We start from the raw sequence: 72,089 nt of genomic DNA, 5'->3' as shown, positions 1-72,089 counted from the left end.
CACAAAGAATCAGATACAACTGAAATAACTAAACAACAAAACAACAGATATTTACTACCTCCCACCAGCTTGGGCATAACTGATATCCTAGATAAGAATGCTGTCATGGAGTTTCAGATAGAATTTGAGTCTACCACCTTAGATCAGCAAGTCTCACCTCTGAGCTTAACCATCACTTTAGTAGGATCCTAATTCCAAGCACCAGAGTTTCTATTCCTCTTGCCAACTTGATCTTACTCTACAGTCACTTTGCCATGTGCTTCTGTCAAAAATAATAATAATAATAATAACAATAATAATAATAATGGGGAAATGGTAGAAAGAGAAATCCCCTCCCCATAGCTGTAGTCTGCTAAAAGTCATCCTAACAGACAATACCTCAACTCTTTCCACAGCTTATTTTTTAACAAGGCTCAACCTTCTACTTTTAAATTCTCAGTCTCTCCCACTTTCCCACCTTAGTGAATAGGTAGTACAAACAGCATTTGGGCAAACCAAACCTAGTCAAGACCGAACCTCAATGCAGTATTCTGACCCTTTCACATGAAGATGTGGTATTCAAAACCTGACAGTGGCACACCTATACATAATGCAAATGTGACCAAGCAAAGTCTGAAAGGAGCATGCCCTGATATCTTATTGGATCAGTTACCTGCCCCTGATATCCTATAACTCCATCAAGTGAATTGAAGGTAATTCAATCACAGAGTCCCTAATCATCAGCTCCTTTCCATATTATTTATAAAATGGAGATGAATATTCTCATTATCTACCTTAGAGGGACCTTGTGAGGAAAGCATTCTATGGATCTGAGGTGTATAGCACCACCATCACCATCAAGCTAAATTTACTGGGGGACTGTGTTACATGGTAACACATGAAATATGATAAAGAGCAAGTAAAAAGTCCTCAATATGAAACATGACACATTAACATGATCACACACAAGTACCTATTCAAGTTCTATTATGTTCAATTCACAATAATGGGTAATGATAAAATAAGACAAAATCTCTGCTCTGCTAGAGCTTACAACCTAATAAAGATATATGATACAAATGTAAATAACTATTAAATATTCATCAATTATTAATCACCTACTGTGTACAAGGCATTCTGCTAGGTGTTGGGGATACAAAGACAAAAATGAAAAACAGATCTTGCCTTCAAGGAACTTATAAAACAAATGATATTCCAATAAATGCAAAAAAAAAATTGCTGTTGTTCATTATTTTAGTCTTGTCAAACTCTTCATAACTCCATTTGCAGTTTTCTTGACAAAGATACTGGAATTGTTTGTCATTTCCTTTTCCAGCTCATTTTGCCAATGAGAAAACTAAAGCAAAGAGGGTAAGAAAACTAAGGCAAAGAGGGTAAGAAAACTAAGGCAAAGAGGGTTAAGTGACTTGCCCAAGGACATACAGCTAGCAAGTTTCTGAAACCAGATTTGAATTCAGGTATTGCTGATTCTAGGCCTGGCACTCTATCCATCGCACTACCTAGCTGCCCACATTTTTTTTTTTTGTTTGTTCACTTGTCCTCAACTTTGTGACCCCATGGACTATATATCATGCCAATACTGTCCATGTAGTTTTTCTTGGCAAGGACACTAGAGTGGTTTACCATTTCCTTCTCCAGAGACAAACAGAAGTTAAGTGACTTGCCCAGGGTCACACAGCTAGTAAGTATCTGAGGCCAGATTTGAACTTATGTCTTCCTGACTACAAACTCAGCACTCTACTCACTGAGTTATCTAGCTGCCTCAAAAATATAGGTAAAATCAAAATGATATGAGAGGTCAGAGAAATAAAAGCCATTTCCTAACAGTGGTGGGAAGAATAATAATAATGATAAATAGCTAGCATGTATATAGCACTTTAATGTTTGCAAAGTACCTTACTACTATCTCATTTTATCCTCACAACAATGAGAGATAGATCCCATTATTATTCTCATTTTGTAGATGAGGAAAGGCAGACAGTGGTTAAGAGACATACAGAGTCCCACAGCTAGTGGGAGAAGGCTGGATTTGAATTTTAGACTCCTGACTTCAAGTCCAACACTTTGTCCACAGTAGCATCTAGCTGTCTCCTGGAAATGGGAGTGTAAAATTTGTACTCCTAAGTATTTGGTCCTAGACATAAGACACAGCAGTAAATGACCATGGTAACCTAGTGTTTGGTAAACCCAAAGAGCCCAGCCTTTGGGATAGTAACTCACCATTTGACAAAAACTGTTGAGAAAACTGGAAAACAATAGGACACAAACTAGGTATAGACCAACATCTCATATTGTATACCAAGACAAGGTCAAAATAAGTACATGATTTAGACATAAAAGGTGACACCATAAGCAAATTAGAAGAGCAAGGAATAGTCTACCTGTCAGATCTTCGGATAAGGGAAAAATTCATGATCAAACAAGAGACAGAGAGGGAAAAATTGGGACCCTAACACATTGTTGGTGGAGTTGTGAACTGATCCAACCATTCTGGAGAGCAATTTGGAATTATGCCCAAGGGGCAACCAAACTATGCATATCCTTTGATCCAGCAATACCACTACTAGGTCTATATCCCAAAGGGATCATAAAAAAGGAAAAAGGACCTACATGTGCAAAAATATTTACAGCAATATTTGTTTCAGCAAAATATTGCAAATTAAGGGGATGCCCACCAATTGGGGAATGGCTGAACAAACTGTAGTATATAAATGTGATGCAATACTTCTGTGCAATAAGAAATGATGAGCAGGCTGCCTTCAAAATAAACCTGGAAAGACTTATACAAACTGATGCAAAGTGAAATTAGCAGAACCAGGAAAGCATTGTACACAGTATTTATCAGCAACGTTGTGTGATGATTGACTATGAATGACTTAGCTCTTCTCAGCAACATAATGATCTAAGACAAGTACAAAGGACTCATGATGGAAAATGCTATCCACATCCAGATAAAGAAGTGATGGACTCTGAATGCAGATCGAATCATACTTTTTTCACTTACTTTATTCTTTTTCATGTTTTTTTTTCCCTTTTGATCTGTTTCTTCTTTCACAAGTGTGACTAATATGGAAATATGTTTTACTTAATAGTACATGTATAACCTATATCAAATTGCCCCCCATTTTAGGAAGAGAGGAGGGAAGAAGGGAGGGAGGAAAATTTGGAACTCAAAATCTTACAAAAATGAATGCTAAAAATTATCTTGGCATATAATTGGAAAAAAATACTATTAAATTTAAAAAAAATTTTTTTTTTTTAGTGAGGCAATCGGGGTTAAGTGACTTGCCCAAGGTCACACAGCTAGTATGTGTTGGTCTGAGGCCGGATTTGAACTCAGGTCCTCCTGACTTCAGGGCCGGTGCTTTATCCACTGTGCCACCTAGCTGCCCCCTTTTTAAATCTTTAGAGGAGTTTCTGAGAACTCTATAAAACTGATTCCTTTGAGTAGTCTCCTGGGAGATGGTCTCCAGCAGTTACCCAGGAGTTACTTCACTTATTACTCTGGGCACAGCCAGGAATGCTTTTCCTCATCCCCTCTCCTTCCTTTGCTGCCCTGACTCCATTCAAGAATCAGATTAAATTTCACCTGCAAAAGGCCATTTCCTTTGGTCCCCGTTTTGTAACCACCCTGTCCCCTAGTGTCTTATCTCAGAAACTATCTCTCATTTACACTGTATATATCTTGACTGGTCATAATTGTATGCATATTGTCTCCCCCATTAGAACATAAGATCCTTGAGGGTTTGTTTTTGCCTTTTCGTTTCCCACCAGGCTGAGCTCCTCTGCACTTCTCCATTACCCCTCCACCCTCTTCAATTTCTTTTTAGGTGTTGTGTTTCCCATTAGAATGCAAACTTCTTGAGGATAGGGCCTTTCTTTCTTTTTCCTGGCATTTATATTTCCAGAACTTAGCATAGTACCTAATGGAGAATAAGGACTTAATAAATGATTGTTGACTAACTTACTTTCTTAGTGTCCCCAGAGCTTAACACAGCCCCTCACATGTAAATATTTGGTGACTGAATAGCTAAATCCAAAGAGGGTAACACTGACTCAAGACTGCCACTGAAAATTTCAACTAATAATTGGTAATTGCCCTTGAGGGCAGGAACCATGTTGTACATATCTTGGTGCCTCCCTCGCTATTCTGTCTTGGCCCCATAGCATCCAGCAAAACTCTTTACAAATAGAAAGTGATATCTGTGGAATAAATAGATGGACAATGCAGTGTAGAAGTGAAACTCAGGGAGAATCTTACTTAGAGGGCAGGTCTATTAAGGTCACTAAGGCAATTGGGTTTCTAGGAAGGGGTCAACTGAAGAGAGAAATCAACAAAATAATTACTAGGAGGTAGGCAGTGACAAGCCACATGACTATAGGTTAGATGTAGAAGTGGCCTTAGGGATCTTCTAATTGAATCCCCTCATTTTACAGATGAGGAAACTGAGGTCTAGGGAAATGATTTGCTAAAGGCCCAGGGAAGTGATTTGCCTAAGATTCAAGAGATGCTCTATCACAAGCTAAAACAAAACAAAAAGAAAACAATTAGTTCTGTAACTTAGGAAGTAACAACCAAAAATACACTCCAGTGAAATGTCATGTCAGGCAAATAAGGATATATCAGTGATGAAACCGTGGCAAGTGTCCAAGCACATAGAGATCTCAGTGGAAGCCAAAAGGTTTAATCTCCTAGTTATCTAATTTATTTCTTCATAACAGCAACTTCAGATCTTGATTCAGAATCAGAACACTGAGTATCATTTCAAGAAAGCAAGTGCTTAGCTAGGGATCACAGAACAAGTCTGCTTTGATGCTTGGGGTTTCAGTACTGGTGAATTGGAAGCTTGAAGTTTTAGCATTGAAAGAAACAACTTTGATATAAGCCTTGGGGCTAAAACATCAAGAAAGTACTTCTAAGAATCAATTGAAGATAAAGGTTTCATCCCATTTAACTTTTTTTTTTTTTTGGTGACAAGGATGATAATGATACCAATTATTCAGTTTGCTGAGCTAGTTGATTTTTCCTGGAGGGGAGCAGTGAATGTCCAAACCAAAGCAAGGCTCTGCTCAACACCAAAGCATTCTAGAAGTTTCTTAAATTAAACCTAAAGCATTAACAAAGGGTGCTTTTCAGAAGAATTTTCAGAAGAAGACTATTTGATACAGCAGATGGTAATAAATACTCACAGTCTCCTTTTCTTAGCAAGAAAATTAAAATTATCATGGACAAAAATTATTATTCTTAGGTTATGTAAAGTTTTAATGTAAAGTATTTATAGACCCTCCTTTCCAAAAAAAAGGTGTAATGGAGTAGTACAATGCATTAAGAGAATTTTACAGATGTGGAGGGATAAATGATTTGTCTACTAACCAAACAATTCTATTCAATTTTTATCCAATACTATTCAACCAAATAAGGAAAAGATCAGATATGAACTAAAAATGTTATGTTCAGATATGTTTATATCTTCTCCAGAATATAGATAGGTTTGAATCAGTTATAAGCATACTTCACATAAAATTGGTCCAACCAAAGTCAATATGCAATAACAGTATCTAATATACTCTAACACTTTATCTTTGAGCTCCTTTGAACTATAATATTCAGATCAGTAGAGAGTCTTCTGACAGGGTGAAAACAATCTGAAAAATCTGAAGATGATTGCTAATGAAACTCAGTGAAGGGGCACAAATCATTGTGGTTGCCTTCTGTTAGGAATCTTTTGAATTGTAGTATAAAGGACAATGAAGGACTATAGAGATAGGAAAAACAAAGTTGTGGGTATGAGTTGAAACTGTGGAAACCAGTATACCATTTATTGATACTGCTCCCCAACCACTCCCATTCTTCTAACATGGAGGGGACTATACAGGTGTTGCGCAAATATCCACAATATATAAAAAGTTATAGGGGGAGGTCTCAGATGTTGAATGAATCCACTGTGGAAGAATATGGACAATAATAGCATAAGTTGAGAAAGTATAAAGGGGTTGCAAAATATATTGATGAAGGTAATATCTACAAGGGGGATGTCATTAACCAGTTGATGTATTGAAGGAGTATCATGGATCCAACTGCTCCTACAGAACCATTTCACTGAAAGTCACATTTTGGAAGAATTATTTGAATGCATATGGTGATAAATCTATATCTCAAGTATTGATAAATTCCTTAAGACTGATTTATATTCCTTATATTTACATTATATATAATATACTCACATAAGTTTATATTTCATATTTTGACTGAAGTCTAAATACTTAACTGACAAAATACATATTCACTGGCAGAATCAAATCCCATCATTACTGGGAACACACTTCTAGAACTATTCTATTGAATATGAAAATATTAAGTTATATGTCCACAGTGATTAAATGATAACTGGAAAATAAGGTGATTGATTAGAGTAGATGGACAATAAGCTAAGCCCAGAACTAAGCAGGAGAAGGAAACATAATTGCATTCATTTGGTTTGGTAAAGTGCACTTTCAATAATCCTGAAGTGCTCACTCCTGCAATGTAATACCAATATTTTCTCAGTGATGACATTTGTCTATGAATCATGGAATACCACAATGTCAGAAGAATTAAAATAAAAATAAGGATGTATGATGAATGTAAGATGTACAGTAACAATTAGTTAGCATACTAACAATGTCTGCTTGCCCTTGAGAATTGGCATAAAACATTAGTATGACTAGAAAAGAAGGTGGATCAGTCTTACAAAAAGGCAAGGCAACAAGCATTTATTATGTGCATGTGCTGTTGGGGATACAAATACAAGCAAGAAAAAAGACAGTCTCTGCTCTCAAGAAGCTTAAATTCTATTGGGGAAGACAACATGCAGAAGTGATCTTAAAAGCAGGGGGATATAAGGGAGATAACAAGGCAAGGACCTGATGTGCAAGTCGGGAAAGTTAGAAACAGAATCAGGAGGGTAAAGAAGGCTGGCCAGCCTGGGGCTCTTCCCAAAATGAGGCCCCAGGAGGCACTCACCAATAAAAGAAGAGGATCAGCATGGTAGAGGGATATTCTTGAGTCAAAAGTTCATTGGAGCTGAGGGAAGTTTCAGGGTGAGATGGCACCTTAGTAATGGGGGCAAAATCCAGAAAGTCAGAAGTAGAGCCAGAGATGGGTGTGGGGAGGGAATGTATCAAAAAAGGGAAATGAAAGCTGACAGGCAAAGCATTATGTTGGTATCCCTCAAGATATTAAAAGAACCAGGAGAAGTTATCAAGCAAGTTAAGTGAATCATCTAAAGAGGATATATAAAATGACAACAGATGAGAATAATACAAAATGAGAAGATGTCAGGGGATGGGAGGGTGCAGTTGGTACTAGTGGAAAAAGGTTCATTGGTTTGAAACCTTTGCACATCTATAGTCTGACCTGCTAGATAACTTTGCCATTTCAAAAGGAATCAAAGAATAGGTTCATCCTGATGTACACAATGATTATTATGCACTCTGTCTTTCCATAAATTCACTGATGGGCTGGCAGCAACGCACAAGACCCAATTTAGATTTTCCATTATAAGCATTTACACTTCAGAAATTAGGAAATTCAGATTAAACTTAAAAGTGTATCATAAAAACCAATGCAACCAAAATTAGAAGGAAAGTAGAAAATTAGGAGAAAAAAAAATTTATAGCAAATATCTCTGATAAAGGCCTCGCTGAGTCAAATTTGTAAGAATATGTCATTTCCCAATTGATAAATGGTCAAAGGATATGAACAAGCAGTTTTCAGACAAAGAAATCAAAGCTATCTACTGTCATATGAAAAAATACTCTAAATCACTATTGATTAGAGAAACTCAAATTAAAACCACTCTGAGTTACCACCTCACACCTATCAGATTGGCTGATATGACATAGCAGGAAAATGATTATTGTTGGAGTGAATATGGGAAAACTGAGACACTGATGCACTTTAGGTGGAATTGTGAACTGATCCAATCATTCTGGTTTTTTTCTGGGTAATTAATATTCAATTTATTTAAATTATGGCTAGCAAATAATTAATAAAATGAGGTCAGTATCATTCTTGGGAACCAAAGACTGATCCAACCATTCTGGAGAGCAATTTAGAACTATGCACAAAGGGCTATAAAACTATGAATACACTTTTATCTAGCTATATCATTAAAGATTTATAAATCAACAAGATAAAAAAGGGGGGAATGTTTTTACTTATACAAAAATATTTATAGCAGCTCTTTATCTGAATCCAGAGAAAGAATTGATAAATAGAAGTATGTAAAGAATAATTTTACATATATATACATACATATATACATATATACATATACACATACATACATATAAATATATATACACATATACACACACATATATATATGTGTGTGTGTGTATACCTATTTGTTTCTAATGGTAATAATCTCTGGGGTGAGGGAGGGAGGGAAATGAAAAACAGAAAAAAAATTACATGATAATTTTGTTATATATTTGAAAGCAATAGCAAGTTGTGCACAGTAGATTTGTAATTTGACATACATTCATTTTTTTTATTGTTCTATGTTATGAAATGCTAGTTTTCCATAAATTAAAAATAAATTTAAAAAAAGAAATTACAATCAGGATGATTTCAGAAAGCCCTAGCGAGACTTACATGAAATGAAGCAAAATAAAATGAGTGTAACTAGGAGAACATTGTACAAAGTAACAGAAATATTGTACAACAAAGAACTGTGAATGACTTAGCTATTCTCAGCAATACAATGATCCAACACAATCCCAAAGGACTCACAATCAAAAATACTATCCACCTCCAGAGGAAGAACTGATACTATCCGAACACAGACTGAAGCATACTATTTTGCACTTTTTCTCTTTTTCTTTCTTTGCTTCTTCCTTCCTTTCTTTTTTGTTGTTGTTCAAGTCTTCTTATACAAAATGACTGATATGGAAGTCAATTTACCAATTTACATGATTGCACATGTATAACCCATATCAGATTGTTTACCTTTTCAGGGAGGGAGGAAATGAGGGAGGGAGGAAGGGATAGACATTAGAACTCAAAACTTTTTTTTTAAATATTAAAAATTGCTTTAACATGTAACTGGGGAAAAAATAAAATATTTTTTAAAAAGTATATCACACATTCAACAACCAGAGATTCAATTGTTATTTTCTAGTACACCCCTGCATAAACCTTTAAACATTAAAAAGCCATAATTTTTAAATAAACATAAAAATTTCATCCTGAGTACTAATTTCTTTTAAACATTGATTTTATGGAATCCCACAATGATTTCAAAAATATTGAATAGTCAATACAAACATATGATCTGTTCATAGATGTCCCTTAAATTTTCCAAAAGGGGAAGTTTGGCAAAGGTTTTCTTCCAATAATTTTGATCACTCTGGTGTATAACAAAATCTAAGAGTAGCAAAATTACACTGCATTTTCATTTTTATGGGTGAATTCTGTAACTATTGAGTGCAACTGTTTAAACTATAAATGCATATTTCTGGACAAATACATATTTTAAAAAAAAGGAAGATTTTAGAGATTTAAAATAAACTAGCAATTTTCTGGTCAAGTTAGATTAAATATGACAGTCTACCAGGAGAGTAATAATATTTTATTAGGAGTTCTAAATTCTATTTTGGCTCACCAGACTTTTCACAGTAGCTGAAATGTAGCCCTCACTCACTAGAAGATGGAATCTGGGCTCTGACTAATGAAGGGAGTTAATTCCAGAACTGAGAAGACAGACAGAAGAGAAGACGGAGATGCATTTAATATGTTTGGGGAAAGGCATAACGTTTTCAATGATCCTAAAGCACTCCATCCTGAAACCTAACACCAACATTTTCCCCATTGTGTGATATGACCACAAGTCATAGGAGACCACAATCTGAGAAAAGTCAAAATAAATGGAAGCATGAAGGGTGGGTGTTAGAAGGCTGAAACTTACTATTAATGTTGACTTGTCCTTGAAAAAATATCATGAAAGCACATGTATGACTGAAGTGTCTTCCACAATATTCAAATCCCATAAAATTATAAATAGGTCCTCATAGTATCCATATTTTAGATGCTGCTGAAAAAATTCTTTCATATGAAATGAAGGTGGTGAGAAGTACTTGTCACGGAGAACCCTTGGTGATTAGGCAACATGGAAAGAACACTAGATTTGGAGTCAGGACATAAAAACCAAAACTCAGCTCTGTTATTTATGAAGAGTCTTTGAAGTAGTCATTTAACTCTTCTGAATCTCAGTTTTCTCATCTTTAAAATGAGGTAGGGATGGTTTACTAAGTTACCCTTTAGTTACACTTCAATTTCTTCATCTGGAAAAAGAGGATTAGTATAAATCAGGCATTCTCAACCTTAGGTCCATAGATCCTTAAGCAAAAGTTACTCAACATTAAGAATACCAGTCACTTTTTTTTTTAAAAAGGCCTATTTTATTATAATTTTAAATTAAGTCTATTGATACAGTTAGTGGGATTTTTATTTCAATATATATTTGCCTTTGCAATCCTATTTTATTTTATGTATTTAAAATCTGAGGAAGGATTCATAGGCTTCACCAAGTCATGACACAAAAATGTTAAGAAGTTCTGCCTCCAAATAATCTTTAAAGGACCATCTAGTTCTAAATTTACTTAATCTGCCTTGTTATGATCTTTGGAACTCAAAATGCTAGATATTTAGTTCATAGCTTAAAACACCTAACACAAAAAGGGATCTTTTCCTCCAGGAATCAGAAAGGCTGCACTATAACCCATGTTAATTGATAATCCTGACCCAAATCAGCAGTATTCTCTAGTGTTCATAAAATGTACATGTTATGGTCATATATATGACACTGTTGTTTTCGAAGTATTCCTCATAAGATGATGCTCTTTGCTCTATCTCTAACACATAGGACCTTGCTGCCCCTGTAATAATAATAATTATTATTATTATTATTAATAATAATAATAACAATAATAACACATTTATATATTACTTTAAAATCTACAAAGTATTTTTACAAGTATTATCTCCTTTGATTCTCACAACAACCCTTGGAAGTAGGTGCTATTATTATCCTCATTTTACAGATGAGGAAACAGAGTCCAAGGGTAAGTGACTTGCCTGGGGTCACACAGCTAGTAAGTATCTAAGACAGGATTCAAACTTAAGTCCTCTTGATACCCACTATACCACCTAGCTGCCTCATTTTAGCCTTAAGAGTACCCGTAACTTTTTAAATTAAGGCTTATTTTTATTCCAGTTATAAATGAAAATGTATACGCAGTTGGATTACCATATCAATGCTATAGGATATCTACCTGATCTACCTGTCCTTTTATATTCAAGAAATATTTGTTGAACGAAAAATCTCTGAAAAAAAGTAGGTTCAAAAAAAATGCCACCAACTCAAAAATTTTATACTAAAACTAATATATCCCAACTTTAATATCTTTGTGCCTCTGAAATTTGAAAATAAAAATAAACTTTAATTTTAAAAATGACAATTTAAGATGTCATTGTATTAAAGTTTCTGTAATTGTGGCAAATTGTGGCAAAAGTCTTCTTCAGCCATCATCTTATCCCGTTTTAACTGTGTCTTTTCCCTTCTCAAAAGCCTTCAATTACTCCCACTACCTATAAATAACTTTTAAACTCCTTAGTCTGGTGTTTAATAACCTCTACAATTTGAAAAGTACTTTTCCTTTCAGCTTACTATTCACATAGACAGAGTTACAAGATTTTTAAAAATAATAGTGATTGTTAAATTGATTATACATGAATTTCTGTTCCTAATCAACTCACTATCTCCCTATGTTGCTTTGTGCCTTCCCAATTTAAAGTCTTTGCTTCCACTGCTATGAATGGTCTCACCTCTCAGTTATCCAAAGCCCAACTAAAGTCTTACCCTCCAACTAGCCATCCCCGACACTCCAATTCAGTTTGTTATCCTTCTTTCATATATGTGTATATATATGTGTATATATATGTATAAAAATATAGATAGATAGTGTGTATGCATGTATGTATGTATATGTATACACATACATACACATACATGTGTATATATACATATATACGCATTTTTTCAATTCAATGAATATTTATTAAGAACCTACTCTATGTGTAATGTGGGGTTGGAGTGATCTGAAGACCACAGCTCTGTGCTGTGTAAACCATGGCCATAGAATTGTTGAGCTGATGGGAAACAAGAGGGGATACATGCAATGAGAATAAACAAGACACAACAGCACAGAGAAGTAGCAAGATCCAGCTCAGAAAAATGAGAGAAACACCAGAGCAGGGTGGCAGGAGGATTGCCTAACAGGATGTGAACTCCCTCCCCATGATCTGCAATGATTTAGTCATAGTGAGAAACAATTGTAGGTTGCACTTAGCAACATTTGCCTTCCACCAGTCCCAATAGGCACAAAAGCCTGGATCCATGTGTATGAGGTTACAGGTCTCAAGTTCCTAAATCTTCATTTAAAGACTGCCTATATTGGATGGATGAGTCAAACATCAACTGGAAACTATGTTTTACTGATTACACTCATTTGCAGTCTAACAGGAGAAGTGACTATGGAGGCTAATCAAGTTGAACTGTGCATTTCTTAAAACTCCTAAGTTCAGAGCAACTTACAGACTGTCTGGGAACTGCTTGAATCTGGGAGAGGCTACAAGGGGTGCAGTGATGAGGCAAATATTTTATTATGTGTTATTGTTTTACTCATACTATGTCAAAAATGAAAAAAAAAAAACAACTAAATACAGCCAAGCATACTACTCCATTATGACAAGGTCTATGAAACATAAAGACAAAAGGAAAATTGTTTGTGACATCCTAAAGTGAATAATCCAGTGTCTATACATTTCGTTTGATAGAATAATAGGATTATAGATCTGGAGATGGACAATATGTCAAGATAACATTTGGTCTAGTTCCCTCCTGTCGCTTATCTTCTACTTATTTTCACTTTACAATGAGGCAATTGAAATTCAAAGAGTCTAAGGGACTTGCCCAAGATCACAAAGCTATTATTTATCAGGTAATCAACATATAGATATTGTTAATTGACTTTATTGTGAATATGTCTCATATCTTTAACAATATTGTAAAATCTTTAAGGGAAGAGATATTTTTTCCTTCTTTGTTTCTTCTACAGAGCCTAGAACACATAGGCAGGTTTAAGACCATCTACATAGCAGGTACTGAATAAATGCATGTCAACCAATTTCTTGCTCAATGTATGAATATTTGAACTGTACTATTCTAGAAAATATAGTGCTAATGACCAGAGGATAACAGAGAACGTATGCTACAGTCAAACAGTACACTGGACCAGGAGGCCAGACATAGAAACCCAACAGGTTTCCCTACCGCTTGAATCTGCTTTACTTTATATTCAAACCAGTACGCTACCCAGGATATGTTGTCATCTTCCTGCCCCTATGAATGTCCACTCAAACTCGACTTCCAACTCTTCTTGTTCTAGACACAGTAAGAAAATCAATATTATCATCACTTTTTTGGAAAATACATGTCAATTCACTACCCTTGACACACCTGTGGACTCTTCAGACCCAACTTTCCTTACTGGACAACTACTCACTTACATATGTATCCTCCATTAGAATATTAGTTCCCTGAGGTCAATAACTGTTTCTCTTTTGTATCCTGTGCACTTAGAGACCATGACATTATGAAAGTGGTTAACAAATGCTTTTTCATTCATTCATTCTGAATCATGTGTCATCATTAATGTTTATATTTTGACTTTTCATTCAATGGAAAACTGTGTTTCTATCAATTGAAAGAATTACATCTCTTATTTTTATGGATTGACCATAGAGGGAAATTTTAATCATGAGACATCTATAAGTAGGATTCCTTCTCATAATATGTCTTTTCTTCCTCCTACACTGAGAAAAAGATGCTAGATTAATCCACTAGTGCATTTTAAAATCCTGGATGATATATTTGTGCAAAGTTTAGCAACGTTAATAAGAGCCAGAAAAATAACATACCACATTGATAGAATTTTAAATTCTCTTCCAAAGCACCAGTTGTTCTCTCTCTCTCTCTCTCTTTTCTTCTTAGGCAATTGGGGTTAAGTGACTTGCCCAGTAGTAAGTGTGAAGTGTTTGGTCTGAGGCCGGATTTGAACTCAGGTCCTCCCAACTTCAGGGCTGGTGCTCCATCCTTTGCACCACCTCGCTGTCCTAGTTGTTCTCTTCTTATGTTCAAGTATTAATGTTTTATTTAATCTTATTAAAATCAAATATTATCCTTAAATATAAAATACTCCTTTTTTGAAATCCAATGCTTCAATAAATCAACATCTATATAATAAATTAATTTAAAATATTTAAAAGAGAAACTGGCACCAATGTGTTAGGACTTATGTTTTAAAAAGAAGATACTCCTATTTGAAACAAATTTTAAACAATTCTCAGACAAATTTTTAGCATTGTATATGATAATGCTAATAAATAAATGAGCCTATATATTTAATCTAAATAAACCGAAGTAGATTTGACAATGAGAGAAAACAACCACCTACCTTAAACTATGGAACAGAAAATAATAACAATGCTCTTAATAAACTGAAAACTCTTTCAAAAGAAACTGCTTATAGTATGAATTTCAAATAATAAGATGCTAAGTACAAAAAGTATAGAACAGAATACAGAAGTAAGCTCATTTTTTTTTCTCACTAGTCACAGACAATGGTAAAACTAATTGAAAACCAATAAATTTAGTACAGTGCAGAACACAGGTCTCTATCTTACTCTGCCTATACATCAATAGGTCATTCTCAGTTAATTAAGTGAAGACATAATCAGCTTAATTTATGTAGTTCAAGGAAGTTAATGATATCTTAGTACAGTACCTGACGTTTGGCCTGCCCATATAACTTGTGTTATATACCCAAGTCTATTCTGCCACTGTTCAAATTTAGCACGCTGTTTCTCTAAGAGCACAGATCTCATGTTCCAGTTTTCATTCAAAAGCTTGCAAATTAGACAGTTTTGAATTTGTTGCTAAAATGAAATTCTGTTAGATATATAGGTTTTAAAAATGACCTGATGTAACAATGTATTCTTGAATATAGCTCTTAGCCCCATTAGCTGAGATTCTCCCACAAATATTTAAATGAAACAAATACACAACAACAAACAATAAAGCCAGAGTAAGAATTTCAACACACCCACTTATGCACCCCAAACACATACTGCAGTGGCAGAAATATGAGGTTGAGACCTTTAAAAATTGTTTTATATACTATTATAAATTGTGTTGCATTTCAGGACCAGGTTTTGTACCTCAGCCAGCAGCTTATCTTCCTTTTTCTTGAAGAGAAAGAGTTTCTTTCTGCCATCTCTGTAGCTCATCTTCTCTTTTCTGAAGCTGCAAGTTTACACACAAAGACAAACCACAATGTCAACCAATTGGACCTCACTTAAGGAACCTGGAAGATCGATTTGTAAAGCAAAGGATGAACAGCACCCCATTTCTGAAGTACGTTGCTCAAACTGCTCTTTCATTAAAAGATGCTCTTTCTTATTGATTTTGGCTTAAGTAATGAGAAAGCTTATCCAAAAATCTTTAGCATTTGGGCTCAAGTTAAGGAAATCAATACAGTCATTTCCCATTTGAACTGCATATGTGAGTTTTATGTACGAGAGACAAGACAAAGCCAAAATCGGATAAATCGATAGGCTTGTCAATAGAACATGAAGCTGACAAATGGTGTTTTTAAGCAATTAAAGTGAGCTGTAAACATACATAGGCTAATCAATTACAACATTTCTCTATTAACAATTTTTAATTTGTACAAATAGTGCATGAAAAAGTGAGTTCTTAGGAATGATCAGAAGTAAGCACGCTTCCTCATCCTATTCCAGCAATATCAAGAAAGCCTTTACAGAGCACATAGATATCTTTATACCTGTCAAAGTAAATTAAAGGTTTAATTAGTCAGGGTGTGCTTGAATATCACATAATTATCTCTATATAAACTACTGAGATAACTTATAAACATGCAAATTACAGACCAAATGGATGTACTTTTCTTTTAAAAAAATGCTAATACAAATACTCCTTCAATACTTCAAAGAGTTGATAACAAAATATTTCATCATATTAATTGATGGTGATTTTGAAAATCAACATGAAATTAATGACAAATGATATTTTTCCTAAACTCAATTAATGCTCTTTCACAATTAAAATCTTTAAAGCCTACTATCACTAATAAAGAAAATATTCTGTCTTTCCTGTAGTTTCTTAAAAACATTTTTCATTTTGTTAATGACCAGCAATGAAAATATCTAGTCATTACTTTCTATGCCATTATCCTGAAATATTCAGGGAAATTGCTGTACAGATTGCTAAGTATAATTCATATTAAGGGAAGATATTCATATCATTAAAATGCAGATAAAACATTTGTTTTTAATAAAAAATGATATAGCAAAAGTAAAAGGTTAATTGAAAAGCAAAATAAACTACCAAGTTTAGCAAGGCACATTACCTAGATTAACAGAAATCAATGAAATCATTAAAACAATTAATAACTTAGAGCCCTATTCAGACTAAGACAAACTCTGTGGTTATTATAATGCGGATACAAAGCTACAGAGACTTATCTATCCTGACTGGGTAATTTCCTCTCTTCTGTAACAAATCCGTAATGCATGCAATGGGCATTACTTTGCCACCCATCCCTCCTATGAAATGAAAGACCTTCCAAATCCTGCTAGCATCTAGGCTAAGTGAATCAGATGAACCACAGTCCTAACTGAATGGAGAGAATCTTTCCCCCAGTGGCCATGATTTAAAATGAGCCATTAAAGAATAAATGGCATTAATCAAAGTCTCCTGGCTTTCATTATGAAACTCAGTCTGCTCCCTAGGTAGAAGATTTTCAATGTCCTGCTCATTCTGGAATGATAATCAGGGGAGTATAGACAGAAAAAATATAGAAACAGAGGGAGTATACCTACAATAAGCATGAAGACTTTAGGGTAGACTTAACTCTGGGAAGAAACCCAAAATAAGCATATACATAAAATGTAATGGGTTCAGTTAGAAAAAACTCCAAGAAATATTTGTACATGAGAAAGAAGAATTACAATTTCAGCCACTCCTTTATCCACACAAGAAATATCAGACATATACCTCTAAGTATTGGAAGGTGAAAGAACACTATTGCTATAAGCCAGGGAGGGAGAGACTCTTTATAAATTACCCTATAAAATTATAGTCCTGTTTTCAAGTGACCTTAATCAGTTCTGGTTCTGAACAAAATATAAAAGTAAAGAAGGTATTTCAAGCCCATATCAAGGCTGCCGTGAGCATCACACTAATGACAACTCTTATTATCCTCTCTTTTGTTTGTTTTTCTTCTCAAGGTCAACACAAAACATTATCGCTGCCTGTAGTTTCTTGTTATAGCCAACAACAGCAGAGAGACTTGGTCCCTGGTCACTTATGACAATATTGTCCTAGTGGTGCCCAATAATGATGAAGTTCAAAGAGCCATGAGGAGTTGGGGGCAGAGGGTGGGGAGAAGAATATATAGCTGTGTAACCAAAGGTAAATCAGTTCATGTCTCAGTGCCCTAGGCAATTCTCTAAGACTAAATTTCAGGGGATTTGCCAATCTTCACCAATGGAGAGAGTCTTCACCTAAGGAGATTTCATCCACATGGATGAAATCAAAGATCCAGGCTACTCTTCCCCCAATTCATAGATAGGTAGATGACAGAGAGAGAGAGAGAGAGAGAGAGAGAGAGAGAGAGAGAGAGAGAGAGAGAGAGATCCAAGATAAGTAAGAAGTCTTCACAAGTCCAATAATCAAAAAGAAGAATTACATAAAAAGAAGAATGGGATGTTGTGTGTGTGCATGTTCTGGCTTCTTTTCTAAGTCAAATCATTCTCTTTATAATACATAGACTAATGTTGATGAAAAGAACAGTTCTATATTCACCATAATATTTATCGTAGCATTTTTCATGATAGCAAAGAAGTGGAAAAAAATAGATGCCTATCAATTAGGGAATGGTTAAATAAATTACAGTACTTGAATGTAATGGAAGAGTTCTTAATCTGGGGTTCAGAGGCACTCAGGGGATCCATGAATAGATTTCAAGGGTTCATGATCTTACATAAGAAAAAAATCATCTTTATTTTCAGTAATCTGTAACTGAATTTTTGCATGTTCTTCATAGGCAACAAACATTCTGAAAAGGGGTACGTAGGCTTTACCAGATTGTCAAAGAGGTTCATAAGGAACAAAAGAGGTTAAGAGTTCCAATATAATGGAATAGTACTATGTTATGAGAAACAACAAACATGATCAATACAGAGAAGCAGGGAAAGACATATATGAACTGGTACAAAGTGAAGTAAGCAGAATCAAGAAAATATTATAAATGATGACTACAGCAATATACAACGAAGTAATAATAACCAGAAAACAACCAAACTGTATTTTGTAAAACTTAATGACCAAACTTGACCCCCAAAAGATGGATGAGAAGACACCTTTCCTTATTCCTTTGTAGAAGTGGGGACCTATAGGTGCAAAACACTGCATATGACATCAAACTTTTTTGATATATTGATTGGTTTTATTAATTTTTTTCTCTTTCTAATTTTTTTATTAAAATAAGGGATGACTTTCTGGGATGAGGGAAATATATATGACATAAATATATCTATGATATTTATTAAAATAATGATGCATAGGCCACGTCACCATTCTTCTATGCCACAACAAAGTGTCTATCATCTGATTTTGTTAAATGGAACAAGGGCACAATGCTATTTTTTATCTTATTTTTTCAATTAAAAATCTATTTTCTCTTCCTTCCACTTCCCCTCTCACTGGGGAAAAAATGGAAGAAAGAAAAACAAAACTTTTGTAATAAATATACATAGCCAAGCAAAATAAATTCAAACATTGACCATATCCAAAAGATATATAGACACAGATATATAATTCTACCTCCTGAGTCCATCACTTCTCTGTCAGGACATGAAGAACATGCTTCATCATTGGTCCTCTGGAATCAGGAGTTCATTGGAATGCTTGTCCCTTACATTGATCAGAATTCTTAAGTCTTTCAAAGTGATCTGTCTTTACAATGCTGTATTCTATAAATTATCCTTCTGGTTCGGCTCATTTCACTTTGCATCACTTCATAAAAGTATTCCCAAGTTTATATGAAACCATCAAAGTGATTTCTTACAAAAATAATGTTCTACTTCATTCATATACATTTGTTCAGCCATTCCTCAAGTGATGAACACCTCCTTAGATTCTAGCTCTTTGCCACTATAAAATGAGCTACTATAAATAAGTTTGTACATGCTATTCTTTCTCATTACCCTCTATTCTTTATTCATTACTCTTTCTTTGATCTTTTTGGAGTATACGCTTAAGAGTTGTCTGTTTTAACAGTATTTTGCCCATAATGATCTTGTTCCTTTTTTTAATGCCCATTTTTCATTTCCTATTCATAAAGAAAATGTTTTAATTGGTTAAACTGAATTTTTTTCAACTAGCCATTATAAATAGTTACAAAATAGTATCACACTTTAATTTTTTTTTCACAGAATGATTTTGTCTCTAACTCTGTAAACCTACTTCTCCCCCCTCTCCACTTCTAGTCTCTTTACTTTCCTCTGGATTTTTTTTTCCACTTTTATTCTTAACATTTGTTAGTACCATTCATTTTCGCTCTCTCAGTACTTGACTAGCATTGCTGTGCAATTCCAACTTAATTCCCTTCCTCCTTTCCCATTAACCTTTAATAGATACACTTGTTATCTCCTCTTTACTTCACATCTACCTGATTCATCTCTCACTCTTTCCTTAATATGATGCAAGTAAGAAAGACATCCCAATCCTCTATAAATAAAAAAAACATAAAAATTATCTACCCAAAGAACAAGGACCAATTACCTCTTAAGTACAAATATTATTTGATATTTTAAGGGAAAATAAACTATTATTATCCTACTTAGGAATCCGGGGCATAGGGCAGACAGACAACAGTAGAGATGTTTAGTAGTTAACAGGACATGGGTCAGGGCAAGCAGCTGGCAATAAGGATATCAACTTCAGGAGTGCAAAGTCTGAGACAAAAGAGGAGGTAGTTGGTCAAGTAGAGATATGACTAGGAGAATCTAGTCCACTGGCTAGGAGAACTTCAGACATATTGAGTTTATCAGCTATCACACCTTAGAAATTATTGCTATAAGAAATTCTAAGATTATACTATTTCTTTTCTAGACATAGAGCTACCTATTTGTCCCCAAATAGAATCCTAATTATTAAAAGGGACCTCAGTCATGTATAGCAGCATTAGTATATATAGTGCCAGGGAATGTCCTTCAATCCTGAAAGAGTGGTTTTTGTTCTCTATTTTGGATAGTAGGGACTCATCTTCCGGCTTGAGCTGGATCTCTGTTATTATTATTATATGTTATTAATATTATTATATTTATGTATTATTTATTATAGATTTATATTATCTAAATATATTGTGTTTATTATTTCTATATCATATTTTTTATTAAATATATTATATATTAATTATATTATTAAATCTATATTTGTATATTATTTTATTATAATATCTATTATATTATTATTATATTATATAATTTATATATGTTATCTGAATTTCTCATTAATCTTGCAAAGTAGAAAAGTTATTATGATCTCTACAGAGTTGATAACTTAGTTTCAGTTTCAACGGTTTGAACAAAGTCACACAAGTAGGAGGAGGTTGTAAAGTCCCATAAATAACTTACCCAAACATGATCAAAAACAAATTCTCTTACTCCAGGCCTCATCTTCCTCCCAACTTCCCTATTTATGTCCTCCCAGTCAATCAGTTTTCAATTCATTCAGTCATCTTTGACTTTCCCCATTTTCTTACCTCCTATATCAAATCAGTTGCCAAGACACTGTTCATTCTATCTCCATGATATGCAGTATTCTCTGCATAAATATCCTGCACCAATAAGATCAGCAATAAGCAGACCTGAGTTCAGGCCTTCGTCACCTCTCACTTGGATTATCATATTAGCTTTCTAACTGCTCTCACTGCTTTCAGTTTCTCCCCCTCTCTAGTTAAACAGCTAATAAGATGATCTTCCTAATGCATAGGATTGACATTGTCAGTGTATCTCCCTGCAGGGCAGGACTATGTCATTTCATTTTAAATCTGGCTAGCATAGTGTTCTGAACATAGCTGGAGAGAGGCAAGCATTTATTAAGCACCTACTCTGTGCTAAGTACTTAACAAATATTATCTCATTTGCTCCTCCCAACAACCTTGGGAGATAAATTCTATTATTATTCTCATTTTATAAATGAGCTGAGACAGAGAGAGGACAAGTGATTCACCCAGGGTCATACAGTTAGTGAGTGTCTCAGGTCAAATTTGAATTCAGGTCTTCCTAAATCTAGGCCCGACATTCTGCCTCTCTATCCACATATCTGCCCTCTAATAGGTACATAATAAATATTGAATTTAATTTGCTGAATTCTGGCTCCTAATCTAATAATCTTCCTACCCCTTCCTCCCATACTTTTGTTCGTAAGGACCAAGGTCCTCACCCTCCAGTTTTCTAGTTTAATTAAATGTATTCCCCTTCCCCAGTCCCTTAAATGCTTGCACCCCTTCTCAGACAGAGTTTGAGACCACTGCTATAGTGTATCATATCTTTCTTTACCCTTTAATCCCTTTGTCCTTAGTTCCACTGTTGTCTCCCCTCTGTTAATTCCCAACCTGAGTCTTCGCCACAATCTACTTTTTTCCTTTCCTACTCCTGAGTCCCAGGAGGAATTTCCTTCTTGAGGTAGCCATGAAACCACAGTAACTGGGTCCATGACAAATTTGTTCTATTTAATTTAAATTAGACTCTCTGCATGGTTGATCCTTTTGAATTCATCTGAAAAATGGGAAAAATTACATTTGCAGTCCCAACTTCACTGGATTCTTTTCAGGAAAGCATATTTGTAAATCTTATAGTGCTGTGGTTTTAGACGTCAGTTATTGCTATTGAACCAGAGAATTTCAGAATTGGAAGGTACTTCCATAGTCATCTAGGCCTGATCTGGACAAGAACCTCTTTTATAACATTCCTGAAAAGTGATTACTCAACATTTTCTTAACTTAGAGGCAGCTATATAGTAAAATGGATAGAATACTAGACATGGAGTTTGGAAGACCTGAGTTCAGACACTTACCACATGTGTAATCTTGGGCAAGTCACTTAACTGCAGTCTACCTCAGTTTCCTCATGTAAACCCCACCTATAGTAGGGATAGCATCTACCTCCCAGGGATAAAATGGAATATTTATGAGATGCTTTGCAAACCTTAAAGAACTATGTGAATTCTAGTTATAGTGTCATTTTTCTTATGATTACTATTAGAATCTCCAATGAAGGGGAAGTTGGTGTGTAAGTCCATTCCACTTTTGCTTAACTCTAATTGCATGAAGATTTTTCTTAAGTCAAACTAAAATTGCCTCTTTAACTTTTTTACTTATTGCTCCTAGTTCTCTTTTCTCGGACAAAGCCAAACAAATCTGATCCCTCTTCCACATGACAGTTTGTCACTGACTTGAAGACAGCTATGATATTCCCTCTGAGTCTTCTTAAGTTAAACATCACCAGTTTCTTGAGCCATTCCATATAAGTCATGATCTCTTACCAAATGAATTGTCCTCCTCTATATGTTATTTAGCTTACTAGTATCCTTCCTGAAATGTGGTACCCAGAATGAGGTAATATTCTAAGTGTGATCTGACCAAAGCAAAGTAAGGCAGCACTGTTCACCTTCTTTCTGGAGCTATGTCTCTAAATAAAATTGAAAACTATTGTTATTATTATTGTTATCTGATTAAGTACTCTGTCCAGACCAGGGAATCATGGGTGCCTCTGGGCTCCCTAAGTTGAGTCAGAATATGTTCCATTCATTTGAGGGAAACAAATTGTCCCTACCTATTTGACACTACTCTGGAACTTTGGTTTCCTTCTTCTTTATCTCCCTGTGATAGATATGTTATTGTTGGGTTGTTTTTTTTTTTTATTTCAGTCATAAATTCATCTCTGCCCTCTGGATATTTGCTGATCCTACTCTTCCGCAGTTGCTATGTTACATGAAGCAGCCCTTTACTTCTGGCTCCTGGGAATCTGTTTTATTAACTCAATATAGGATTTTTCACTATGCCTAGGAGAAACCTATTGCTATTGCCTCTAAACATTTATCATTCTTCTGATACCTCTTCAGGAACACTGTGCGATAATAAGCCTATATCCTTCAGATACTAATGGTACCTACCATCAACCCTGTTCAAGTTTTTACATCCCATCTCAAGACTCCCCAGTGCCAATGAGTGCACTTGCTTGCTTTGTACCATGTTCTCTGCCCTCATCTGTGGTCATGGCCGCATAAAATGGCATGGAGTAGAATAGAGTGGAGTGGAATAGAATGGAGTGGAATGAGAAAGCATTTTTTAAGTGCTCACCACATACCAAGTACTGTGCCTAGTGCTTAGGATACACATAGAAAAGTGAGACTGGTTCTGCTCTTGAGAAACTCATACTCTAATTGTGGGAGATAACACATCAATGAAGGTTCAGTTTATGACAGAATGAAACACCAGGTTATACAACAGTGTGACAGGTAAAGTCATAGGCTATATAGAAAGGTCTTGAGGATCTTAGGAAGCAATGACAGGGGAAATGGTCCTTGATTAAGAACATAGTGGAGCCCCAAAGTCAGAATGTAAGGCAGGGGGAGGGACGGTGTATTCAACATATAGCTGAGAGTCTGCATCCAGCAGCTGGTAGAAACTGGGCAATGGAGACTGTTGGGGAAGGGGAAAGTTCATGACTCTAGGACATGGTATCTTGAGGTGGGGCCATTCATTGATATAATGGGACAAGGGGAGGAAAGCTATTGCCTACCTCTTGACCCTTGAATAAGCCCTGAAAGGCTAACAATCTAGTCAAGGAGGCATAAAATATACCAAAACAATAAATAACAATATGAGAAAACTAATTTTAGTTAATGAATGATACATAAAATAATTCCTCCTGGAGATATAACTTGAATGGGTTTTTGCTCCTCATCCAGATCACGCCCTCTAACCATAGGTGTCCCACAGTATTCCGACCTGGGCACTTTTCTCTTCTCTTTCTATTCTACTTCCATGGGAATGGAAGATCACCAAGTGAAGAAGATCTGGATGAAGATTCCCCAAAAGAGACTGAGAAAGAGCAGTCAGATAGACAGAGCCCATACCCAAAATGGAGAAAGGGAGCCCAGTGTGGCAGAGGAATGTTACAAGTTGAGGAGACACCAACATTGAGGGAAGTTCTAAAGTAAGAAGGAAGCCAAATTATGGTGGCACGGTCCAGACAGTCAGAAGTACAGCTGGGAATTGAGAAATAGACCTGGAGTGGGGGCTATACATAAAAATATTTACTCTAAATTTCTTTATGTAAAAAATCTTATGAGTTTCAAATTTTAAAATACTTTAGGAATTTACAAAGAAAACAATTTAATCACTCTGAAATTTAGCTAGTCATTTTACAATGAGAATTTTTTACCCATTTTGGCATATAAATCGATAGAAACTGCATTAAAATTATACTCAATTGAGTACTTTGGGAACTATATTTTATATTGCATTTTGTGAAAATAAAATATGGTTCAAAGTGATCAAAATCCATTCAATATAATCAATAAGGGTCTATGTTGGATCCCATCCAAGGACTTCATTAAGAGGCAGTCACACCTTCAAGTTAATTCTATAGAAAGGATCCCTAGTGCAGCATACATAAGGAATTTCAGTAACCAAAGACAAGTGTGTACTAGTCCATCTTACATTATTTTCATTCCTGTATTTCTCGTAATGTGTACATTTTTCACCCATGTGAAAATTTATTGACCTCTTTCTTGAGTGATAAGGATCACTTTAATGTGAATTATTTATTCATTTTATAACTATACTCCAGAGGTTTAATATACTTGGCATTTATATTATTCTCTAAATATTTTGCAATAATTTTGTTTTCTTTTCCTGAGTAGGTGGTTAGATAAATGAAAATTACATTGAATATAACTAATCTTAAAATTAGGAAAGAAAAATATAGCACCAAGATTTGTTATGTGTTATCTCTGGTTCAAGATCTGCTAGACTTTCCATTATAAATCCAGATTTCAGAGATTTCATATCTTGGTCATTTCAACTACACAAGGATAAAACTTCACATATATATTGTCAGCATAAATATAGAGAATTGTTTTTCATAAATAATGTGAATCAAGAAAGACTTTTTGTTGTTGTTGTTGATGGAGTGTAGTAGGGTAAAAGGATAGATTACAAGCTGATTAAAGCATTTTCCACTACCCTAAGGTCCTATAAAATACATCTTCAATTTATAAAATGACTTTTTTGCAGATAATGTGCATTTGGAGAAGTCTTTTCATATTCTGAAAGAAAACCATTCGAATCCTGCCTATGTCCAGACAGTGCTACAGCATGTAAGGGATGGGTTTGGCAGCTTTCAGGATCAATTTATATGCAGGGCAGAGAAACTGTCTCTCTCAGCACAAGTTTTAAATTGTTGTACTTGAGGGAAGGAAAGAGAGTTGTACGTTGAACATTAGCTATCTGCTGACCAGTCCATAGTTATGCTATGCCAAATCCTCTTCAAAAGATTCTATTTTCTCCTACTGGCCCCCTATTGCAAGTCTTCATCATCCCATATCTGGTCTAGTGAAAAAAAATCTCCTAACAGGTCACCAAACCACTGACTTCTTTGACCTCCCATCCATTTTGCACCTTCCTATAAAATTCATATTCTCATAACATCACTTCCATCCTGTCCTTTCCTTTCTTAAAAGCCTCTGGTGACCTCCCATTCCCTATGGAATAAAGTCTACACTCTTGAGTCTGATATTAATAGCTCTTCCCAAGCTCACGCCAACCTACCCTTTTCACTTTATCATCAGAATCCAATAATTTAACAAACATTTATTACACATTGACCATGTGTTAAGCACTATGCAAGGCTCTAGGTCATACAAAGACAAAAAATGGCACAGACCCTGTCCTTGGTGATACTATATTCTAATGAAAGGGCTATGACAACTCCACAAAACAAGGATTATAAAAAATAGAATGTGATGATTACAAAGGAATAATCAATAATGTCAAAAGAAAAGGACCCTTCTCATCAGGAGAAACCAAGGAAGACTTTGTAAGGGTGAGGAGAGGTGGGAGATAGCAATTGTGAACTAAGCCTTAAATAAAGAGAACACCTTCAACCACTGGAAATATGGAGTGTATATCTTCTAAAGGATAAGGCCTATAGGAAATGAATTAAGCAATGCAGATTACAAGGAAAGTGCTATGAAAGGAAACCAGAAAGGCCAATTGGAGCCAGATTATGGAGAGAGAATTTTAAATAATAATAAGCTGTGGGATTTCTAGTTTATCTTCCAGGCTACTGGAAACCACTGAAGATGTCTGAGCAGATTTCAGCATTAGGGAGCTTAGTTTGTATAGAGGCTATTATAATAGTCAATGAGGACACAGATCAGTTTGCTAGGCAGTATGGACAGGAGGTAAGAAATACGAGGTGCCGTTTTGAAATTACTGGACTTGACTTGTTAAAATGACAGGTAAGTGACTGGATGGAGAGAATGAAGGAAAAGGAAAACCAGAAGGCCTTCCAGAGATTTTGAGCCTAAGTGTCAGGGATGATGGTGATGTCCATGACAGAAATATGGAGACTGAAATTTTTATTTTCTTTTTATCTATCTCAACTTTCTAATCAAAAGCAACAGCTAAACTATGGAGAAAAAAAGACAGGTACCAAAGTTGGCTGCTGTCTGTCCTAAAGTAATCTAATCAGGGAGATGAACATAGCACAGACATAGTGATTTCAGGAACAGAAAAAGTCAATATAGAATTGAAAACAAAATTCTGTGTATATATTATAAGTGCTATAGTTACAAGAAGGGAAAAATTAGTGTAGGTCAGAGGAGTCAGAGAAATAGTCATAGTAGTATTAGTAATAATAATAATAATAATAGCATTTATATAACACTTTGAGGTTAACAAAGTGCTTTGCATATGTTAATTGACTTGATCCCCACCAACACTCCATGAATAAGTGTTATATCCCCATTTTACAGATGAGGAAACAGAGGCACAAAGTTAAGGTCACAGAGCTAATAAGTATCTGAGACTTGATTTATGCTGAAGTCTTCCTGATTCCAAGTCCTATGTTCTATTTGCTGTACCATCTAGCAAAAGATGGGATAGTTCATAGGGATCACTCTACCTGAAGCTGTAGAATCTTAGGATCTATACACAATCAACCTACCCCTGAGAGAAAGATACTATTTTGGGGGTGTGAGAAAAATGGGATTTGAAGGCAGTGCTTTACTACTTGCATTTTTAGGAATTAATATAACTATCTTTCAAAAAAAGGCCAAAGGAATGAAGAAAACACATTAACCCAGGCTTTGTGGATTTATTTACTAATATAAAGAAAACCACAATTATAGCCATATGTTTCTGGATGCCCAGGGCAGGTATCTCTCCTAAGCTCTTTCAATTGGCATTTCCAGGCTCTTCCCAAAGCCACATAGTATATAAGGATTAAAGAACTAGCTACAGAGGCCAAGATTAAAAAAGATGTATCCTTGGCCTTTGGCAAATTTTCTACCCATTTACACAGAGGCTACCCTCTGGGTGTGCTCTGAGCATCCAGTTACTAGTCCATTTTCAAGTGTTCCAAGTAAGAGTCCATAAATTGTTCAAGGTTGGTGTCACTGATATTTTTCAATCAGTCATTTTAAACTCATACTGCAGTCATCTGTATGTTACAAATTATAAATTAGAAAGAAAATATATCAGTACTTACTTTCCTAAATCATTCTGACTATACTTTGCTTCAGACATAAAGAAAGCATGGCATGTGGAAAATACATGGGTAGCTACTTTTGTCTTCAGCCTCTCTCTTCCACATGACCAGCTAACACCTCATTTTAAACCCTAAGCAAATACACAAAACTCTTTCAAACTTGTAGCCTTATATCTAGCAAGAACTCCATCACATTTGTATAGCCCCTTAGTTTTTAGAAGTGAAAGAAAGTGTGGTATATTGGAAATAGCATCAGACCTAGAGTTAGGAAGCTCTGGGTTCAAATTCCACCTCTGAGACTAACTAGCTGTGTGACTGTTAAACAAATCACTTATCTTCTCTGCACCCTTATTTCCTGATTTATAAAATGAGAATAATATCACCTGCAGTATTTACTTCACAGGGTTGTGTAAGGATCTAAGGCATATAGAATGTTTTGCAAACTATAAAGTGTTGTATAAAGCATTGTCAGTTATTTTTAAAGTGTTTTCCCATAATCATCTCTCAAAATAATTCCACACACTTCTCACTTGGTCTTTGAATGTTATGTTCCATACCCATTTTAAGTCTTATTTTTAAAGTAAATAACTAAAGATTTCTTTAAAAACCTGTTACCACAGTTACAGATTTATGTGTTTATACACACACAACACCCAAATAAGTATGAGAGGTAGAGTGATAAAGCTGATAAAGAGATAGTCTCAAAGCCAAGAAGACCTGGGTTCAGATACATCTCAGAAACATACTGGCCATGGGACCCTGGGCAAGTCACTTAGCCTCTCACTGTCCTAGACACTCTGTTTAACATCATAATTATCATTATCATCATCATCATTAACATTTACATAACACCTACTAAGTGCCCGGCACTGAGCTAAGAGCTTTACAAATATTATCTCATTTTCTCCTCACAACAATCCTGGGAGGTAGGTATTATTATTATCCCCATTTTACAGATGAGAAAACTGAGGCAAATGGGGAGGTTCAATGACTTTCCCAGGATCACATAATTAGTTAAGTGTCTGAGGTCACATTTGAACTCAAGTCTTCCTGACTCCTGGTCTAGCACTCTATCTACTGCACCACTTGGACTTAGAAATCTCAGAGCAGTTGCCAACTTGCACTGCTGGAAGGAGGTATTTCTTCACTGGGATTTCCCTGTATTTATGGAATCAGAGTAAGATCAAAATATATATACACTGTGTTGGTCTCCATTGAATTTTCTTCTTCATTTTACAATGATTTCCTTGATGTATAGTACCTTTCAATCACGATAGAAGACAATTCTTCCAAACCATAGCAGAGTTCCAGGAGATGCCAAAACAGTGAAGCACTTAGTGGCCAACTTTCTGGAAATAAGTTGAACTCTGACCTTACATAAGATTGCCTTCAGGCAGAAATTTGTCACCAGGACACACCATTCCAGGTTGTCAGGATCTTCTGGGACTTGTACTTCACAGGCATAGCCTTCAAGAACCAAGGACCAATTCAATAAAGCATGAAAGAAAAACTTTTGTATCCTTTAGAATGTATACTCTTTGAGGACTAGGACTGGTTTTGCCTTTCTTTGAATAACCAGTACTTAGCACAGTAGCTGGCACATAGTAAAGGCTTGATAAATATTGATTGATTCATTGACTGATTGGTTGACTTTAATCAGGACACTCCTTTAATAATCACAATTTTCTTCATGCCAAAAAATGACAAACTAAGGAATCTGACCTTGATTCAGTAGGCAACAGTGAACCATTTGAAGTAGCGTGATTGTATCAGGAAGGTTAAATTCATAGTGTTATGAAGAATGTACGGGATTGTATTGTATCGTAATGTATTGGCTTGTTAATATTCAATACAAAAATAATCTTTGCAACAAGCAGATGCCTACTTTGCCAGTTGAACCTGGCCTCCCATTATCCAAAATTGAGTAGCAGGATATAGTAGAATAAGTACTAGATTTGGAGTCTGAAGAGTGACGTTCAAATCCTAATATCCACTTAATAGATGTGTGATCTTGAATTATCAATCAATCAACATGCATTTCTTAGGGTCTTATGACATGCAAGGTACTGTGTTAGGTGTTGGGCATGCAAATACAAAGAATCAAATAGAAGCTTACATTAAATCTGGGGAAAAGTCACTCTGGGATTCAGTGATTTCATCTGAAAAAGATGCGTTTAGACTCCTTGAATTGCAAGGTACTTTTCCAGCTCTTTATGTATAATCCTACGATCTTGTGACTGAGAGCATCAATAGAAGAAAATAAGTGTCCGTGACCACCCAGTGACCGCATGAAAAAGTCTCCTTAGTACATCTTTTTTTTGTTGTTTTTAACCACAAATTTAAACTATTAATTTCCACTGAGAATACCAACAGCCACTCTCCTTCACATCTTTCTCCACTCAAACTTATTTCCAATTTGATATTTATGAACATTTTCTTATTAGTCTTTCTATTTGTGTACCTTAATTGTGTCTCTATCTGCAATATAATGGAAAGAACATGGATCTGGGAATCAGGAGGTGCGGGTTTAGATCCCGGCTCTCCTGCTAACTTCACTTTGTGACCTTTGAAAAAGCACATTTTCTCTGGGCCTCAATTTTCTTATATGAAATAAAAGAAGGTCATTTAGAAATTTTCTAAGACATTGCACTCAAGTAGTGGTTTGATGGGCCCCTTGTAACAACCCCTGCCTCATCATATTGGTGGACTTTATCCAAACAGATTATATAATTAACATTTTTTTCTCTCTTCAAAAAGATTTAGATAATCTCTAAATATAAACTTAAAACAAACATTGAGGATTTAAATATTACTCCCATAAAAATAATGTCTACAAAATAATTATATTGGATTAAGTAAAATTATACAGATCCATACTACATAATAGTGTTGTATTTATATGTGATATTGCAAATCAATAACAATTGGTTCTGCTTGATGCCAGAAGGCTTAATGAGGGGTAATGGGTTTAAGTAAGAGAGAGGCAGTTTTCATTTAGATAAAGAAAAAATAAACTTACTAACAGTTAAAGCAATGCAAAGATTGAATGAGCTTCCCCAAGAAGCCGTGTGTTCCTATAATTGCAGGTCATGAAAGTCGGAAAGTCACAAAGTCTGAAAGGACCTTAAAAGTTATCTCTTACATCCCCCTCATTTTACAGACAAGGAAGCCAAATATTTACCTAAAGGTTAGATAACTACTTCTTAAAATGTTGTGAAGAGGACTCAATTTAATTTCTGAGGAGCAGCCCTGACGTGGTAGGAGGAATTCTGGACTTGCAGTCAGGGGACCTACACCTGAGTTCCAGTTCCAAAGCTTATGAGCAGTGGCATCACTTTGATCACCTATCCAAGTGTGTTTCCTCATGTGTATAACGGGAATAATAAGACTTGTGCCATGAATTTCATATAACTGTTTGGACCAAAGGACTTTGCCATAGAAACGTGAGTTATTATCATTTCTTCTTTGTAATCATCATTGTCGTCATCGTCATCATCATTTATGGCTTAGGTCAATCATGCCAATCTAGCATGGCTGCACTTTTTATTTATTCACTGCTGCCAAATTTGCAGTATAAATATTTTAGAAAGTATATTAAAAGTTAACTTCTGAAATCAATGAGCTTTATTTCCTGTGTCCTTGATAATACCTACAAGAAAAAATGAAGGTCTTGTACATAGTTTGTACATAGCTGTTTGTTTGTTGTCTTCTCCTCTAGACGGTGAGCTCCTTGAGGTCAGGGACTGTCTTTTACCTTTTTCTGTATCCCCAGAATGTAGCACAATGCCAAGCACATAATGTGTACTTAAAAAATGCCTATTGATTGACTGGTGGTTATGTGTTTCAAGAGTACAGGGAAACCATATATGGTTTAAGTGCTGGAAAAAAGAAAATTTCATTGGGAATAGAATAGAAATTGCAAATTATGAAAGAATACAATTTTCTCATCACTACAAAATAAATCATAAAAAAGTGTGGGAACTTAGAAGGACATGCAAGGGAAGACAAGAGAAGTCTGCTCAAGTTGAATTAATGAAGTCAAAAAGTACTAAATCAATCAATCAACCCATCAATCAAATGAAGTCAAGGTTAAAGGGCATTTTATTTTGCTGAAGATTTTTGTGAAAAGGTAAAAGCCATTACAGGTATTGATTTCACCAGAGAATTTTCATAAAGGTCTGAAATTTGTTCTATTGAAGATTTTTTTTCTAAGGTATTTTATTATTTTGGGGAGGGGGTTGCAAATGAATGCAGTAGAGACAGTATGTCATATTAGAGTTCTAGACTTGGATTCAGTAAGATCTAGGTTCACATCCTGTCAACTCTGATTGTGTGACCCTAAACAAGTTTTCTGTATCTCAGTTGATTCACTTCTAAAATAAAGGGGTTAGACTTCATGACCTCTGAGGACCTTTCTAGATACGTCTATCTTATGGCTTTATGATCTTGAATGATTATGTCAATGAATTGGCTATAGACTTAACCTAACTGACTAAAAAAACATTTTGTAGGATTTTTCACAGCAAATTATGAGAGCACATATCACGAATACTATTCAGGTGGTGGTGGTAGTAGTGGTTGTTTAAGTCCCAGATGCTATTGAGAAATTAGAAGTTAATAAAAAAAAAAGGGAGGAGGGGGGAAATGGAACTTTTGAAATTAATTCCTATTTAGGGAAAACAGGCATTCAAGAAATGTTTTTCTCCTAAGATAATATTTTTTGATAAATATTTGTTGCATTCATTTTCATTCAGTGGCAAAAAATTAAAATCCACACTTCATTTTCTTTTCATTAAAAAGAACAATTTAATCCAACCTCAGACACTTGATGCTTACTAGCTGTGTGACCCTGGGCAAGTCACTTTAACCCCGATTGCCTCACCAAAAAAAAAAGAAAGAAAGAAAGAAAGAAAGAAAAGAAAAGAATAGTTTCATAGTATGTACCTATGTAAAAATGACTTCACAATCTAAAACAAGAAACTGAAAGATAAACATAAGATACAGTGAAAGTGATGTCCAACAATTCTCTCCAAGAATAATGAAGCAAACGGAGTTGCTTGGATCCATGATCTCATTTATACGGGTATTCCTTTTATAAATATGGATCACAATTATTATATATTTCTCATCCTGTGTAACTCCTACCCATACCTTTCCACTGATCATCCCCCAGAGGGTCTGCTCAGTATGCTGGAGGTCTGTCTTTAGGTATTTAAAACAATATTAGGTATTGGTGTTACCTTTGGAATGTGACTCTGTTCTCCCTGACGACTGTTATAATCCTTTGAATGAGAATACTGACAGGAAAAAAAAAAGTGTTGTTCATGTCCCTCCTAGGATAGCATTCATTTTGATCCTAAACAAGTCTCTTCAGCAGATTGTATTTTATTTTCCACCACAAATTTAAACTGTGAATCTTAATCTAGCATACCACCACTTACTCCGTTCTTCATAACTTTCTCCACTTCCTTTTCCAGTAATATATTTCCTAAATGATATCACTGTCAAAAAGTTGCAAATTTTCTAGCCAATTGAAGATAAATTAGGTTGTTTGTTTTCACTTTCAAAAGAGAAAGTACATGAAAAGTTATTCTATGTGAAAGTCCTAGTCTGATGACTCACCATGGAATGATAATGGCCCCAGGATCCTGAAAACCATGCCAGAAAAGTATAAGCTCTGTCAGCTCTTAGAAAGTTGGGAAGACTTCAAGTTCTGACCTGGTGACAGAAGATGTCTATCATCTACGGACCAACTTAGCTGTACTGGGAAAGATCTGCTGCTAGATTGGCTCAAGGTAATGATTTTTTTCTGGCCATAATAATTTTCTCATTAGTTCCTCCAGTGCCAAAAATAACATGTCACTAATAAATATTTAGTGACCTAAATTGAATTGAAAAGTAGAGGACATCTGCATCAGTGGAGGGAATCTCTACACCAACAAAGTCCAGAGTATTGAATTATTTTACTTGGTTTCTTCAAACAATCAATCAACAAGCATTTATTAAGCATGTCCAATGCTCTAGGCCCTCTCTTAGACACTGAGGAAATGAAAGCAACAATGATAGATTCCTAGTTCTCAAGAAGCATATTTTCTATCAAGTGGAAATAACTAATATACATAAGTAAATATAAAGCATATATAAAGTTAATGTAAAGTAATTTCAGGGGGCACTAGCATCTGAGGAGATCATGTAAGAAGTGATATTGGAGATGAGCTTTGAAGGGAGCACTTATATGCTCTCTTCAAACTGATCCTTTAATTACCAAATCTAATTTTGTTGTTTGGTCTTGCCTGACTCTCTGTGACCCCATCCATTATGGAGTTTTTTTGGCAGAAACTGGAGTGGTTTTGCAATTTCCTTCTTCAGTGGATTGAGGTAAACAGGGTTAAGTGACTTGCCTAGGGTCACACAGCTAGTAAGTGACTGAGGCTGGATGTTAACTCAGGTCTTCCTGACTCTAGGCCCAGCACTCTATCCACTAAGCCACTTAGCTGTTTCCAAATCCAAAAGACTTTTCATAATCCTCATCCTGTTTGACATTGTCAACTACCTTCTTCTCCTTGATTCTCTGTCACATCTGGGTTTTCTAAACACTATCCTCCCTTGGATCTCTTTCTATCAAGCTACTCCTTCTCAATTATGTTTGCTAGACCCTACCTTTGTTATGCTCACTAACTGTGGGTGTCCCATACAGCTCTGCTTTTTGTCTCTACACTTATGTGGTGATTTCATCAGCTCCCAAGGATTTCTCTCTCAATAATAATGGGACAATAATGTCATATCTGTACACCAAGGACATATTATAATTTTGAAATAAGATAGAGGAAGAAAACAAATACTTTTTGACTCATGAACTCTTAAACATGTACTCTAAATTAGCTATTTAATTTTTATTTCACTTATGAAAAAGTAGAATTTAATACTACTCATATTTCTTTGGGGATTTTTATTTTTAATTAGACATGACTTGAGCTCACTATTTTGCCTCTGCTGAAAGAACATACAGAGCTACGCATGCACACAGAGGACAGGTCTCTGCCATTTTATAAATTATGTATACTTACACACTCTGATTAATATTTGAAAGAACACAATGAATGAGGACAAAACAAACAGCATTTGGTAACTTCAGGTAAATACCATTTCAGATTCTAAGAATTCTATGGCAATTTGATTTTCAAGACTTTAAATCTTTTGACACTAAGGTAAGCCGCATTTCCAGAAAAAGAAAAAAAAAAGAAACAATTTACAGGTGATGACCCCAGGAATATTCCATATGTTTCTAACTCACTGCTAAGGCATATCAGTGACAACCATTTGAGAAGGGAATTTGTTTATTATAATAGCAGCCTGAAGTTTTGCTATAGTTATCAACCAGACTTACAGATACTGAAATATAGTCACCTAAAATTATTTCACTATAATTAAAATGAGAGATCTCAACCAAACTATTAAATATTTTGGAATTTTTAAAATGGTTTTCTTTTTTCTCTTACTAAAGTTTGATTAAAATTAGTTAAATGATTACTTCCAACCAAAAATATTGATCCGCACTTTGTGTTGTCAGAAATCTCATACAGTTTCACAAATTAATTGAGGTCCATTGTATCTCTGACCACTGTTAAGTATTTTTTGTCAGTGACTACCCCATGTCTCCCTCCTCACTCATGCCTCTTGGCTCCCCTGCAAACTTGTCAGCTCATGTCTCACCTTCTACAAGAAATCATTCTTATAGTCCCTCTTTTCTCCCTCCTGCATCAAGCTCCAGTGTTTTATAATATACAATGAAATCCAATAATATGATAAACTCTAAGGATACAAGTAAGAAAGAGAAAAAGACAGTCCCTGCCCTCAAGGAACTTACAATCTAATGGGGCAAGACAATACTCTAAAGGAAGGAGAAAAGGGGTTGGGTAGAAGATACCTGGTGTGGGTGGAATTGGAGATATGATGAGGTGGAGTTCAATCTGAGGAGCATAGCTGATAGAAAATGCTTTCCCTCTGAGGTTACCTTCTATATATTACACACCATGTATCTTTTATGTATATAGTAGTTTGCATGTTGTATCCCACCTTAATTTAAGGGAAAAAACCATCTGGTTTTTTGCCTTTCTTTGTATACCCAGCATTTAGCACAGTGCCTGGTATATAGTAAGTGCTGTTACTTGTTGACTGATTGTCTAATTCAAAGGCATATATAGTTTTGGATAATTCTCTGAATTATCATTTATCAAGATTTTAGAAGGAACAAAAATATACTATAAAATGACAGAATTTTAAAAAATTAGTTCTGCTATAAAACTTGTTTCAAAAATGATAATTTGTTTCAAAAGATTGATATATTAGGGAACATTCTGAGTATGCCTCAAATTTTGAGTTTGCTTTTGTGTGGTTTCTTCCATGAGAAACAGCAAGAATGCAGAAAACTACAGCAAAGCTACAATCCTTCCACAAGCAAACCTCAGGTCTTTGTCAAGTACAGTGCTATTCTTACTGTCTGTCTTCTGGTGTGGTAGGAGGTATGGGCAGAAGAAGGCTGGTCTACATTGCCCACTGCCCCCACAACCTTCCACTATGGCCTCCCAAATTGAGGGACTTTGCCAGCCTAGTAGTGGAACCCAAAGCCTTTTATTGCAATATTTCTGAATTTTTCCTGCAAGCCCCATGGTTTTTTAATTGCACAATTTTATATAGCCTGGTGCTTTTTTGGAAAGCATATGTCACTTATAGCAGAACCCAAGGGGATTGGAGAACAAGCAAGGAAAAATTTCATAATGAATCTAATTTTCATTGAACTGGCTGCTCAATGGCAACCCTGGGGGAACATTTGTTTGTGATGATAGGAGGGGAGAAATCAGGTCATAGATCCTAGATTTGGAGAAAGCACATTTCAAAGGGTTCAAAGGAGATATACAAGATTCCATGGACTAAAATACAATAAAAGAAGTCAGCCCAGCCAAGGAGGAATGTGAGATACTCAAGAATGAAATTCTGAAGACACAAAAGCAAGCAATTCCAATGTGGTCCAAAAATATGAGAGTTGTTCTCTGAAAAGACTAATGTAGATGCACAGGAAACTCATCAACTAACTTAAATTTTAAAAATGAAATGTACACAGTTGGAATCAAGGCCACATTAAATGCCTACTATATACTAAATGAGTGTGGCAGAGAACTGAAAAACACAATATTAGGAAAGCTAATACTCAACATGTGGGGAGGCTGTCAAGGAAAACAAGAGTTGATGAAAGGATAATGTTTGTTTGTTTTGAGCAATGTTGGGAGAAAGGGGGAGATTGACGGAGGGATAGAACACTTGTTTGAAGTGGGATGGGATGATAACTGAAAACCAAGAGAAGGAATGGCATTCAGATCTTATTTTACTTCATTTTTTTTTTTGCCAAGGATAATGACCTTTACTTTGTAAAGAACAAAAGAAAATGACTAAGAGGAAAGTAATATTAAAGAAGGTAAAAGACAGTAGATGGTCACCTACCTGCCACTGATGATTTTAAGTCACCTGGCCCTGATGAAATATATCCTCAAGTAATAAAAGAATTGGCAGGTGTGACTGCAGAGCCACTATCAGTGATTTTTAAATGATCATGGCTACCAGGAGAGGTATCAGAAAGCTGGAGAAGGGTAAATGGTGCCTTAATATTAAAAAAAAGGGGGGGGGAAGTGTAGCAATCTGAGAACTATAGGCCAGGGAAATTTACTTCAATTTCTTGGAAAATTCTAGAATGAATCATTAAAGAGGTGGTAGACGAATATCTAGAAAGGGAGGCTATGATTACAAAGAGTTTCATTCAAATTGCTTCATCAAAAACAGACCAGCCAACATTATTTCCTTTTGTGAGAGGATTATTAAACTTTTTGTTGTTGTTCAGTCATGTCCAAATCTTCATGATCCCTTTTGGAGTTTTCTTGACAAAGATACTGGAGTGGCTTGCCATTTCCTTCTCTAGTAGATTAGGCAAACAGAGTTTAAGTGACTTGCCCAGGGTCACACAGTTAATGAGTGTCTGGAGCTAGATTTGAACTCATGTTTTCTTTACTCCAAGCCCAGTGCTCTTTCCACTGGACTACCTAGCTGCCTCAATTAAAGTAGCAGATAAAGGGAATTCTGTAGATATAATTTATCTATATTTATCAAAACTTTGATAGAGCATCTCATACTATTCTTGTAGAGAAGATAGCAAGATTTAGACCAGATAATAATACAATTACATGGATTTGGAAGTATGGATAGCTGTATTCCAAGACTTAATTAATAGTTCAATATCAGTGTAGTTAGGTGGTCTCCAGTGTACTCCAGTGATCTGTGTTTGACTCTGTGCTGTGAACATTTTCATCAATAACTTAAAAGCATGGGTGAAATGCCTATCAAATTTGCATGACACAAAGCTGGAAGGGCTACCAAACAATCTGAATGACAGTCAGGATGCCAAAGGTTCTTTACTGGCTAGAACATTAGGCTGGATGGAAGAAAATGAAATTCAACAGGGATAATTGTAAATTCTTATGCTTAGTTTCAAAAAATCAACTATACAAGTATGGGGAAGGCATAGCTAGACAGCAGTTTATGTGAAAAAGGACTAGAGGTCTTAGAGAATTACGAGCTCAATATGAGTCAATGGTGTGATTTGGCAGCCCTCAAAGCTAACATAAACTTTTAATCTATTAAGAGAAGCATAGCTTCCAAAAATAAGAAGGCATTCTTACTTCCTCTGCAACAGAAGTCACAGTGGTAAACTAGACATCAGCTAGTTAAAACAAAATCAAAGAGGACATTGTACTGGAGAAATGGCCCTAGTCCTGGGAGATTTATGTAACGTTCAGCTCTCTACTTTGGTTGAGTAGTAAAATCAACGGCCAAGGAGTGGCACTGAGTGTAGAATACTTTTTGTTGTAAGATTTTAGCAATGAAAAAGAAGAGCAACCTAGGCTGATAGACTCGAGGGTTTAATATGACCAAGGGAAGTGTTTACAGGAATTGGAGGAGTTTAAGCATATTTGTAGGTAGCAAAGAAGGAGTACTTAGATAAAGAGAGATGGAAGGAAGGAAGGAAGGAAGGAAGGAAGGAAGGAAGGAAGGAAGGAAGGAAGGAAGGAAGGAAGGAAGGAAGAAAGGAAGGGAAGGTGGAAGGAAAGGAAGGAGGGAAGGAGGAAGGAAAGAAAGGAGGAAGAAAAGAGGGAAAGGAGAGAGCAAGGAAGGAAAGAAGGAAAGAAGGGAAATCAAGTGCATAAGTGTAAAAGGTTAACTTAGCAAGGACAAGGATCTTTTAATCCTATACTCCTTGAGCAAAGGAGGAAAGAATTAGTGAATAGGTAGAAACCTTTGGAGGCATGGAGAAGGCAATATGAGGATGTTCAAAATATGGATGTTCTCAATCTTCTTGGAAAAGTAGGAGGTCATCTCCTGAAAGAATGGGATTGGGGTTTGGATTTGGGGGCTTGAAGGGAAAGAAAGAGGATTACAGTAGCTTCTATAGAGTGATATGGAGTCAGAGTCTAAGAAAAAAGTTTGTGTTGCAGTGGTGAAAGCCCCATTGAGGTTAGATAACATAAACTGAGGCCTAGGAACTTTAAATGATAGAAGAGAAATCATACATTTAGTTAGTGACAGAGTAATTCAAGGTCTGCTTGCCTCTGCTGTTATCGAGAATCAAGATTCCTTAGTAAGGAAATAGTGAAAAATATTGAGTCCGTTTGTAATTTTATTAATTAATTTCTGTCAGAATAAGAAATTTTATGATTTAACTATACAACATCAAAATGCTATGAAATTTTCACAAGCCACACAGAAAGTATTGTTTACTTATAGGCTTTACAGATTTTCAGAGTTATAAGGATTAGTTTAGCCATCCAGACCACTCCATGCCTGAAAATGAATAACCTTTATTCATTACATTGGTGCTAATTTTTCAATCATGTTTAAAAGAAAGATTTGTTTACTTAAAACATATTTAATTATATTAAAACTGTCAGCAAAGCCTTTCTCTTTATTGTTTATGTCATAGGAAAAGCAATTAGCAAATAAGGCTAACCCTATCATATAAATTTGTTTTTCTATTCTAATAAAGTCCTACTCCTATCCCTCATCATGCTGTGGAAGTGACTCTGAGTCCTAAGATACTTCAGTACTAGAGTTAACACTCTGGCAATATGGTGTAGTGCCTTCCAGCTCTTAATCTATGATCCTATGATCCTGTGTAGTAACATCATCCTTATCCCAAATGCTATTAATTCCACCAAGATGAAAAGGCTTTAATACTCAGGCAGGAATGGACTCTATTCCTGTCTCTTATCCAAACACCCTTGCTATATTAGAAGCTAGTTCATCAGTTTGACTACAGAGTACTAAGTTTTTCAACTACAACATTTCTTGACAACCATTCCATCCCAGAGAGATTGTGATCCACATTGGTGGAACAAGCAACCATACCAATGCAATCATGAAACCTTAAGGCATTGAAGAAATTATCCCTTTGTCATCTGGTGTTTGCACACCAATACCTAGAGAGCTACTAGCCCATGCTGTGGCAAGCACTTTCAAATAAGTATGTTTCTCATTAAAAAATAAGTTCCTGTTTCAGTATTATCCTGATTTAGTATTTCCGCTAATTGTGTGTATGTTTATCTCCAAACACTAACAAATAGAGTTTATTAAAACTACAATTTCTAACTTAGAAGCCAGCTGTAACTCAAACTCACAAAAAAATGTTTTCCCATCGGTCCTAAGGACCACATGTGCACCTTAAAAAATCAAATATACTGAGAGTATAATTTCTACTAATCTCATTATATTGTCTCTGGGATAAGTCTGAGTCTCCTAATTTCATTTCAGATTGCTGCTAAGGTTATCATCTTAGGGAAGGGGCAGGTCAACAGTGACCAGTTTTACTTTATATCCAAGCATTTAGTTAAAGCCAATGGTCTTAGACAAGATATAATAAAGTTCTTATAATTCAAGAAAATTGAACAATGATCTGTCCCAGCAAAGTGTTCCCGAAATCTCATTTCTACCATGAATTCTACCAACAAATCTGAAGAAAGGTAACAATTTCCCCATTTTTGACCACATCAAAACATGAAATTTCCAGTTCATTTACCCCTGTTCTAAATTAATTTATTTGCACATGCTAATTTTAAAAACATCTAATATTCTTTCAAAGTTTGTTCAGTTGCCTATGTCCTTACATTTGCCATGTTGATTACCTGTCTAGAGTAAATTACAGATAATTGTAGCAAGCATTTTAAATTGGAACAGTACATTACAATTGTCACAGGTTTTTCAGATACAGACTTTTCTTTCCTTCATACAATTCTGTGAAGTAAGCAGGGGAAGCATTGATTATCATCCCCATTTTGTGGGTGAGGAAACTAATATTCAGTGAAGTTAAATTATGAATCCAAGTTTTGTGGCTTTTAAGCGACAATAATCTGGACTAAACCCTAGATCTCCTAATAGTTGGTCCAATGCTCTTGCCACAATACCAGGTACAGTCTTCATAAGACTTGCCTTGGTGCCTGAAAATGGGGCTAATAATACTTGCACAACATATCTTACAGGGTTTTGTGAAGAATGCATTTTGTAAATTGCAATGCTCTCTAAAAATGCAATCGTCTTTGGGATGGAGCCAATACCTTATCCAGCCTAGTATTCTAACTCCTTGAAGGAAGACAAGGTTTCACTTTTGCTTTTGCAAGTGGTAAGTTTTTGTGGAGGCATGGTTGCCCTCTCCAATTAAAATCAACTTCAGAAAGTTAATAATGTACCTATAAAATATCCTAATTTCTGTAATGGCACCAGACTAGGTGCCAAAAGGCCTGGATCCTAACCCAGACTCCCCCACCCATCCACCTAACCCAGCCATGCCTGGATCTCATGAAGTTTTAAGTCTCCTCATTTGTAAAAATATGGATAATAATCTTTGCCCTCCCTAAATCTCCACTGTCGTAATCTAAGGCAACAACTTGTATGTGAGAAGGTGCTTTGAAAACTATAGAGTGCCATCTATACAACTGTGTGTAATTTTCCTATCCTTATTCAAAGAAACCATTGAATGTTATCCATATATACATATCATTTTTTAGTCTATATGCTTAATTTGTGTCTTTTTTTATATAATGTGATATATATGTATACATATATAATATAAAATAGTACTTCCTTTATTTGTCCTTCATCTTAAATGGGAGCCCTTTACCTCTAATGGTCAAGTTTACAAATAATTTCATTCTCTAAATTCCTGGAGGATAGAGGTCATGTGTCTTTTCATATAATGTCTCCACAATTTGCCTAGGTAAATGATAATAAAGGACCAGCCTTGGATTCCAGAAGGCTTGGTTTTAAGACCTCCCTTGGATGTATACTTGGCATATGATCATGAGTAACTCAATTTATTTCTCAGTGCCCTGGATAGCTCTTTAAAACAGTAAGTTGGAGGTGAGTTTTGCATTGAGTAGGGCATTTCCATACTAAGAGTTCTCTGCTTTGAAGAAAACACAGGTCCAGACCACCACTAACAATATAAAAACAAAGGCTCATAACTAACCATTGTGTAAACCGCTTCTTAAATGTTTTTGATGATTCTGATGATAAAATAAAAACAGAGTAAATGTTATATCCTGTGAAAGAATGTTATATCACTCTTTCTAAGAAAGAATATACACAATGATATGTAAGAACATATTACTTAGAAAAGAAATACTTTTTCAGTTCAAGTGGCAATTCCCATTGTGTGTAATTTCCCGGATTTCAATCAGGCATTAGGGAGTTCACTCATCCCTTATTCCTGAATGTAACTCCCAAGGACATTGGGAGTTATGTATGTAACTGGGGTTGAATATGCTATCCTTCAACATTATTTTAATAGCTATTAGGATACAATGTTGAGAGATGTAATTTAAATATTTTCACTAACTTCCTAGATGTGATTTTTTTCCTTGTATTTCCAAAGATGTATTTTTTTTCCTGCAGATTCCACATTAACAGGTTCTATCAAAAGAATGATGTTTATTTGCAAGAGTTCAAGCACTGCTTTAAATGCATAGAATTCACCACCAAAATGAGATTAGCAGCTTCAGCACTGCAGTATAGCAATATTATACAATTATTACAGAAATCAATAATGCTTTCATTTCCAGAGCTAATCTGATGGTAAGATCTTGTTTATAAAGATATTAAACAAATGCATTATTCACATTTTGTAATGATTTTCCAGAAAAAAAGGCATTTTTTTAATTATCATATAGAAGTGGCATTATAAATGAGTGTAATTTTTATTAACAGAAGTTAATTTACATAAAACAAATGCTCATTGAATTATTGAATATGATAATATCTACATGCCTAGTCCTGTTTGTCATATTTTGTGCCTTTCGGCGACATCAGAATTATAACAACCTGATTTATGGCCCAAATTTAATGCATAATATGACAACATACAGATATGTATGCCTTATCATGTATAATTTAAACATGATTGCTATATATTTCACCCATTCTTTCGTGCCTTTACAATGATTTCTCATACAGCTAGAAATCGCGATTGTAATGCAGGTTGCCAGATATGAATGTCTGTTTGAATTAATGAATATTTTCATAAAAATACTCCAACTATAAATGTTTTAAAAACCTTGTCATAACATTCACCAAACTTACACATGACAGCTAGCATGTGTTACTGCATTTTCATCTTAAATATTTGATGATAGCCTCTTTAAATCCAAGATTCATAACCCATAGGCTTTCATTTTCTTACAGCATGTGTAATTCAAGAGACATTTCTTAGTATAGTCTTCATTTCTGAACTAATTCTGAATCAATAGAATATTTCTTGGGATACAAAAGAGCATATGGAAACTTCCCAGGTCTTAAACATTTGTTTTAAGTGTTCTAGTAATAGACTAATTCTGCTTTAACACATATACATATTGTTTGGAGTATATCCCCTTTGCCAACCTTCCCTGGGGAATAAGACAGAATGCGCCATAAAGAAGATCCTGCTTTAAGATGGAAAGCTACAATGCAAGTGGAATCTCTTTCCAGTTACGTTAAAAACATTTAAACCCTGCTAACATTTTTTTTAAAATCTGTACATAGGTTCAGGAAAGTGTTATAGTGTACATACAGTGTATATAATGTGTACATTTCCATAGATACTCTTCTGCTGAGTTTCTTGAGCAATGTTGAAAGTGCAGAAAATTAACAACTTAAATTTCACATATAGATTCTGAAAATATAAGAAAATGACAACAATAGGGGTAACAGGTATTATCATTATTGTCATCATCCACATCATGATTATTTAAAAAAGAAACCAATATGTTAAAACTAAAGGTTGTCCATTGGTGGGTCACTCTCACTTGACCTTGTATGCACAGAAAGGTAGTTCACCATGGTAACCTTGGCCTTGTTACTTTCCATACAGTAAATCATTCCAGTCCTCTTCATGTAATTCTTTTATTGGCTGTGCAATTGAAATGTCATGCTTCACCAACGGAGAAGCTAGTAATTTCTTATGGGTGATTAAACCACCTTTCTAATGTATGAGCATGGGTGGGATTGTATGTAACACGATTAAACATGTGCTTTGTACTTTTAAATTTTCTTTTTTTTTTTTCAGATGTTTTGGTAAACTTATGTTTACCACCAATGATTTCCTTGCTCTTTAAATGAATCCACCCTTATAATAACACAGTAGGTCACTTCTCAGCTCTCCATAGTAACATGGAGTCTGCCACTTTCAGAAAATAAATGCATGCTTTCTTAAATGCAAGCAATTTTTAGATAATACTGAAATTTCTAAAAGCCAGGCAAGTTTAAAAAGGACAATTTTGGCCCTAAGCAAAAGCTGACATTCTTTCTTTAATTACATAAAAATCAAATGTATATTTTTATAGCAAATTATTTTTTAACTAAAAGAAATACATTCTTAAAAATCAGATTGGCAAACTGCTTTCACCTTATCAGCTGACGGTTTTAATGTTTGAGTTCAGTAATAATCTTGCAAGACAGCTGACTCTGCCTACTAGACATTCCTCTTGAGACATAGTACTAACAGTTTCATCGGTAATAACCAATCCTCAATAAACTAAAACCTTTTTATTTGAATTACAAATGTAGTACATTTGTAGAAGAATTTGTGGTTTGGTAAACTTGCTTTCAAAAAATCTTGATATGAAAGTCAGAGTGGGTTTTAAAAACAGTTCCAGTAAAGAATATTTGTCTAATTCAGCTGATACATAAGTAAAATGTTCAGATATGTTTGTGTCAGTTTCTGAATCTTATGTATGAATGAATCATGAACTCAAATCATCTTATAAAAATATTTACAGAAACATATTCATATTCTTTTTTAAGCATGGGTTTTTAGGAACACATCTTTTTCCACTAGATAAAAGAATATTCGGCTGATTATTTATATAGCTCAGTACATTTTTATAACCATTAATGAAAAACATGAACATTTTTATTCAATGGTAAAATAATTCAGTTTTGTGGATTATCCATATTCCATGATGATGTCTTTTCCTTTTGCTTTGCTGGAAGTCTTGACCATTTTATTAATCATTAGCAGTGCCAGCAGATGAACAAAAAAGGTGAAAACCATATCATCAGTCCCATAGGTGCACCAGCACTAAAACATCTGTCTCCCAATTCAGATAGAAGATGGCAATGGACAACATTCCAGAAAGGTAATCTTAGAGGTAATATTGACAAACACCCAGGAATCAGGGAAACAGAGTAGAACAATATGTCTAAAAATAGTGAGAAGATCAGAAACAAAGCTATTTATGGTGTTTATTTCTCTTGTGTCTAAAATACATAGACAAGTTCACAATTTTATTGTTATATAAGAAGCTCTGTTGTCCTTTGTACATTGAAATATTTATGTTGACAATTAAATTCACGATAACAAAGAAAATCTAATTTATAAAAAAGAAACAGACTGTAGTTGTGTACCTTGGTGGGCTATAAATTAGGGTGTTCGTGATTTTTATAATCTTATAATTCTTTGCCAACTGGTGCTGGAGTGGGTGCAGGGAGGGTATTGTGTTTCAATAGTAATTTTAGGAGCTTTGATTTTATCCTATTACTACAATAGAACATGAAACATCTCCCAGCATAGGTAAATTTTAATTGTACTTTGGGAGTTAAAGGGAAGAAAGGCAACCAGAACATGGATTGCAGGCCCTGCTGGGGCATGGCAAAGCTTGAAATTTCTGGGTGTAATGGTCCAGGAGAAGGGATTGTAAGGATGGTAGGGGTTATGAGAGCTACAAATTGTACATACCTAACAATTTTATTTAGGCTGCCTGCAGTTGTAGTGGGTGTGGAGATCATAAGGATAGAGATTTTGGAGGAGGGGGTGAATAGAGGGGCAGCAGAAGAAGATTAGCTCTATTCTTTTTTATTTTTTCCATACTTCAATCGTAGCCCCATTCAATCCCACAACCTTGAATTTACACAGTCCTTCAAAATATAGGAGAATCACACTCATTATATTTCATTTTTCACCAACACTCCATGAAGTATTGAAAAACTGACTATAATATCTGATTCAATAATCAAGAGAAGAGGAAGCAATTTTCAACAAAGACAACCTCTATGGGAAAAGAAACACACTTGAGAGAATATAAGAAGGTTTTCAACTCAGTGGGAAGGGAATGTGAAAGCACTTCACTGAAGTTCATTGTAGCCTATGCACAGTTTGCCTGCCAAGAAATACTTATTCAATATAAAAAAAATCCCATTCACTAATAAATATTATGAAATGCAAACTAGCCTTTAAAAAGTCAAATTCTATAAATATCTCATAAATAGTGTGTGACTTGATACTCTCCTAAAATTGTATTCTATCACAAAGTATATTTAAATATCAGAATATTTTCATTTACCATAATTGTTCATGCTATGCTCACATACTTTTTAATTTAGTCAAACTACGACATTACAATGTCAAAATTCCCCAGTCATTGGGACCAAGGAATATGTGAACATTGGAATTCTAAAATTTTAGATTTATTCCTAGGCAAGGGGACTGATGGCAGGTCTCAGTTGGGATTGTCCTGTGGGAGGAAAAGACTCAGGAGTCAGAAAAATAACCCAAAGCTTTTATTTGCCAATAACACTCTACAGATATTTGGAAAGTTAATCATCAAGTAGTAAAATACTTCTTGTACTGAAGAAAAATAAATAAGAATTAAAGGCTTTGAAATCTATGAGTAACAAGTTGCTTCAGCAACTTCCTAGGAAAGCAAATTTTCTTCTTTTCCTATTTATCTACCTACACACCCCTCCCAACTTCCTTTCCCACTTTACAATTGAAGTATAGATCTCTCAATAAGAGAAGAGAAAGGGAGTCTTCGGCAATATATAGTAGGGCTCTGGAAAATGTGTATATTTCTAAAGCAAGCGCTCACATGGTGGTCAGAAAAAGTGACACAAGGACACTCTCAAGGTCTCTCTTAAGAACTTTGAAATTGATTGTGACATGGGAGACCCTGGCACAGGACTGTCCCTCATGGCATGCCCTCATCAGAGAAGTTGCTGTGCTCTATGAGCAAAGCAGAATTGAAGTAGCTCAAAGGAAACAGGAAATGCACAAATGTAGAGAATCCACCCCAAATGTTCACATGGACTATTTGTGCCCGACCTGTGGTAGAGCATTCCAAGCTCATATTGGTCTGATTGGTCACAGTTGGACACATCGTAACTTGACGATAACATAGTGATGTTATTTTGGTCCTCTTCAAGAACAAAAAACAACAACCTTAATCATTTCTCATCTTCATAATTTAGTTAGAAGTAAAATTTATTAATAAATTATTCACTATAATTTTCAAATGTCTGTACTATGTGTATGTGTATGTATAATTATGTGTATAAATGTATATGCATATGTATGTATACGTCAGAGAGCGCTGAATAAATGAAGGTGGATTTTGTTTTTCCCTACTTTACTGTTAACATCGCATACCTTTAGAGTTTCCATAATTGTTATGGTATAGTAATGTTTAGCGTATAATTTGGCCCAGAATATTGCAATAACAGAGAATACTCATATGAAGACTTGCTGACCTCTTGTCTGTTGAGATACACACCACACACCATCCCGGTGACAGGCTGAGATCCAGTTAAAGCTGCATAGCCACAGACAGCATGTAACATCTTTTGCAAGTACCTCTTGTAAGAAAACAACTAAATATGGCCTTCACAATAGAACCAATTAAGCCCTGAATTTTTAAAATGAATGTTTTGTGAGCACATTGAGATTTCTGATATCAGGTAGGTTATAGTTCTAGGATTAACATTCAGGGCAATTCTCCTACTATCTTGAAACTAGCAAAATAAAGGTCTTTTGTAAGAGGGGATTTCAAAGGTGATCTAGTTCAGATCATACATGCATAAGTATCTCTTCTAAATGTCTTAGAAGTGGTCACCCAGATTCTGTTTGAAGACTCTAGTGAGAAGAAACCCCACAACTCCCAACACAGTGCATTCTATTTTTGCATGACTCTAATTACTAGGATTTTTTTCTCTTACATAAAACCTAAAATCTATACTTCTGTAACTTCTACCCATTTAGTGCTCCTCCTTCTTCCCTCTGGATCCAAGAAAAACAAGTCCAGTCTCATTTTCACATGACATGTATTCTAAATCTACAGACATCTATTATGTCCCTTCCAAGTCTTCTCTTCTCCTGACTAAAAAGCACCAGTTCAGTTAACTAATAATAATAGTTAACATTTATACAGCACTTACTATATGCCAGGCACTATGCTAAGTACTTTACAAATGTTTTCTCATTTTATCCTCATAAGAACTCTGGGAGGGGGGTACTCTGATTGCTTTCATTTTACAGTCAAGGAAACTGAGGCAGACAGAAGTTAAGTGCCTTGGCCAGGGTCACACAGCTAGTAAGTGTCTGAGGTCAGAGTTGAACTCAGGTCTTCCTGACTCTAGGTCCAGTGTTCTATCCATTGTGCCACCTACCTGCCCCAAAATAATCTTCATATGGGATAATCTCAAGGACTTTAACAATCCTGAATGCTTCCCTCTGGATGCTCTCGTATTTAGTAATGTCCTTCCTAAAACGTAGTGCCTAAGAGAACAATATATACAAGAACTAAAAAAATAGAAGTGAAAAGTGCATTAAAGCAAATCTGTATGTTATGAGTTTATGGTGGCCAATCTTGAACCTAGGGGAGAAATGAGGAAATGCACCTACTTTTTTTTTTTTTCAGAGGTAGGAGATTATGTGTGTGGAATGTCACACACCCTGTCAGATATAGTTAGTGAGTTAGTTAATTTTATTTAACATTTTTTCCTTCTTTCTTACTAGAGAAGGCTTATTGGTAGGAGGAATTAGAAGATTATATCCAGAAAGGACTGTGGTATAAAACAAAAAGTATCAATTAAACATTGTTTTAAAATAAATAAAAAATGCTCCTCAGAGTCAAACATAATACTTTAGATGTTATCTGACAAGGACAGAGTAAAATGAGACTATCATCTCCCTAAACATGGACACTATGCCTTCCTTAATGAAGCATAAGATCACATTCGGTTTCTTGGCTGTCACATCACACTTGAATCATATTGAGTTTGCAATCCATAAAGTAAATAACTAAATAAAATACTTTTTTTAGATAAACAGCTGTCTAGATGCAACTTTTTCATCTGTTTTTTTTTAAGTTTCTTTTTAACCCAAGTGTAAGTATGACATACTTGGATCATATTATCACTTCTGTTTCTATTTCAGTTGTCCATCATCCAAATATCCTCTTCCAATTCTTGCTGTTTCTACTCTCTTAAGATCTCTCACATGTGCCTCTTTCTCTTCTCTGACACTCACTATCCTTGAACAGACTCTCATCCCTTTATGCTTTGACTATTGCAAATAATGCTCTGGTTGGTCTCTCTTCCTCAAGTTTCTCTCCACTCCACTCTGTCCTCCACACAGCTGTCAAATTCATCTTCCCGAAGTACAGCTCTGACCATCTCACACTCTTATTCAAAAAACACCAGTCACTCCCTTTACTTCCAGGATCAAATGTAAAATCATCTGGCTTCACACTCTGATCCCTTCCTAGCCTTCAGTCTTACACTTACATAGCTCCACATACTCTGTGATCCAGGGACACTGGTCTCCTTGCTGTTCCTCACATAAAACACTCCCATTCCCACCTCTGAGCATTTTCTCTGGCTATCTCCCAAGCTGGGGATTCTCCGGAGCCCTGCTCACCTCTGCCTACTGGCTTCTCTGACTTCCTTCAAGTCTTAGCTAAAGGCCCATCTTCTGCAAGAAGACTTTCCCAGTCCTCCTTAATCTTAGTGCCTTCCATCTGAGATTATCTCCAATTTGTGCTGTATCTGGCTTGTCGGTACATAGTTGTTTGCATGTTTTCTCCCCCCATTAGACTGCAAGCTCCTTAAAATGTAAGGACAGCTGTTTGTTTGTTTTTTTGTTTGTTTTGGGGTTTTTTTTGCCTCTCTTTGTATTCCTGTTTAACACAACGTTTGGTATACAGTAGGTGCCTAATAAATGCTTGTTAGCAGACAGAACCATAGGGTCTTGCCTAGACAGGCTTCCATCATTAAGCTGTCAGACACTAAAATTATCCCCAAAAGCAAACTAGCTCACTTGTTTTATACAAGAACCACAGATGTAACCAAGTTTCTACCACCAATTTGAATATACTTCCTGTGCAAAGTCACCCCATTCCATTTAATGGCTTTCAAAGCTCTCTAAATCATCACAGACTTTGCACATTTAGTTTGAAGTCTTTGATTAATTGATTCAATAGAGGTAATTGGAGGCACCTTGGTGGCACCTTGGTGGCACAGTGGTTAGAGCACTGAGCCTGAAGTCAGGAAGACCCAAATTCAAATCTAGCCTCAGACACTTAATAGCTGTGTGACCCTGGGCAAGTCATTTGCTTCAGTTTCCTCAAATATAAAATAGGCATAATGATAACATTTATCTCAGAAGCTTGCTGCAAAGATTAAATGAGATTAAAATTTGTAAAGTGCTTAGTATGGTGCCTTGAACTTAGTAGGTGCTGTACAAATGCTTATTCCCTTCCTATATCTCTCTCTTCCCTCTCCACTAGAGGTGTTCTCATTCAGTCAAGGTATCTGGGTGTACCATCCTGTCAGGCAATTTAAGAGGCTGGGGTGATTGGATGATTGAATGATTGACTTGTTCAATCCTCACCTTTACTCTTATTTACAAGAAAACTGAAAAATGCTGCAAAAGAAAAATGGGCAATACACTGCAGAGAAATACATAAACCATGACTTGAAATGTAAGCTATTACTATTTGTACTAGGGACCCTTAGGTTAGGGTATCATCGTTTGTTCTTTTGGGATCAGTCTACACTGTAAAAAGGAATGCTTGTAACCCTGGGATTGCTGTTCACTGGAGGAAGATTCATTAGAGTCTTGGACAGTGGGGGGCATCACAGAGACTCCCATGGTTGAGAGGGCAACTAGAGGTTATGCAGTTATTACTAGCAGTGGGCTCCCTGACACCACAGCTCAATAATTTATAAAAGGTGGGGAAGTGTGAGACTTAGAGTAACTTCATTTATGCCTAGTAGGAAGCAATCACGGAAAGTCTCCAGCTTACAGCATAGATCTGTGTCTATGAAACTGTCATTATAAGGCCTGGGGGTGGGAAGGAGGAAGGGAGAAGGGTTTTGCTACAGTATGTGTCAAGCTAATGTATACCCAGTGGGAAAGAATTGTATGAACGGTTAGACTGATAGGATACATCCATGCTTGTGGAAATGACAAGTGTCTGTCGAGAAGACCAGAGATGGACTACCTCATTCAAGCCACTGAATTCCATACAAAAATCTCAGCAGTTCAGCACAGTGTGAAGGTTTGTTCCGCCTATCTCCCAGAAAACTCTTTGCTCCCCCTCCCCCCAATAACTTCATTATGGAATGATGCATACACGCACAAGAAAAGAGACAATAGCTTAAACCAACAATTAGAGGTAGATGGCCAAATGAGAATGGGAGAAAGGTTTCAAAGGGAAGAGCAGGAAGAATAGTCATGGGAGGAGGGACAGACTGGTCATAAAAAGTTTTCACAGACCTCTGATTGAGGAAATGAATGGCAATCTTGTCTGACCCAAGATTTACCAGTCTCTTTCTCATTATCTGTTCCCCCTAAACATTCTGGCCAAATGCCAGTATCATTAGCTTCCCTTGGTTCTGTAACCCTACTAGCATATCCCAAAGGAAACACCAATATGCAATACTAATTGCCACCTATACCCCTTTCACTTTCAGTCTCATTGAACCTTATTCCAACTATACTGAGAATTATCCTCCCTCTATGATCTATCCTCATCTTCATTTCTCCCAAAAGAAAGTAAGCAACTCTGTCTGTCTGGATACACCAGAAGAGGAACCAATTTTAGTGGTTGGGAAGATCTTTCTTGCTTAATCTTGCTCAAGGAACAGGGCCACAAAATGAAGCACTTACAAACCATTAACATTTTATAAAAGGAGGTTTGAATTGCCAAATGCAACTAGGATGTAGTGGCAATTACCTTTTCTGGATGTAGCCCCCATCTTCTCCATATAGGAACATAACTGGTTAGCAGGCAACTTACAGTGACATAAATAAATGGCCTTCAGATAGCCATAGAGGCCCTGACTCCACATAAAAAGGATTTTTTATGGCCTTAAGTGATCAGCAGTTCACTTCTCCAAATCTAATCCCAAGATCACAAACACTGTCAAGACATAACTTGGGCCTCCATATAAGAATGTGCTGGATATTTAAAAAATTTTTTTTAAACCTGACATACAATAGATAGATAGCATGGACTCTCTCAATTGTGTATCTGAAGTCCTCCCATGTCCAAACTCAGTCACTATATTGGTAATCCAGTTCATTGTTCTAAATATCTATAAAATTATGCTGCTAGGAATATTTTCTAAATTGACAGACCTTTTTTGAAACCTGTCTAGAATCCCACAGTAGTTGAATTCATGGGATTATGTACACTTATGGTACCTAAAACAAGAATCTTTGGAGTATGAAAATTGTTGTGTCTTTATTTGTATCATTCCAACATTCTTCCAAAAAAAAAAAAGATTAAAGCAATTCATACTTAGACAGTAGGGTATAAGCTTGCTGTTTCACCATAGATGTGCTAGCATTGAATTATCATTCTTTAATATTTTTTGCAAATTTGGTAGGCATATAGTACAACATTTCCAAGTTCTCTTAATTTATAACTATGTGTTTATTAGTTTGAAGACCTTTTATTATGTTTGTTAATGTGTGCTTCTTCTTTTGAGTGTTGCCCATTTGTGGTCTGTGACCACCCTCTTATTAGAGTAGAATGATTCTTTAATCATGAAATTACCAATTTCTTATAGATTTTGAATGTCAGATTTTTGTCAGAAATGATTATTTCAAAAATTACTTTACCATCATATTTCTTTCCTTCCTTTTCTATTTTTGACACACAAAAGCTTTTACTTTTACATAATCAGATTCGTCTATTTTGTCTCATTTAATTTTTTCTAGGTCCGAGATAGTTAAGAATTGTTCCCCTCACCAAAAGTGAGAAAAACATTCCACTATCCTCCATTTTTTTATCATGTGCTTTTTATATTTAGATCATTGATCCATTTGGAATGCATTGCAGTATAAGAAATAAAAAGAAGGTCCATTCCCATTTTGGGGAAAACTGCTATCCAATTATCCCACCAGCTTTTATTGAGTAATGAATTCTTTCCCCAGTGTTTTGTGATTTGGGGTTAGCAAACACTAGTCTACTACATGATTTGGCTCTAGGTTATGACCATCTAATCTACTCTACTGGCCTATTTTTCTATTTATTTATTTTTTATCCAGTAACAGATAGATCATGGTTATGTAATCTACTCTACTAGACTAATTACTTTAAACCAGTACCAGATAGTTTCAATTTTTGCTGCATTATAACTCTCTTCCTATTTTTTCTTTATAGCTGACTTGTTCTTCCATGTGAAATATATTATTTTAGCTAATTCTATGAAATATCTCATAGATATTTCATTATCTTTATAGATTGATTTTAGTAGTTTCATATCTTCACCATATTAGATCAACCTCCCCAAAATCATTCAACAGTTTTCCAATTATCCAGTACCTAAATAAATACACACAAACATAAAGTATCTTTATGTAGGTCTTATATGAGTTTGGATAAGTTTATTCCCAAATACATAATACCTTTTCCCTTATTTCAAATAACATTTATCTTTCTACATATGTAAAGCACTCTGCAAATTTTAAAGTATTATATAAAATGTTAAGTGATGATGATGATGATGGTTGTGACTTGCTATTCCTGAAATCTGGTATTCTATTTCCCAATTCAATGCCATTTAGAGGGTATGGAAGCTGGGTTCCATGCCTGTAATAAACTGCTCCTTACCCTGCAGCTTCAAGTTTCCTTTAAGGTTAATCCACGTGCAACCTTCTAGGAGCCTAATTTCCTAAAAACCCTGCCTCTAAACTCTCCATACTCTCTCCATCTCCCTCAAATAGCATTTATTTGCTTATATGATGTATTCTTTCAGAATGTAAGCTTTCCATAAGTAGAGACCACTTTTCAATTTTGTCTTTGTACCTTCAGTTCCTAGCTCAGGATCTTATAAATAGGAGGCACTTAACAAATGCTCACTAGATTGCATTGGATTTTGAAGGGAATAAATAGAAGATGGTGTTTCAGAACCAGATAGGGACACATACTACAAAATACATCTCTCTTCTTGAATTAGACTATGAAATCCTTGAGAGTAGGTACTGTTCATTTTTCTTTTCCTTGTATCCATAGAGCTTAGCACAGTACCAAGTACACAGTAGGTGCTTAATAAATGCTAGTTCAATGACTGCAAGTTTTCCAGCAATTCATTTATTCATCATTTTAGGACTTGCTGGATCAAGAGTTTGTGGTTAATTTTGATGACCTATATGGAGGTCCCTGGTCATCATGTCACCTTGATTAAAATCATCCTTCATTACATGTGCCAGAAATATGTGTTCACTGACACATACTGTACAAAAGTGATAAAAACAAAAATTCCCAGGATGAAGAGGGTAGGCCAAGGGATGAATACAAATGAACTTATAAAGGGTAGAGTTAGAACCACAACCACCAAGGACCTGTAGCTATTGATAGGGGGCTTTGCAGTCTACTTTCATTGCTTTTCTCCCACGTGGCTCTTTAGCCCTGATCACACCTCTCAGAGAATTAGTCAGACACCCAAAGATCCTCTGACATACTCCTGCAGCTAAGGTAGCTGGCATGTCAGAGCTATGGCAATGATTCCCCATTTCTTTGTCCTCTAAGCCAAGAATTGAGATGGCTACCTTCAGCAGAATAATAGGGACAATTTAGATTCATACTATTATCTCCGGAAGGAATTTTGGAGATCACCCAGATATTTTTTCATCATTTCACAGATAAAATAGGGGCCCTGGGAGAAAAAGTGACTTGTCTAAACCTAATCCAGCCCTCTGCTTGACCTCCAGGGACTATGGCTCTGCATATTTTCCTCAGAAACCAAACTCAAATAGAAACAGGGCCACTAAACCATATAGAGAGAGATCCCTACAGGCCACATATTGACTTAGAAAACCACATATTAACATTATCCATGTTTTGTTGTATTTTAAGTTATTTTTGTTAAATGTCTCCCAATTCTATTTTAATCTGGTTTGGATTGTCCATGAGTTGACTCCTCTGGCCTAGAGCACTGAGAGGCTAAGTGATTTGCCCAGAAATACATAATCAGTGTGTTTCAGAAGAGGGTCTTGAATGTAACTTCTTGCTTCAGGGCGAGATCTCTCCACTCACTATGTCAGACTGATATCTATTTATATAATATCCTAAGTTTTGCAAAGCACTTTACATCCACATCTTCTTTGCTTTTCATCAAAACCTGAGGGCAGACACGATGGTGGGAAAAGACAGGAAGCTGACTGAGCTCTCCCCAATTCCTCTTGAAACAACTTTAGATCATGCCTTAAAAAGAATTCTGGAGTAATAGAACCTACAAAAGGATGAGATGAAATAATTTTCTGGCCCAAGATAACCTAGAAGGACTTCAGGAAAGGTCTGTCTTATTTGTATAAAAGAGGAGCACAGCCTAGCATAGTTAGTGTCTGGGCAAGCCACCAGAGGCCCCTAGCCCCAGCACAGATTAGCAACAGAGGCCCCAGGGCCTTGGCTTAGCAGACCAACAGCACAGCAGGCCCAGCTGTGAGGCCTCTAGCTTCTGTGCCGCAGACTAGTTGCCAACTGCCTTGTTGCAGTAAACCAGGGGCCAAGCCCCTGGCCCCCAGCGCCCCTTTACCCCAAGAGCAGAGCTCAATTTTAAAAGTCATGAAATTGGCTGGGAAAAATCAGCAAAAAAACAAAAAAGCCCTGACCACAGAAAGCTACAATGGCAACAATGAAGATCAAAACACAAACTCAGAAGAGGACAACAATGTCAAAATGCCTACATGCAAAGACTCAAAGAGAAATATGAATTGGTCTCGTGCCCAAAAGTCCTCCTGGAAGAGCTCAAAAAAAGGATTTTAAAAATCAGAAAGGGAAAAGAAATGAGAGTTATACAAGAGAATCATGAAATAAAGAGTCAACAGCTTGGTAAAAGAAGTGCAAAAAATAGAAAAAGATGTATAATAATTCACCGAAGAAAACAACTCCTTAAAAAGTAGAATTGGTCAATTAGAAAAAGAAGTACAAAAGCATACTGAAGAAGATATTTCCTTCAAAATTAGAATTGGGCAAGTGGAAACTCATGATTCTATGAGACATTAAGAATCAATCAAACACAATCAAAAGAATGAAAAAAAATAGAAGAAAATATGAAATACCTCACTGGATTTTCATCAAAACCCTGTTAGAAAATGTTATAGGTATTATTAACCCCACTTTGCAGTTGAAGATCTTGAGGTTAAGTGCTTCATGTCAGATCACACAATCTGTATTTTAAAACCTTAGAGTAAACCCAGGGCTTCTATCCAGGACTCTCTCTAGAGGAAAAGAAGGATTATCACCCACCTTCAGCTTCTACACTAAAAGATACCAAAGTAAGTCATAGTTGGGACATCTCTCATAGTCAAGAAATCTTAGACTTGGGGTGATAATATGACTGACCTGGCTCATAAATCTGTACATCATTCTCCATTAAGTAACTCAACCGAGAAGATTTCTGTCAAACCTTGAATGATGTTGGACAGGTGGACTGAGACAGTGTCTCCCTACAGAGATTTAACGAATTCTGTTACAATTATAGTATGACTGCCCAGGAATGGGACAGACCACACTACTCAAGACATTCCTTCACAATGTGAATAAACACTTATGCCTTTCTCTTGCATCCATCTCAGAGATGAAAGATAAAGCTTCATATGTGAGGAAGAGCAAGGTGACCAAGTGGGTCAGACCACAAAGTACATGAAGAGGATTGATGTAAAATAAAGCTAGAAAAGTTGGTGGGGCCAGATTATCAAGATTTTAAAATGCCAAAGGCCTTTGTATTTTATCCTATATTTTAACTCTTAAAGAGGAAGCCACTGGAGATTATTGATTAGGGAAAAGCCATGAGCATGTTTGCACAAAGTACAAGTTTGTCTTAAAGGAGAATGTAAATAAATGATCTAGATTCTCTCCAAATTCTCAGGAATAATGAATTCTTCCTAGAAGGAATGGAAGAGGTATGGATCAAAGAAAGCATATGTTGGAAGTAATGACAATTGAGGTCTGGCAAAGCAAGAGTAGCAACAGAATGAGGAAAAAAACTATTAAGTGGTAGAGTATATAGCAGAGTTGAATGCATCAATGACACAGTCAAGACTGTGAAGGGAAGAGTATTAGGAAAAAGAAGAGATAATACCAGGACAACCAAAAAGGGTGAAGGGACTAGAGGCCATGAGATAACTGAAAAAGAGGTTTAATAGAAATAAACTAGAAGGAGAGAGGAAAGTTAGGAGATTATGAGCAAATTGAGAAATTTCAGAATTCTATATTCATGGGGGTAGAGCAATTATGTATGAATAAGGATATGACTATCTTATATGTGCTTGAGATAGAATGTAGATGCAGGTTATGAAAGTTGAGGACATCAGTGCACTGAAAGATCAGGATGTTTGATGGAACAACAACATATATGCTTAAGTCCTTTTGTATGATGGCAAGGGATGAGGTAAAAGGGAAAACTGGAAACCAGGTGCTAAACTCCTTCAGAAAGGAGAGAGACAGACCTGAAGGTATATAACCACGGACCAGATCAATGTAGTGAACCTAAAAGGACAAGTCAAATATGGTCTACAAGTATCAATGAGAAGCAACAGGAGTTCATACTTCTCCCTCCTACCCTAGTGAAGCTAGGAAATCCAAAAATCTTTTAGCCTCATTAATGTAGCATTTCAGAGAATAAGACAGAAAATCACTTAGATATAAAGCTAGAAGGGAACTTAGATGTGGTCTGATCATCTTATTATGTAGGCAAACTTTATTTTATTTATTTATTTTACAAGAGATTGAGATCAAAAAAGATTAAGAGATTTGTTCAAGGCCATTCAGGTTAAGTGGCACAATGATGATACGAGTGCAGTTGTCTAATATCAAATCTTGAGTATCTTATTAATAAAACTGAGGAAATTGGGGATGTTTAGCTTGAATAATGTTAATGCTAATGAAAATGATGATGATGACATAGCACTTCAATGTTTTGAAAGCACTTTATAAATACTTCATTTTATTCTCACAATAACTCTGGGAGATAAGTGCTGTTATTATCCCCATTTTACAGATGAGGAAACTGAGGAAGACAGATGTTAAGTGACTTGCCCAGGATTGTTCAGCTAGTAATTATCTGAGGCTGGATTTCAACTCAAGTATGGATCCCAACCCTCTCAATTTGCAGATGAGGAAACTGAGACATAGAGAAGTTAAGTGACTTGATCAAGGTCACACAGCTATAGCGTGTTTCAAAGCAGTATTCGAACTCAGATCTTTCTGACTCCAAGTCCAGCGCTCTATCTACTGTGCCAGGCTGCTTCACCAGGTAGAATGTAATAACAAACAGATGGTCAAAGTTAGGATATGTCTCATTCATCATTGATTTTTAGAGCTGGAATTAAAGGATAGTAAGTGTAATTGCAATTAAAGTAAAAAACAGCTATTTGTACAAAATTGAATCTAATTTGTTTCATGCATGCTGCTTAAATGACTGTTTGTCACAGATTTTGTCTTTTGTTTAACCTCTGAAGATTAAATTAATTTCCCAGAGCTCTTAAGAGGTGGATCTACACCTAAGGTTAATGATAACCTTCTCTCTTTTTCTCACATAATTGTGTTTGCTTCTCAAGAATATGCATCATTTATTTAATTAACTCCATTTTACACTTGGAACATTGCACAGAAAATCACTGAAGCAGGATAAAATAACACAAGTTGGGCGGAGGAAAGGGGGTGCAAATACACAACATACAGCCATCAGACAAGTCAAATCAGTAGCAAGCAGATTTTTTTTTCTTTATTAAAATAAAACTCTTCAAATTTTCATTCTCATTACTTGTCTTTATAAGCACTGCAGGAAAGAGAGGGAGTATGCCTGTTGTACTCTTCCCAGTTCTGGCTGTGAAATAGCAGAGTATATAAATTCACTTGGCTGCTTGGAGTGACAACTTGAATTTCCTTAATATATAGTTACTTTCTCTGAAATTAAACAATTAATAACCCAGGAGCTATGTGTGTCATAAATTATTCATCCTTACCATACCAATGAACATTAATCAATTATAAGGAGATACAGAAATTAATACCAAGGAAAAGAATCAACCATAGCCTTTTAATATTGAGATGATGCTAACCCAGTCTCTTCAAACAAATGGGATGGGCATAATAGCATCAATATGCACAGCTCTGCTTGCTGCTCAAGTATCAAACAATGTCACCCATTTATTGAGTATGTATATGCTGCCAACCAAGAACAAGAAATAATCATCACCATTCTGTAGTCTTTGACTAAAAGGTTTATTAGAGTCCTTCCAAATTATTGTGCCTTATCAAATATTTAGTATGAACTCTCATCATGTTGGAAAGAAGTTAAAACAAACTGGGAAGCATCTGTGAAATTCAATTAGCACAAATAACTTCATACAAATAAATATAAAATCATAAGGATACAAAAGCAAAACCATTCATTCACAACATGCTAACTTAGTTAGCTAACTTAGTCAGGAGAGAAGCGCCATGGCATTGTAGATAGGTTAGTTCCAGAGTCAGAAAGATCTGAGTTGCCTTTGACACCTAAGAGGTGCATGGAAGTGGGCAGGTCATTTAACCTTATAGTCTTGGAGCTGGGCCACTGAAAGTTACAGGTAAGTTGCTAATCTGCATTCTGCTGGGATATAAGGGGTTTCCTATGCTAATAAAATCAAAGAGTCAAACAACAACAACAAAAATCAGTCTACCACACATGGTCTGCTTTATTGAAGACTTGGAGTCTGTAAAATCTGGAATTCAAATGCTCTCAGGGGCACTGAGTGACTCTGAGTAAATCACTTCCCTTCTTTAAGCCTCAGTTTCCTTATCTGTAAAATGGGGCCATAAATTCCTACCCTGAAGGGTTAGTATGATGTTCAAAGGAGGTCTCTTGTTGCAACTAATCTGTGTATAATCACTAATGAAAGTCTGGAAGATAGCCACATTTAACCAAATACAAAATGACAAAATAGTAAGAGTCTTTGGTTGGTAAATAGACAGTCAGATGGAAAAATAGAATTTATCTCAGTGGGAAAATTGGAAGATACTATTGAGTTGTACCATCAACTAAATCTTAGCATTATGCTTTATTTAAAAAGAGATTTTTCTGTGCAGAAATAAGAAGACCAAGGCTAACATTGCCCTTCCCTAGCCCCCAAAGAGCAAAAATATTTTAGAGAGCAACCCATGGGTATTATTGGCATCCTTCTCCAGCTTTCTCCAGCAGTGAGGCATATCATAAGTTCATGAATTAGTGAACAAATATGTAATATTTGACCTGAATCCTCAGACATACACAAGTTTCAAGGCCCTGTGAAATTATCAAGGCCCTGATTTAATACAAAGGATGCCTAGCTAAACATAGCAGCCAGAAGAACCACTATAGTTTCTTCTCAGCAGAGGCTTTTGTTAGAGTATGGTAGAGACACTGCCCAAACTGTAACTTCCAAAACTAACAACACCATGGGAGTATGATAATGCCAAGAGCTCCATAGGATCATAGCCTATATTCAAGTATTTTTCTTAATGTTTTGGAGACAATCAGGATTAAGTCATTTGCCCAGGGTCACACAGCTAGTAAATATGGGAGTTCCAGCTAGTAAATACGGGAGTTCACATTTGAACATATGTCCTCCTGACTCCAGGGCTGCTGCTCTATCCACCGCGCTACCTAGCTGCCCTTTTGATGCATTTGTTAAACTAAGCACAGAATACAGAATAAACCATAACACAAAATACAATAAATCAACAGGTACATGTTTGTATGTATTGAGAATCCAGTAAGTGAAACGCTCTATGCTATGCTTAGTGAAAGATACTGTAAAATATAAGAAATTGTCATTGCATATGAGCAAAAGGGATTTATCATGTAGCAAGAATGAGAGAAAATAAACTGGGCAGCCTGTGTACTCCATTAGCTTACTTGAAATGTCAAGAGAAAGTGAAGAAGACACACAGCATATTCAGTGCCCCCCTACCAAGAGAATTTATTGATAAACTAGACAAAAGTCACATAGTATAGGCAAGGGTTACAATCTGAAATTTTGGAGGGAATACTCACAGAGATAAGGTCACTTGTTCATTTTAGTATTTGAACATATTATCATAATAAAAAACTGTAACAGAGGCATCACAGCAAAGTGCACAGAGAACTGGCCTCAGAGTCAGGAAGACTTGGGTTCAAGTTCTGCCTCTGACCCATACTAGCTCTATGACCTTGGGTAAGTAACCTGATGTCTCAGGGCTCTAGGCAGCTCTTTCTAAATTGCAGAGAAAAGTGCTGACCTCCATTAGCAGAAGAAGGTCCTTTCCAGAAGCTCCCTACACCAATGAAATCACAGATCCAGTCCCAATGCCTATCCAATAATTTTTTAATAATTTAAAATTGGTGGGGTGAAATTGAAGCTCATAAATAAAGATAGTAGTTAACCTTGACTTGCCAGCTCTTCTAGATTAACCAGGAATCTCCTAGAGTATTTGCCACACTCCCAGCTTGAAATCACAATTGTTTTTCCTCTAGGAATTCCAGCGAGTGGTTGCATAAATAACAACTCGTGTGTATATGGCGTTTAAAGGCTCCCTGAAGCACCTTTTGGTTATCTGTGAAAACTGTACCTTCTCCTATATCTTTGCTACTGCTAAAGGGTATGATAGGCCTAGTCACAGCACCCTGGCAACTTCTACTTTCTGCTCCCTTGCAGAGCTCCCTGGGATGAAAGTATACTATGATGTGGACAAGTTTGCTTAAAGATGTAACTTTATTCTCTTGCCTTGTATTTGGCCCTTCTCCTGTTGTAACCTATAGATGTTTCCTTGAAACATATTTTCTTGAAATGTTTTATTTATAACATTACAACTGAGGAAGTATTTTGGCTTACCTACATGGCAAAAGTTGTTTGTATTTCTTGACATAATGTGGGAAGTATCCCGTGCAACTTGCAAAAAGTCAGCCTAGGTCTTAACCACTAGATGCCACTGATGTGCCTGGAGGTCTAACAAGTGAATTCTACACAACTACAAAGCTCACAACTTGGAAAATAAAATGCTGTTACTATGGTGACCAGCTGAGATTATGGATAATGAGACTACCATGTTTTCTACTCTCTGAGGAGCTATTGTTCTCTCCATATTGCTCTATGCTGAACATTACTGACCTTCAAAATGTATCAAAATCATTGCTACTTTTCTTTTCTAAAATAGAGGATATTTCATTCAGTCTTTCTTTTTCTGAGTGATAGTGGACATGCCAGTTGTTCCCACAAAAACAATTGGAAGCGAGTCATTGTTGATTTATTTTTCTCACTTAGGTACAGAACAGTCATCTAAGATCTTAATGGCACAGGATGTCATAATTTCTATAGTTTTACATGTTACCAGATTCTCTTCAAATGACCCAAGTATAATTAAGGAGGAATTGAAGAAACCGGCCCAACTTAGCTTGTCACTGTTATAATAGAATTAACTTTCCAGCTGAGAGCAATTATAGGACTGAATATATTGAATGTCAGGTCAACACAGGTAAAGGAAATCTCCAATCAAATGAGAGGGGATCTGGAGGATATAATGTTCCTTTCTTTAAAAAAAAATCCATTAATAAACTCAATGTACAGTAGAATACATGTTCCTTGGGAGTAGAGATTTTTTTTCTTCATATGCCAAGCATCTAGGACCTTCCACAGTGTATGAATTTAATAAATGCTTGTTGATTAATTGATAGATACAATGATTACATAAGATAGATGAAATATATTTTATTAATCACAAAAGAAACACAAGAATCTAAAAAAATGACTTAAAAAGAAAAAATCAGATTTTTACAAAACTGATGAGAGTAGGAGTTACATTAAGAAAAGATAACATGATATAATAATATTTTGATGTAAATTTAATTTGTTTATTGTCAAGAAGTTATAATGTCACCATCACCTAAAGGAAGTCAGTAAATTAGGGGAAAGAGTTATTTCCCCTGGGGAAAAAAAAATATTCTACAGGCAAAAGGGCAGCTAGGTAGTGCAGTAGATAAAGAGCTGGGCTAGAGTCAGGCCCTGAGTTCAAATGTGACCTCAGACACTTACTAGCTATGTGGCCCCGGGCAAGTCACTTAACCCTGTTTGCCTCAGTTTCCTCACCTATAAAATGAGCTGGAGAAGGAAATAACAAACTACTCCAGTGTCTTTGCCAAGAAAACCCCAAATGGAGCAATGAAGAGTCAGACACAACTGAAAAATGACTAAAAAACAAAAACAAGCAAAGAGGGAACAGGAGGGAATAAGCATTTATAAGTAACTATTATGTGCCAGGCGTTGTGCTAAGTGCACTGCAAAAATTATTTAATTTTATCCTTTTAAGCAACCTTGTGAAGTAGATGGTGTTATTACAACGAAATAGAAGTAGATAGAGGTTACATGATTTGCCTAAGTTCACACAGAAAGTATACAAGGTTGGATTTGAACTCAGGCCTTTCTGACTCTAGGCCCAACACTCTAAGCATTGTTAGATGGCCAAAAACAAAACCAAAAAAATATATATTTTAGTACACATTAAGTGACAATTCTGTTAGGACATATCACTTAGAATTCCAAAGAAGGAATTTACTCGAGATTGGATAAACCCAAGAGAATAAATATTAATTAATAAATCAGAAACTCAAGCAGAATAAGAATTCATGACTAGATTCTTTGTGTCAGAAGACTTTACATTATAAGCAGATTTCAGAAGAAAGTAGTAAACATGTCAGTTTCCATAATACATGAATGACAAGTAATCACTCTCTTGGAAAACTCCACCCAGTCATCTCATTTAAAAAAAAAATAAAAAACATACCCAAGTCTGGAATAACTTAAAATGAATATGAAATATAATACCCTTTGGCCTAGTCTCTAGGTTGCTGTAATGATTCATAGAATTTTTTTGGTTTGGCTTATGTTTCCTGAGCAACAGTTGACTCTTTGAGAAGTAAATAGAAAACCTGAGTCTAACAATCAATATCTGGAAATCAAAGCTTAAGACATTGCATGGGACAGTCTTAGAACTTTAACAAGTTATTTGAATCATAGATATTCCAATATACAAGCAATTTTGGAAGTATGAGTTTGTGGCCACCCATAGCCTGATGCAACATTCATGAAAATGAAATAGAGAAGTTCAAGGAACTTCAAAACAATGATATTATATGCTCCGCAAAGTGTTTTGCTCCCAGAATACTAAAAATTGTGTGGTTCACCAGTAGATTGCATAAATTGTCACTATTTCCATCTCTGGGTTTACAACTGCTATTTAGGAGGTCATTTACAATGACCATAATCGATCCTCTGATGCTTTTTTGTATGAAATATAAACTGATTCTGATTATTATAAAGCAATATGAACCGTAGAATCAAGAAAGGTCTGCCGGAAGTTTTATTTGCCATCCCCCTACTTCCAGGCAGAAATCTAGCTACAATATCCTCAAATATAACATTAGTCTGCCAAGGAGTTGTCCAGTTGCCATTAAAAATTCCCCTGAGAATGAAGATTTAGGTGATAAGCAATTTTGTTTCTACTAATGATGATTATACTTGGTCAAATGATAAATTACTAAATCTTGCTGCACTAGAGAACATGTATACTCCCATACATTCACTTTTCCCCTTTGTGAACAGAGGGTATAATGTGGGCTGCACAAACATGAATGACAGAACAGAAGGTCCATAGAGAAGCCCTCATTGCCAGTTTCTCTATCTAAGCTTTTCCAAGGACATTTGAGCATTAGGTTTATACTCTTTACCCCACCATCATTCACATCCATAAAACTTAATATCATAATGCTGTTACTAATAATGTATTCCAAAATGAGAAAATAGGGCCAATGAATATGGGTGGTTTCTTCATTACAAACATTTATCCATTTTTACTATTTGATATATTCCTTATAAAAAGAATATAAATCAAATTGTTATTATATGGTACAATATGAATTAAAGTTTTTTTTTTACTTTTATCCATTATTTTTAATTTTATGCAAGTATGGTTTTAAGATTAATAGTGGCTTCTTGTGAAACTCTCTGAATCTGGACTCACCAAAATAGGTAAACAATCTTTCTCACAACTCTCCCAATATGTGATAGAATATGCTCTTCATTTCCACACAGGTATAATGGCAACCAACCCTACAACATCTGTGTCATTTAAGACTGTCTGTAGGTTCAATTTTACACGTATCAGCACCAGCCAGATTGTGTTGTCATATCATTAGCCCTCCTTCCTTCTTTGCAGGAAAATGCTTGGGACATGGTGAAGGGAAGTCAGGGACAGATCTACATTGCTTTGAACCTAACCACAAAAAAATACTCCCTATACCTTCTACAATTCAATTTTGTTGGGTCCAGCGTTCACGTACAGCACACATTTGAAGCTCCAGACATAAAATATAACTATAAAGTCAATTCATACTAATACATCCTTATTTTTTATTAAAGCTATCAATAGCTATGTTTGGTAGGGGGAAAAAAGGCAAGGTATGAGACTTCACTTAGGACAACCTAGCATAGAATATTTTAACTGGGAATTTTAGACTTCATTTTACAGATGAGAAAACTGAGGACCTGAAGGGCTAAATGATTTATTAAAACTCATATAGCTAGTTAACGTGGCTAGAATTCAGATCTCCTGGTTCCCCTGGTCAGTGCTATTTCTATTACACCATATCAGTCTATAAAGTGCCTATATTCTATGAAGTTCTCATGGGAGTTCGTGATTTTGAAGGAACTTTTCACACTTTCATGGTTAGCTTAGTGATCTAGAAAACAGAAAAATGTGATCAATTGAGGAGGGTGACATTCATAGAGAATATGGGTGGAATTACTAATTTCATGAACTAAGGAAAAGTTTTCTTCTAGTTAAACATTTCTAGGAAGCTGCCTTCAAGGCTAGCTTAGAGAAAGTGTCCAACTAACTTCTTGAAAATGTAAATGAGTAAATTCAAAAATGATTAAATCTACTATTAGGTGTTAGCATTCCAGGAGGATTAATATTTATATGTTGTTTGTTTTAGATCTTGCACCACTGAATTCATTTGAAGTAGCTAAATTACATTTACTTATAGTGGCAACCAATCTTTCCAATTATTGTAACAAAATGCCATTTTTTCTAAATGTGCAGATTTCTTTGGCACAAGTAGTCATAATTAAAGGCAATATTCTCTTGAAGTCATTCACTCCAACCAAGATCAGAAGAATTGTAGTCTTCAAAATTTTCTATGTCTTTATTTGCACATCCTTTTCATGCTGCTCTGAATGTTCCCCCTCTTCAGGACATTTCATTATGAGGATATCTTTGTAAGCAATTTGTATAACCTCCTTGATTCAAATTCCAAAGTAGATTTTTCTTTCCAGAAAAAAATGACAAAACATTTCTATGTATTCTTTGGATAAAAAGGCAACAAACTATAAAATGCTGTATGATAGCAATTGGATTTCAAATCATGATTCTGTTCTCCATTTCTGCATTCATTCACCCGCAAGAATCATTTATATTTAATAAAAATGCTAAAGCAATGCATGTGTGGTGGAATGCAAGTGCTGTAATTAAATATTCTTTCAAAAAATGTGGTAAATCCACAGATACATAAGGATAAGAAATGTTAAATTTAAAACCTTTATCCAACTGCAATAAAATATAACTATCTCTATTACAAAACATTTATACTCAGACCAAATTCATAAGACAGAAATAGTCAAAGTCAACTTTAATTTTTATTTTTAGGTGAAATGTTCCAAACCAAATTTTTACTGTGTTTTGAATCTGCTATTAAGAATTTTTAAAGACTTCTGTATGATAATTAAAGATGAAGATTTGTCAAGCACTTACATCTGTCAAAATGATATCAAACTCACCCACAAAGTACAGATTTTGCTTTTTTAGACATTATTGACATGACAGGTTTTAAAAGCATAGCTTTTACAGGAGAAAAATTATAGATATGAAAATTACCTATATTCTTATCCTTACAAGGATAACCATATCCTTAGCTTCACTCATATGACCATTACCCTAGTTCTGACTCTCCTCACTTATTTTAGCAAACTTCTAATTGATCTCCCTGCTTCCAGTCTTTTCTAATTCATTTACATAACAACCAAAATAATCTAAGGTAAAAGTTTGACCATGTCACCCCCGTGTTTGAAAACTTTTGCTTCACTTTTTCCCTAAGATGAAGGAGAAACTCCCCAGCCTGGCATTTAAAGCCCTCCACAAACTGGCTCTCATCTGCCTTTCCAGCCTTACTTCATATTACTTTACTACTTCTTATCTATTTTCCAGCCAAATTGGTCTACTAGCTCTGTATCAAATTAATCATTTATCTCCCATCTCCATTTTTCTTCACAGGGTGTCAACCATGCTTTTAGTACAAACTTTCATCAGATCCCTTCAGGATCCTTATCTTCCTTCAAAGTTCAATTCAGGTACCACCTCCTACACACATACTTTGCTAATCCCTCCAAGTCATAAACTCTTTCTGCTCCTTAATCAATCTGCATTTACTTCTCTGCATATACACAATATTTCCCCACTAAAATGTAAGCTCATTAGGACAGGGGCTGTTTTATTTTATCTTTTCCTAGCCTTTGATATAAGCAGACATTTAACAAATAGTTATTGAATGAAATCGATTGTAATCTTTACTTAAAATTATGTTACTTATCAGACAGTGTCATGTAAAGGAAAAAGGAAAACGGAAAAATTTTACTGGCAATCAAGAAAATCTGGATTCTAGTCTTACCTTGTATTCAGTTTTTTGTGTAAACTTGTACTGGAAAGGGGTGGGGAAGCTGTGGCCTCGAGGTCACATGTGGCCCTCTGACTGAATCCAAACTTCACAGAACAAATCCTTTGAATCAAAGTTTGAATTCAGTCAAAGGGCCACACTTGAGGACCTAGAGGGCCACATGTGGCCTCAAGGCCACAGCTTCCCCACCCCTGTACTAGGTACTGAGGATAAAAGAAATGAGTCTGGTCTCTTAGAGTTAACTTTCTACTGGAGGAATACAGGTGCCCAGATAAGTAAATATTAGGAAATTTGAAGAGAGAGAGAACAATTGGCAACATCAAATTTGAGGATATACTACAGTATCATTCCCAAAATGTATTATCCCCATTATATAGATGAGGAAACTGATTCTCTGAGGTTGTGACCTGCCCCAGTCACACAACTAATAAATGGCTGAAGTGAGATTTGATTTGAACCTAGTTGTCCTGATGCTGTCTACATTCTTTCCACTATGCCACAATCTTTCAGTTTGTACATTCAAACAAAGTTAATGCCTTTGAAAGATCATTAAACAATAAGAACAGCAAGATCTTATTCCTTACTTTAACATTAAATAGTGTGACCATAAAGATGTATAAAATCTTCTGGGGGCAGCTAGGTGGACAGAGCAATAGAGAGAGCACCAGCCCTGAAGTCAGAAGGACCTGAGTTCAAATCCGGCCTCAGACCAAACACTTGACACTTACTAGCTGTGTGACCCTGGGCAAGTCACTTAACCCCAATTGCCTAAAAAAAGAAAAGAAAGAAAGAAAGTCTTCTGTTTAAGTGAACCAGGCACTACATTCTTCATGCCCAAAAAAATATTAGAAAAAGAAGGGAACTGATCCTGAAACTTTAGTGAGGCAGATAACAGGTAGAAATAAAGTTTTGGGAATCATCTGTATAAAGGTAATGGCTAAAGTCATAGGAATAAATAAGACTGTTAATGATGAAACCATGGAGAAAGAAAAGAAACTGATAACCAGACCTTAATGAACATTAGCGTGGTGGAGTAGGGAAAAAGATCCCACAAAAAAAAATGATTTTATTGTGAATTCTTTTGGGGAAAGAGTTCAAAGGTCCAAAGCCTCGGAAACAGCAGCTCACAGAACTCATTTTGTACGGTTCTCTTTTGACACTCCAAGGTACAAATGCCCAGCATCCATGGTGGCATTTCCAGCTAAATCATGCTGTCTCTCTTTACTTCCATGTTTAAGGGTAGATGCATCTGCCTTTAAATTGGACTTTAAAGCTTCTGCATGTGATGATTTAATGGGATGTTCAATAAGTAGCATTTTATTTAGAAAATGGAAAAGTACTTTGCTATCTTGTCTTTTGAAAAATAGACCAAACAGTATGAACAAATTTGAAAGGTATTTGTAAATGAAAATGAACATTCAACATTTTAAATATTTAAAGTTCTCCTACACACATAGTGATTATCAGGTAAAAGCTCTGTTTCAGTACATAAACACTGATGTTTGTGAGAATATGGTCATGAAACGTGACAATTGTATTCTATTGTATAGTATTGGAATGTCTAAATTTGAAAATATATGTAAAGGGGTCATCAATTGATTAAGTAGGCAATTAATTCTGCCCTAAATACAGAATTCTTGCAAATGCAAAGCATATAGCAATTTTAATTTTAACAGATATTTTTAAATCTCAGCTTATAAATATATGCAGCCAGATTCCAAACTGGCAATTCTTAGTAGTTGAGTATGAGTTATAAAGCTAATTAGCATCATTACTCCCAATCAGTATTTATTAAGCACTTTCTATGTGTTAGGCAATGGGCTAAGTACCAGACATACAAAGAAAAAGCAAAAAACAATCCCTTCCCCCATTAAAATATAAGCCTCTTTCCTTTCACTTAGTCTGTAGGTACCTATGCATGTTGTTGCCTCCATTCTAACGGCATTAGCAGCTGGGGGACCAGGAAAGGCTCTCTTACTGAAGACAGTTAAGCCAGTTCAGGAAAGATTTCAGGGATTCTCTGAGATGGATGTGAGGAGGAAGACCATTCCAGGCATGTGGGACAGCAAATACAAAGGCACAATGAAGGGACATGAAACATTATGTGTGAGCAATGGAAGGTAGACTAGTATGGCTATACCATACGGCTTATGGAGAAAAACAATATGCAAGAAGATTTGAAAGATAAGAAAACAAGAGATTGTGAAGATACTTCAGTGCTTAACAGAGGACTTTATATTTGATGCTAGAAGTAATGGGAAAGCACTGGAGATTACTGAGGAGGAGATGGTGACACACATGATCAGACCAATCATTTTGGCGTCTATGTGGAGGATGGAGTAGAAATGGGAGGAATTAGTTAGACCAAACTAGGACAGTAACTTTGTAAGTAAGGAGAGGAGGTGACATGTATGAGAGACATTATGGAGGTAGAAGTGATAAGATTTGGCAACTCATTGGATATAAGATTCAATAATACAGTAAACTTTTATTAAGCACCTACTATGTGCCAGGTTGGGTTACATGGGATACAATTAATAAAAAGAAAGACAGCTCCTGCCCTCAAGGAGCTTACAATCTAATAGGGGGAGATAAAACAAAAAGAGGCAAGAAAGCATGGGGAGGGTGGAGGGGACACCAATGGGTATATAGTTCCAAACAGCTGAAACCATGAAACCAGGTAGAACAACAGATATATATAGTGGTGTGAGTTAAGAATCCAGTTTCTGCCAGTTATAAAAGGAATTGGGCGGAATTTGGTACTCTACCCTCCAACCCTCCAATCAGAAGCAGAAGAGGCTGAGGGAGGTGATATCAAACAGGGTTTGGGTCAGCAGTATGGCAATGAGATTAGAAGTGATAAACTTAACATGGGAGGGGCATCTTGTTCCTTGAAGCTGAAAGTAGGCAGGACAAGTAGGTGGCACAGTGGATAGAGTGCTGGGCCAGTAGTTAGAAAGACTCCACTTTGCATCTGCTACTCTGCTGTTGTTGTGTAGTCGTTTTCAGTCGTGTTTGACTCTTCACAACCCCATTTGGGATTTTCTTGGCAAAGGTACTGGAGTGGTTTGCCATTTCCTTCTCCAGTTCATTTTACAGATGAGGAAACTGAGGTAAACAAGGTTAAGTGACTTGCCCAGGGTCACACAGCTAGTAAGTGTCTGAGTCCAGAAGATGAATCTTGACTACACATGGGCTAAATAAGAGTGAGGTGCCAAGAATGACACCACAGCTATAAACCTGTCACTGAGAGAATAATGGTGCTCTCAACATAAAAAGTTGAAGTTGGAAGAGGAGTGGGTTTGGGAAGAAAAGATAATGAGTTCTGTTTCGGATATATTGAGTTTGAAGTGCCTATTGGGACAACCAGTTTGAAATGTCCAATAGGTAGTCAAAGTTCTATGGGAACTCAAGTGAAAGACTGTATAAATAAATCTGGAAATTATCAGCATAGACATGAGAATTGAACCGATGGAAGCTAATGATGTATGTGAGATGAGGAGGAGGGGCAAAGTGGGAACTCTTCAAAAATGGTCTGTTT

The sequence above is a fragment of the Vombatus ursinus genome, unplaced genomic scaffold (genome assembly GCF_900497805.2).
Source record: "Vombatus ursinus unplaced genomic scaffold, bare-nosed wombat genome assembly UNPS02014812.1, whole genome shotgun sequence".
NCBI lineage: Eukaryota > Metazoa > Chordata > Mammalia > Diprotodontia > Vombatidae > Vombatus > Vombatus ursinus.
Note: the sequence above shows the minus strand (reverse complement) of the source record.